This window comes from Zea mays, chromosome 6 (genome assembly GCF_902167145.1).
Source record: "Zea mays cultivar B73 chromosome 6, Zm-B73-REFERENCE-NAM-5.0, whole genome shotgun sequence".
NCBI classification, from domain to species: domain Eukaryota; kingdom Viridiplantae; phylum Streptophyta; class Magnoliopsida; order Poales; family Poaceae; genus Zea; species Zea mays.
The window spans coordinates 117,637,946-117,709,482 of record NC_050101.1 but is presented as its reverse complement, the minus strand read 5'-3'; the positions used below and the strand labels follow the sequence as shown (position 1 = coordinate 117,709,482).

The 71,537-nt window shown below is 49.2% G+C and overlaps 3 protein-coding genes across 3 annotated transcripts; 2 read left to right on the top strand and 1 right to left on the bottom strand.

Annotated features, from left to right (window-relative positions):
- Positions 1-27,209: 27,209 nt before the first annotated feature.
- On the top strand, positions 27,210-39,157 carry LOC100383161 (uncharacterized). The gene is made up of 8 exons (NM_001175826.1): positions 27,210-28,104; positions 30,884-31,336; positions 37,086-37,334; positions 37,643-37,870; positions 38,276-38,355; positions 38,429-38,537; positions 38,626-38,752; positions 38,835-39,157. The coding sequence occupies exons 1-8, from the start codon at positions 27,382-27,384 to the stop codon at positions 38,858-38,860; spliced, it is 1,995 nt and encodes a 664-aa protein (NP_001169297.1). The 5' UTR covers positions 27,210-27,381; the 3' UTR covers positions 38,861-39,157.
- Positions 39,158-40,434: 1,277 nt separating this feature from the next.
- Positions 40,435-41,796, top strand: LOC103631346 (uncharacterized). Its single transcript, XM_008652278.2, has 2 exons — positions 40,435-40,675; positions 40,755-41,796. The coding sequence occupies exons 1-2, from the start codon at positions 40,467-40,469 to the stop codon at positions 41,794-41,796; spliced, it is 1,251 nt and encodes a 416-aa protein (XP_008650500.2). The 5' UTR covers positions 40,435-40,466.
- A 24,654-nt stretch (positions 41,797-66,450) lies between these two features.
- LOC103629904 (probable WRKY transcription factor 27) lies at positions 66,451-67,651 on the bottom strand. The gene is made up of 2 exons (XM_008650997.2): positions 67,216-67,651; positions 66,451-67,071 (listed from the first exon to the last, which is right to left on the bottom strand). Exons 1-2 carry the CDS (start codon positions 67,560-67,562, stop codon positions 66,663-66,665), a joined length of 756 nt encoding a protein of 251 aa, XP_008649219.1. The 5' UTR covers positions 67,563-67,651; the 3' UTR covers positions 66,451-66,662.
- Positions 67,652-71,537: the final 3,886 nt, after the last annotated feature.

The following is a 71,537-nucleotide window of genomic DNA, read 5'->3' as shown; positions in this document are numbered from 1 at the left end:
AGAGGCGAGTCCAAACCCTCTGGGGTATCGTGTGCGGTCACCCTAGGACCGGCTGACGACCGTCTCGACCTACGGGCCCTCGGGGTCCGAGGAAGATGGCGAGCCCGACCTCTATTGGGATTTCTCCGGACTTGGTAACCCTAATGCCATGCGGGACTTCATGACAGCATGCGACTACTGCCTTTCCGACTGTTCCGATGGTAGCCGCAGCCTCGACGACGAGGACTGCGGCCCAAGTCGCGAATGTTTCCACGTCGATCTAGGGGGTCTCGGTGAAGGCAACCATCTTGGTATACCGGAGAACGGTGATCCCCCTAGGCCCGTGCCTCGCGTCGACATCCTTCGGGAGCTAGCTGTGGTCCCCGTCCCGGCGGGGGGTCATGACCCATAGCTCGAGCAAATCCGCGAGATGCAGGCCAGGCTCGACGAGGAAGCAGGAACACTTGAGCCGATCCGCTGGGACATCGGGCAGGAATGGGCGGGCCAACCTCCGGCCGGAGAAGCGCGTCATCTCCCCCAGGGCATCCAGCATCGCATCGCCGATGACGTCAGGGTAAGGCCGCCACCGGTTTCTAGTGGAGTCGGCCAAAACCTGGCCGCAGCGGCAATACTTCTCCGCGCGATGCCGGAGCCATCAACCACCGAGGGGCGGCGTATCTAGGGAGAGCTCAAGAATCTCCTAGAGGACGCCGCGGTCCGACGGGCCGAAGGCTCCACCTCCCGAAGGCAGGGGTACCTCTCGGAACATCGCGCTGCGACTTCCCGATTCATGCGGGAAGCCTCGGTCCACACCGGGCGCACGCGCAACACAGCGCCTGCGGCCCCAGGTCGCCTCGGCAACGAGCACCATCACTGCAGCCGTCGGGCCCACCTCGACGAGAGGGTGCGCTGAGGCTACCACCCCAGGCGTGGGGGACGCTACGACAGCGGGGAGGATCGGAGTCCTTCGCCCGAACCACCCGGTCCGCAGGCTTTCAGCCGCACCATACGACGGGCGCCGTTCCCGACCCGGTTCCGAACCCCGACTACTATCACAAAGTACTCGGGGGAGACGAGACCGGAACTGTGGCTCGCGGACTATCGGCTGGCCTGCCAACTGGGTGGAACGGACGATGATAATCTCATCATCCGCAACCTCCCCCTGTTCCTCTCTGACACCGCTCGAGCCTGGCTGGAGCACCTGCCTCCGGGGCAGATCTCCAACTGGGATGACCTGGTCCAAGCCTTCGCCGGCAATTTCCAAGGCACATACGTGCGCCCTGGAAACTCCTAGGATCTCCGAAGCTGCCGCCAGCAGCCGGGAGAGTCTCTCCGGGACTACATCCTGCAATTCTCGAAGCAGCGCACCGAGCTGCCCAACGTCACCGATTCGGATGTCATCGGCGCGTTCCTCGCCGGCACCACCTGCCGCGACCTGGTGAGCAAGCTGGGTCGCAAGACCCCCACCAGGGCGAGCGAGCTGATGTACATCGCCACCAAGTTCGCCTCTGGCCAGGAGGCGGTTGAGGCCATCTTCCGGAAGGACAAGCAGCCCCAGGGCCGCCCACCGGAAGATGCCCCCGAGGCGTCAACTCAGCGCGGCACCAAGAAGAAAGGCAAGAAGAAGTCGCAAGCGAAACGCGACGCCGCCGACGCGGACCTTGTCGCCGCCGCCGAGTACAAGAACCCTCGGAAACCTCCTGGAGGTGCCAACCTCTTCGACAAGATGCTCAAGGAGCCGTGCCCCTATCATCAGGGGCCCGTCAAGCACACCCTTGAGGAGTGTGCCATGCTTCGACGCCACTTTCACAAGGCCGGGCCACCCGCGGAGGGTGGCAAGGCTCTCGACGACGCTAAGAAGGAAGATCACAAGGCAGGAGAGTTCCCCGAGGTCCGCAACTGCTTCATGATCTACGGTGGGCAAGTGGCAAACGCCTCGGCTCAACACCGCAAGCAAGAGCGTCGGGAGGTCTACTCGGTAAAGGTGGCGGCGCCAGTCTACCTAGACTGGTCCGACAAGCCAATCACCTTCGACCAGGGCGACCATCCCGACCATGTGCCGAGCGCGGGGAAATACCCGCTCGTTGTCAACCCCGTCATCGGCAACGTCGGGCTCACCAAGGTCCTCATGGACGGAGGCAGCAGCCTCAACATCATCTACGCCGAGACCCTCGGGCTCCTGCGGATCGATCTGTCCTCGGTCCGGACGGGCGCTGCGCCTTTCCATGGGATAATCCCCGGGAAGCGCGTCCAACCCCTCGGACAACTCGATCTACCCATCTGCTTTGGGACGCCCTCCAACTTTCGAAGGGAGACCCTCACGTTCGAAGTGGTCGGGTTTCGAGGAACCTACCATGCAGTGTTGGGGAGGCCATGCTACGCCAAGTTCATGGCCATCCCCAAGTACACCTACCTCAAGCTCAAGATGCCGGGCCCCAACGAGGTCATCACCGTCGGGCCCACGTACCGACACGCGTATGAATGCGACGAGGAGTGCGTGGAGTACGCCGAGGCCCTCGCCGAGTCCGAGGCCCTCATCGCCGACCTGGAGAACCTCTCTAGGGAGGCGCCAGACGTGAAGTGCCACACCGGCAACTTCGAGCCAGCGGAGACGATTAAGTCCGTCCCTCTTGGCCCCTGCAACGACGCCTCCAAGCAGATCCGGATCGGCTCCGAGCTCGACCCCAAATAGGAAGCAGTGCTCGTCGACTTTCTCCGCGCAAACGCCGACGTCTTCGCGTGGAGTCCCTCGGACATGCCCGGCATACCGAGGGAAGTCGCCGAGCACTCGCTGGATATCCGAGCTGGAGCCCGACCCGTGAAGCAGCCTCTGCGCTGATTCGACGAAGAAAAGCGCAGAGCCATAGGCGAGGAGATCCACAAGCTAATGGCGGCAGGGTTCATCAAAGAGGTATTCCATCCCGAATGGCTTGCCAACCCTGTGCTTGTGAGAAAGAAAGGGGGGAAATGGCGGATGTGTGTAGACTACAATGGTCTAAACAAAGCATGTTCGAAAGTTCCCTACCCTCTACCTCGCATCGATCAAATCGTGGATTCCACTACTAGGTGCGAAACCCTGTCTTTCCTCGATGCCTACTCAGGGTACCACCAGATCAGGATGAAAGAGTCCGACCAGCTCGCGACATCTTTCATCACACCCTTCGGCATGTACTACTATGTTACCATGCCGTTCGGCTTGAGGAATGCGGGTGCAACGTACCAACGGTGCATGAACCATGTGTTCGGCGAACACATTGGCCGAACGGTCGAGGCCTACGTCGATGACATCGTAGTCAAGACGAGGAAAGCCGCCGACCTCCTTTCCGACCTTGAAGTGACATTCCGATGTCTCAAGGCGAAAGGCGTGAAGCTCAATCCCAAAAAGTGTGTCTTCGGGGTCCCCGAGGCATGCTCTTAGGGTTCATCGTCTCCGAGCGGGGCATCGAGGCCAACCCGGAGAAGATCGCGGCCATCACCAGCATGGGGCCCATCAAGGACTTGAAAGGCGTACAGAGGGTCATGGGATGCCTCGCGGCTCTGAGCCATTTCATCTCGCGCCTCGGCAAAAGAGGTCTGCCTCTGTACCGCCTCTTAAGGAAGGCCGAGTGCTTCGCTTGGACCCCCGAGGCCGAGGAAGCCCTCGGGAACCTGAAGGCGCTCCTCACGAACGCGCCCATCTTGGTGCCCCCTGCTGCCGGAGAAGCCCTCTTGATCTACGTCCCCGCGACCACTCAGGTGGTTAGCGCCGCGATTGTGGTTGAGAGACGAGACGAGGGGCATGCATTGCCCGTCCAGAGGCCAGTCTACTTCATCAGTGAGGTACTGTCCGAGACCAAGATCCGCTACCCACAAATTCAGAAGCTGCTTTACACGATGATCCTGACACGGCGGAAGTTGCGACACTACTTCGAGTCTCATCCGGTAACTGTGGTGTCATCCTTCCCCCTGGGGGAGATCATCCAGTCCCGAGAGGCCTCGGGTAGAATTGCAAAGTGGGTGGTGGAGATCATGGGCGAGACGATCTCGTTCGCCCCTCGGAAGGCCATCAAATCCCAGGTCTTGGCGGACTTCGTGGCTGAATGGGTCGACACCCAGCTCCCAACAGCTCTGATCCAACCGGAACTCTGGACCATGTTTTTCGACGGGTCGCTGATGAAGACGGGGGCCGGCGTGGGCCTGCTCTTCATCTCGCCCCTCGGGAAGCACCTACGCTACGTGCTACGCCTCCACTTCCCGGCGTCCAACAACGTGGCTGAGTACGAGGCTCTGGTAAACGGGTTGCGAATCGCCATCGAGCTAGGGGTCCGACGCCTCGACGCTCGCGGTGACTTGTAGCTCGTCATCGACCAAGTCATGAAGAACTCCCACTGCAGCGACCCGAAGATGGAAGCCTACTGCGATGAGGTTCGGCGCCTGGAAGACAAGTTCTACAGGCTCGAGCTCAACCACATCGCCCGATGCTACAATGAGACTGCGGACGAGCTGGCTAAAATAGCCTCGGGGCAAACAACGGTTCCCCCAGACGTATTCTCTCGAGACCTGCATCAACCCTCCATCAAGACCGACGACACGCCCAAGCCCGAGAAGGCCTCGGCCCAGCCCGAGGCACCCTCGGCACAGTCCGAGGTACCCTCGGCTCGGCCGAGGCACCCTTGGCTCAACCCGAGGCACCCTCGGCTCGGCCCGAGGTACCCTCGGCCCCCGAGGGTGAGGCACTGCGCGTCGAGGGGGAGCGGAGCGAGGTCACGCCTAATCAAAACTGGCAGACCCCGTACCTGCAATATCTCCACCGAGGAGAGCTACCCCTCGACCAAGTCGAAGCTCGGCGGTTGGCGCGGCGCGCCAAGTCTTTCGTCTTGCTGGGAGATGGGAAGGAGCTCTACCACCGCAGCCCCTCGGGCATCCTCCAGTGATGCATGTCCATCGCCGAAGGCCAGGAGCTCTTACAAGAGATACACTCAGGGGCTTGCGGCCATCACGCAGCACCTCGAGCCCTTGTAAGAAAAGCCTTCCGACAAGGTTTCTACTGGCCGACGGCGGTGGCCGACGCCACTAGAATTGTCCGCACCTGCGAAGGGTGTCAGTTCTACGCGAGGCAGACCCACCTGCCCGCTCAGGCTCTGCAGACCATACCCCTCACCTGGTCGTTTGCTGTGTGGGGTCTGGACCTAGTCAACCCCATGCAGAAGGCACCTGGGGGCTACACGCACCTGCTGGTCGCCATCGACAAATTCTCCAAGTGGATCGAGGTCCGACCCCTAAACAGCATCAGGTCCGAACAGGCGGTCGTGTTCTTCACCAACATCATCCATCGCTTTGGGGTCCCGAACTCCATCATCACCGACAACGGCACCCAGTTCACCGGTAGAAAGTTCCTGGACTTCTGCGAGGATCACCACATCCGGGTGGACTGGGCCGCCGTGGCCCACCCCATGACAAATGGGCAGGTAGAACGTGCCAACGGCATGATTCTGCAAGAACTCAAGCCTCGGATCTACAACGACCTCAACAAGTTCGGCAAGCGGTGGATGAAGGAACTCCCCTCGGTGGTCTAGAGTCTGAGGACAACGCCGAGCCGAGCCACGGGCTTCACACCGTTCTTTCTAGTCTATGGGGCCGAGGCCATCTTGCCCATAGACTTAGAATACAGTTCCCCGAGGACGAGGGCCTACGCCGACCAAAGCAATCAAGCTAATCGAGAAGACTCACTGGACCAGCTGGAAGAGGCTCGGGACATGGCCTTACTACACTCGGCGCGGTACCAGCAGTCCCTGCGACGCTACCACGCTCGAGGGGTTTGGTCCCGAGACCTCCAGGTGGGCGACCTGATGCTTCGGCTGCGACAAGACGCCCGAGGGCGGCACAAACTCACGCCTCCCTGGGAAGGGTCGTTCGTCGTCGCCAAAATTCTGAAGCCCGGAACATACAAGCTGGCCAACTGTCAAGGCGAGGTCTATAGCAACGCTTGGAACATCCAACAGCTACGTCGCTTCTACCCTTAAGATGCTTCCAAGTTATTCGTACACCCCGTTCACACACAAAGTCTGGTCGTCAAGGAAGGGTCAGCGTTGCCTCGGCAAAGCCCGACCCTCCCTCGGGGGCTAGAAGGGGGGAACCCCCTCTGCGTCGAAATTTTCCTCGAAAAAAGAAAAAAATCTTTTCTGCCAGAATGCCTTTCGTGCTTTTCGACTACTTCGAAAGTGGATCCTGAAAACGATGGAGTACACGTAAGCAGCCAAGGCTGACCGAGCCGAGGGACTCCTACGCCTCCGGGATACGGATACCTCACTCATCACCTTCTGCGATAAGTAACTCGTGCTCGGATAAGTGATTCCGCGGACCGAACAAGTCTTCACGCTCGAAAGCTCCTCTGCCGGAACGATTTTTCGGGCCTTCTCGACTGTGTCGGTGACAGAACCCTATGGACGAGTAAGAGTGCGCGTAAGCGGCAAGGCCGACCGAGCCGAGGGATTCCTACGCCTCCGGGATACGGATACCTCACTCATCACCTTCCGTGAAAAGCAACTCTCGCCCGCACAAACAATTCTGTTACCGACAAATAAGTCCGGATACTCGAAACAAGAGGAAAAGGGACGCAGCTTTACAACACGACGACAGTGTGTTTGGGCCTCGGCGGCCGCAGAAAACATACACACGCTACAAGACAACCCGATCCTACAGGCTCGGACGTCGACAGTTGAAGGGGGGCAGCAGCAGCACCCTCGGCGTCAACTACACCTTCGGCGAGGTCCGACCTAGCCTCGGATGGCGACGCGGTCGGAGGATCTCCACTCTGAAGGGCGACATCAGCACCACACCCAGGCCATCGACGCCAGGGTCTTCTCCAGGAATCCGGCTCGAGCAGACGGCTCGGCCGGCCACCCCGAGGCCTCGGCCAGCTGTCCCCCGAAGACATCAGCCCGGCTTGTGGCCTCGGCAGCTCAACTCCGGCGTCGGTCCCGCCAGTGGACGACCCGGCCAGGCTCCGGCCGACCAAATCTTCTTTTCGAGCCAACTCTGCCTCTGTCCGTGCTGACACCGCTACCTCCGGCTTCGGCTCATCGAAGAGTGGCCGAGGGTTCCTTTAACTAAGCAGGAGAAGCCTCGGACAGCAAGGTCGACCGAGCCGAGGGACTCCTACGCCTCCGGGATACGGATACCTCACTCGTCACCTTTGCACGAGGCGACTCACGCTCGGTGAAGCGGTTCAGATAGTCGACAGGCGAGTCTTAGTGCTCGAAATGAAGAAAAAACACAGCCCCGCGCTAAAAGTACATACATGTTCAGGCCCCGACAGCCACAATGAACAAAAGACCGACACACAAGGCGCTAATACAAACGGAACCCTGATTCCACCTCCGCGGGTACGAACAACCCCACGCGATTGGGGGGCCTGCGGAGCAACAGAAGGCCGACGGGTGGCTCGCCGTCGCCCGCTCCGGCAGCAGCGACAACGACCCCCGCTCCGGGTGGCCGAACTGCAGCAGCGATGGCCTCAGGGCGGACGCCGCTGCAACCTTGCCCTCGCCCACGCCGACGCTCGAGGGGCGAGGACAAGTACAAAGAGCCGGAGGCCCGGAGCGCGGATGGTGGCAGTGATCCCGTCGGCGACGAGGACTTCTCGAGCCGCATCCACCTCGGCACCGACGACCGGAGCCGTCAGCCCATCGGCAGATCCCCACTCAGATCCTTCCGGACGAGCGGGGCACCGACCTCCGCGCGGAGGTGCCGTACCGGCGCAAAGGCAGGACAGCCCCAGAACACGAACACCGCCCTAGCGGCGCGCGACGTCTTGGGCGGTCCACCCATGCGCACGGCGCGACAACCGCCCTTGCGGTGGGAGGGGCACCGGGAGCCAAGCCGGCGAGCCCAACGTGCTGAAGCTGGCGACGCCCGCCGTCGACCAGCCCCGCGTTGTCGAAGTCCGCCCCTCTCGCAGGGCCAGTGAGCGCCCTCTCCCTTGAATGCTAAAGGAGAGGCTAACCCATGAACCCGCGCGGGAGGTAGAGCTCCGGCTCAGCCCGGCCTCTGCCCCAGCAAGGATGATGAACATCCTTGAAGCTGAGGGCGGGACCAAGATCGCAGCCCGACTTGCTTCTCCCCATCCAGGGGCTGGTGGTCACCGTCTTGGGTGACCACCGGTGAGGGGATGCAGCCGGGCTGCATGATGAAAATCCTTGAAGCCGAATGATGGCTGAAAGGTACCAACTTCCTCGAAGTTGCGTCCCTCCAACGACAAGGCAGAAGGATCGCGGGCGTCCCCCATCCGGGGGCTCGGAAGGTGGAAAGACACGACGCATAAGGGAACGCGAAGACATGGTCGTCTTTCAAGGGGGTCAGCCTCCTTTTAAAGGCAACTCTCCCCACTTGCGTCCTCAGCCGTTGCGGGCTGAGTCTTCTCCAACACGCTCCAAGGTCCTCCCCCTATGACACGGGGGCTAGGCCCCACGCGTCATGCATGCTGGTCCAGGGCAGAAGGAGCCAAACCGCCGCGCGCAGGGCATGCAAATGCCCAGCGGTTACAAGCATTCCTCCACTTTCGCCCAGACCAGCGAGTGAAAGGGTGGACAGCCATGCAACCGCGCCAAGTGGGCGCGCCCCTTCGACTCCAACGCGCCCAGCATGGAGGCCCAGGCCCACACGTTATGCAACCGGCGCGCCGGTTGCTACGTGTGAGCAACTGCACCGCCACTCGCACCACTACCGCGCCTCCTCGACTGCGGAACCAGTACCGCGACACGAGGCAACCCTGTGTATGACCCAGCAGTGCCAGCCAGGCGCGACGGTCAATACGGTCAAAAATGGGCTGGCAATAATGGCGGTGGCAGGCGGGCAGGAGCAGTGGTCACGTCGTCAGCCAAGCTTACGTCCCATCCAGGGGCAGCGAGAGAACCCTCTCTCACGGTGTGAAGACGGCGCGCCCGTGTTCCGTTCCCCGAACGGCTCACACACGCGCAACGACCGCCTCGCGAACCACTCGCCCCGTCGCATTAACTCCGCGGCGGGACAGGCGGCGCCTCAGGCAGGAGAAGCAAGCGACGCTTCGCCTTCGCCATAATGACCACGTCGAAAAAGGTACGCCACGTCATTCGATTTCGTATCCTTTTCCTTTTCCTCTTTCTCTCTCTTACAACAGGGACCGGGAAAGGGGGATACCCCGAAAAGGATCCTTCTCTGTGAAGGAAACAGGCCCCGAGCCTCCCTACTGATCAGAGGTTCAAAGGCTGGCCCCTCGGAGGGGTTCAATGGCCGCGCTCAGAGCGCTTGGGTTCTGCGCCCACTACTGGTCAGAGGTTCGATGGCCGGCCCCTCGGAAGGGTTCAACGGCCGCCTCAGGCCACTCGGGCTCCGCGCCCACTACTGATCAGGGGTTTGTAGGCTGGCCCTCGAAGGGTTCACAGTCGCCTCAGACACAGAGCGAGGGATGACCCTGGGTACGTTCGATACATAACCAAGGCTCGGGCTACGCTCCCGAGGTACCCTAGGACATTTCCGAGACCAGCAGGAACGATCTTGTAATGGAATCCCATCAGAGGGAGGCATCGAGCCCTCGGACCCTGTCAAAAGGGGACCGGGTCCGGCAGATCACCCGCAAGTACTTTTGGAGCATGCCTCCAGGCCTCTAGCCGACCCCTAACAAATGGGGCACGGGCGTCCACTCGGATTACCCGCCAGCAGCTCACCGGAGACACCATGTTCGGCGCCCTCCGAGGGCAACATGGCGCTTTCCCCCCTCCTCCTTGTGGAAAGGAGACACAGGGGCGTATGTAAAAAAGTCGAGTCTGTCCTTGACCGTCCTCTCGCCCTGTGCAGAGGCTCGGGGGCTGCTCTCGCAAACCCGGCTCTGGCCAAACCGTTGACAGCGTCAACATACCAGCCCGAGAACTTGGGACCCGACCGTGCACCCGGGCTACGGCCAGCTCGCATGAGGGAACAACCAGACCAGCCGAAGTGTTGCGAAACGCACTAAGACCTCGAAGGAGTCAAACTACTCCTCCGAGGCCTCGGGGGCTACACCCGGCGGGTGCGCTCGCGCGCACCCACCGGAACAAAATGCAACCAAAAAAGGCTGGTCCCCTTGCAAAAAAGTGCGGCAAAAGCCTCCAAGCGAGTATTAACACTCCCTTCGAGGCTCGGGGGCTACTGTCGGGGACCATAATTAGGGGTACCCTCAAGACTCCTAAATCTCAGCTGGTAACCCCCATCAGCACAAAGCTGCAAAGGCCTGATGGGTGCGATTAAGTCAAGGATCGGTCCATTCGAGGGACGCGATCACGCCTCGCCCGAGCCCAGCCTCGGGCAAGGGCAGCCGACCCCGGAGGATCTACGTCTCGCCCCAGGACCCCCCCTCCAGCAATGGACACACCTTCGGCTCGCCCGAGGCCCAGTCTTCACCAAGAAGCAACCTTGGCCAAATCGCCATGCCAACCGACCAAATCGTAGGGGCATTTAATGCAAATGTGGCCTGACACCTTTATCCTGACGCACGTCCTCCAGTCGACAGAGCCGAAGTGACTGCAGTCACTTCGCCGCTCCACTGACCGGTCTGACAAGAGGACAGCGCCGCCTGCGCCACTCCGACTGCTGAGCCACTCGACAGAGTGAGGCTGACAGCAGCCAAGTCCGACCTCAGGCGTCATAGGAAACTTCGCTTCGCCCGACCCCAGGGCTCGGACTCGGGCTCAGCCCCGGAATACGACGAACTCCGCTTCGCCCGACCCCAGGGCTCGGACTCAGGCTCAGCCCCGGAAGACGACGAACTCCGCTCCGCCCGACCCCAGGGCTCGGACTCGGGCTCAGCCCCGGAAGACGACGAACTCCGCTCCGCCCGACCCCAGGGCTCGGACTCGTGCTCAGCCCCGGAAGACGACGAACTCCGCTCCACCCGACCCCAGGGCTCGGACTCGGGCTCAGCCCCGGAAGACGACGAATTCCGCTTCGCCCGACCCCAGGGCTCGGACTCAGGCTCAGCCCCGAAGGACGATGAACTCCGCTTCGCCCGACCCCAGGGCTCGGACTCAGCCCTGGCCTCAGCCGATGGTCTCCGCCTTGTCTGACTCGGGGGCTCGGACTCGACCTCGACCTTGGAAGACAGACTTGACCTCAACCTCGGAGGAGCCTCCACCTCGCCCAACCTAGGGCACGGACCGACCACGTCGACAGGAGGCGCCATCATTACCCTACTCCGAGCTGACTCAGGCTACGGGGAACAAGACCGGCGTCCCATCTGGCTCGCTCCACTGTGCGAGTAATGATGGCGCCCCGCATGCCCTGTGACGACGGCGGCTCTCAGACCCCTTACGGAAGCAAGAGGACGTCAGCAAGGACTCGACAGCCCCGACAGCTATCCTTCTGCCAGGCTCCAGCGCTCCTCCGACGGCCACGACATCACATGAACTGGGTGCCAAAACCTCTCCGGCTGCCACGATAGCATGTACTTAGGGTGCTAGCTCTCATCCGCTATACACGTTAGCACACTGCTATACCCCCCATTGTACAACTGGATCCTCTCCTTACGCCTATAAAAGGGAGGTCCAGGGCCCTCTTACAGAGGTTGGCCGCGCGGGGAAGGACGGGACGGCGCTCGCGTAAGGCCGCTCGCTCCCTCCCGCGTGGACGCTTGTAACCCCCTACTGCAAGCGCACCCGACCTGGTCGCGGGGCTAACACGAAGGCCGCGGGTTCCACCTCCCACGCCTGTCTCCCTCCGGCTGCTCTCCCCCCTTCGCGTTCCGCCTCGCGCCGACCCATCTGGGCTAGGGCACGCGACGACAATTTACTCGTCGGTCCAGGGACCCCCGGGTTTCGAAACGCCGACACTCTGTCTTTGATTGCCTTTTGGGTTACTATGGTTAGCTTCATGCTATTGCTTTACTTTAATCAATGAACATGATGAGAATAATTTGATTATGATGATAAACTTGTGATGCTTTAGGGATTCAGTTTGTTTCTTGAGTACCTCTCCGTAAGGACCTGTTCGTTGAGAGACCACCCAGGATAACAATACAACCACACGGGTGGAATGGGAGACCCTTAGCTGATTAATTAGATGAACTTAGTGGTGCAGTTGGCTTTGCCGGAGCAACTGCACACCAGGGGAATCTTTGAAAAGGCTACATAGTGATACCCTGTCAGACCACCTAAATAGTGGTCAATGGGGAGTATCGCTCTCCGGGCAGAAAGGGAACCACGGCTCGTGGGTAAAGTGTGCAACCTCTGCAGGGGAAAGAAATTGATATATCGGTCATGCTCACAGTTAAGAGCGGCTTTAGGATTCTGTTTGATTAGAGATACAGATGGTTCGAGATGCAATGATTATATTAATGATTTTGGTTCAATGATTGTCGGGGACCATAATTAGGGGTACCCTCAAGGCTCCTAATTCTCAGCTGGTAACCCCCATCAGCATAAAGCTGCAAAGGCCTGATGGGTGCGAATAAGTCAGGGATCAGTCCATTCGAGGGACCCGATCACGCCTCGCCCGAGCCTAGCCTCGGACAAGGGCAGCCAACCCCGGAGGATCTCCGCCTCGCCCGAGGCCCCCTCCAGCGGCGAACATATTTCCGGCTCGCCCGAGGCCCTGTCTTCGCCAAGAAGCAACCCTGACCAAATCGCCGCACCGACCGACCAAATCGCAGGAGCATTTAATGCAAAGGTGGCCTGACACCTTTACCCTGACGCGCGCCCCTCAGCCGACAGAGCCGAAGTGACCGCCGTCACTTCATCGCTCCACTGACCGGTCTGACAGAAAGACAGCGCCGCCTGCGCCGCTCCGACTGCGGTGCCACTTGACAGAGTGAGGCTGACAGGCAGTCAGGCCCGGCCGCACGCACCATAGGAAGCTCCGCTTCGCCCGACCCAGGGCTCGGACTCGGGCTAAGCCCCAGAAGACGGCGAACTCCGCTCCGCCCGACCCAGGGCTCGGACACGGGCTAAGCCCCGGAAGACAGCGAACTCCGCTCCGCCCGACCTAGGGCTCGGACTCGGGCTAAGCCCCGGAAGACGGCGAACTCCGCTCCGCCCGACCCAGGGCTCGGACTCAGGCTAAGTCCCGGAAGACGGCGAACTCTGCTCCGCCCGACCCAGGGCTCGGACTCGGGCTAAGCCTCGGAAGACGGCGAACTCCGCTCCGCCCGACCCAGGGCTCGGACTCGGGCTAAGCCCCGAAAGACGGCGAACTCGGCTCCGCCCGACCCAGGGCTCGGACTCGGGCTAAGTCCCGGAAGACGGCGAACTCCGCTCCGCCCGACCCAGGGCTCGGACTCGGGCTAAGCCCCGGAAGACGGCGAACTCCATTCCGCCCGACCTAGGGCTCGGACTTGGGCTCAGCCCCAGAAGACGACGAACTCCGCCTCGCCCGACCTAGGGGCTCGGACTCGACCTCGGCCATGGAAGACGGACTCGACCTCGACCTCGGAGGAGCCTCCACATCGCCCCAACCTAGGGCGCAGGCCGGCCACGTCAACAGGAGGCACCATCATTACCCTACTCCGAGCTGACTCAGGCTACGGGGAACAAGACCGGCGTCCCATCTGGCTCGCTCCGCCAGATAGGCGATGATGGCGCCCCCCACGCTCCCTGACGATGGCGGCTCTTGGCCCCCTTACGGAAGCAAGAGGACATCAGCAAGGACTCGACGGCCCCGACAGCTGTCCCTCTGCCAGGCTCCAGCGCTCCTCCGACGGCCACGACATCACACAAACCGGGCGCCAAAATCTCTCCGGCCGCCACGATGGCGTGTACTTAGGGCGCTAGCTCTCCTCCGCTAGACACGTAGCACTCTACTACACCCCCCATTGTACACCTGGATCCTCTCCTTACGCCTATAAAAGGAAGGACTAGGGCCCTCTTAGAGGGGGTTGGCCGCGCGGGGACGAGGACGAGACAAGCGCTCGCGTGAGGCCGCTCGCTCCCTCCCCCGTGTGGACGCTTGTAACCCCCTACTGCAAGCGCACCCGACCTGGGCGCGGGACGAACACGAAGGTCGCGGGATTTCCACCTCTCTCTCGCCCATCTCCGGCTGCCTCACTTTCCCCCCTTCGTGTTCCGCCTCGCGTCGACCCATCTGGGCTGGGGCACGCGGCGACATTTCACTCGTCGGCTTAGGGACCCCCCGGTCTCGAAATGCCGACAGTTGGCGCGCCAGGTAGGGGCCTGCTGCGTGTTGACGAACAGCTTCCCGTCAAGCTCCAGATGGGTAGTCTCCGGCAACCTCTCCGGCCCGGGACGGTGCTCCGTTTCGGGAGCCTTGAGTTCATGTCCCTCGACGGCAGCTACGACATGATACTCTTTCCACCGCCGGGCGACAGCGACAATGGCGGCCGACAGTCCACCCGCCGGCGGCGGGATCGACGACGTCTTCCCCGCGTGGTGGAAGAACAACCTTCGAGCTCGCCCCGTCCTCTTCCCCGCCGATGGAGGAGGAGGTGGAGCAACCAAGGCCAAGCAGGAGGCGGCGCCTCGTCGGCCGTCGAGCGAGTCGACAACGCCAGCACTCCAACAGGGGGCGCGCCGGGCATCGACCTCGTGCTTGAGACGAAGACGAGCGCTGTCTCCCCGCGACACGCCAGTCCCGAGCAAACGGACGACGCCAGCACACTCGCGAAAGGCTTGCTGGGTGTCGCCCTCGTACCTGAGACGACGGTGCAGTCAGTCCCCGACGTGGCTTCATCACCGCCCGTCGACCAAGAGGTACCGACCGATTCCCATCCCACACCTTTCGGATTTAGCCTCGACCCGCCTAGCGGCTCCGCTTTGGCTGACGCTCTCGCAGAGGCGAATCCGAAACCTCTGGGGTTTCGTATGCGGTCACCTTGGGGCCGGCTGACGGACGTCTCGACCTACGGGCCCTCTGGGTCCGAGGAGACGACGAGCCCATCTTCTGTTGGGATTTCTCCGGACTTGGCAACCCCAGTGCCATGCGGGACTTCATGACCGCATGCGATTACCGCCTTTCCAACTGTTCCGACGATAGCCGCAGCCTCGGCGACGAGGACTGCGGCCCGAGCCGCGAATGTTTCCACGTCGATCTAGGGGGTCCCTCCGAAGACAACCATCTCGGCATGCCGGAGGACGGTGATCTCCCTAGGTCGGTGCCTCGCGTTGACATCCCACGAGAGCTAGCTGTGGTCCCCGTTAAGGCGGGGGGTCATGACCCACAGCTTGAGCAAATCCGCGGGGTGCAGGCCAGGCTCGACGAGGGAGCAGGAGCGCTTGAGCCAATCCGCTGGGACGTCGGGCAGGCATGGGCGGGCCAACCTCTGGCCGGAGAAATGCGTCATCTACCCCAGGGCTTCCAGCTCCGCATCGCCGACGATGTCAGGGTCAGGCCGCCACCCGCATCCAGTGGGGTCGGCCAGAACCTGGCTGCAGCAGCAATGCTCCTCCGCGCGATGCCGGAGCCATCAACCACCGAGGGGCGGCGGAGAGCTCAAGGATCTCCTGGAAGGCGCCGCGGTCCGGCGGGCCGAGAGCTCCGCCTCCCGAAGGCAGGGGTACCCCTCGGAACATCATGCCACGACTTCCCGATTCATGCGGGAAGCCTCGGTCTACACCGGGCGCACGCGCAATACAGCGCCTGCGGCCCCGGGTCGCCTCGGCAACGAGCACCATCACCGCGACCGTCGGGCCCACCTCGACGAGAGGGTGCGCCGAGGCTACCACCCCAGGCGTGGGGGACGCTACGACAGCGGGGAGGATCAGAGTCCCTCGCCCGAACCACCCGGTCCGCAGGCCTTCTGCCGGGCCATACGACGGGCGCCGTTCCCGACCCGGTTCCGACACCCGACTACTATCACAAAGTACTCGGGGGAGACGAGACCGGAACTATGGCTCGCGGACTACCGTCTGGCCTGCCAACTGGGTGGAACGGACGATGACAACCTCATCATCCGCAACCTCCCCCTGTTCCTCTCCGACACCGCTCGCGCCTCTAGTCCAAGCTTTCGCCGGTAATTTCCAGGGCACGTACGTGCGCCCCGGGAATTCCTGGGACCTCCGAAGCTGCCGACAGCAGCCGGGAGAGTCTCTCCGGGACTACATCCGGCGATTTTCGAAGCAGCGCACCGAGCTGCCCAACATCACCGACTCGGATGTCATCGGCGCGTTCCTCGCCGGCACCACCTGCCGCGACCTGGTGAGCAAGCTGGGTCGCAAGACCCCCACCAGGGCGAGCGAGCTGATGGACATCGCCACCAAGTTCGCCTCTGGCCAGGAGGCGGTCGAGGCTATCTTCCAGAAGGACAAGCAGCCCCAGGGCCGCCCATCGGAAGATGCCCCCGAGGCGTCAACTCAGCGCGGCGCCAAGGAGAAGGGCAAGAAGAAGTCGCAAGCGAAACGCGACGCCGCCGACGCGGACCTTGTCGCCGCCGCCGAGTACAAGAACCCTCGGAAACCCCCCGGAGGTCCCAACCTCTTCGACAAGATGCTCAAGGAGCCGTGCCCCTATCACCAGGGGCCCGTCAAGCACACCCTTGAGGAGTGTGTCATGCTTCGGCGCCACTTCCACAGAGCCGGGCCACCCGCGGAGGGTGGCAGGGCCCGCGACGACGACAAGAAGGAAGATCACCAGGCAGGAGAGTTCCCCGAGGTCCGCGACTGCTTCATGATCTACGGCGGGCAAGCGGCGAACGCCTCGGCTCGGCACCGCAAGCAAGAGCGCCGGGAGGTCTGTACGGTGAAGGTGGCGGCGCCAGTCTACCTGGACTGGTCCGACAAGCCCATCACCTTCGACCAAGCCGACCACCCCGACCATGTGCCGAGCCCGGGGAAATACCCGCTCGTCGTCGACCCCGTCATCGGCGACGTCAAGCTCACCAAGGTCCTCATGGACGGAGGCAGCAGCCTCAACATCATCTACACCGAGACCCTCAGGCTTCTGCGTATCGATCTGTCCTCGGTCCGGGCGGGCGCTGCACCTTTCCATGGGATCATCCCCGGGAAGCGCGTCCAGCCCCTCGGACAACTCGATCTTCCCGTCTGTTTCGGAACACCCTCCAACTTCCGAAGGGAGACCCTGACGTTCGAGGTGGTCGGGTTCCGAGGAACCTACTACGCGGTATTGGGGAGGCCACGCTACGCGAAGTTCATGGCCGTCCCAAACTACACCTACCTCAAGCTCAAGATGTTGGGCCCCAACGGGGTCATCACCGTCGGCCCCACGTACAAACACGCGTTCGAATGCGACGTGGAGTGCATGGAGTACGCCGAGGCCCTCGCCGAGTCCAAGGCCCTCATCGCCAACCTGGAGAGCCTCTCTAAGGAGGTGCCAGACGTGAAGCGTCATGCCGGCAACTTCGAGCCAGCGGAGACGGTTAAATCTGTCCCCCTCGACCCCAGCAGCGACGCCTCCAAGCAAGTCCGGATCGGCTCCGGGCTCGATCCCAAATAGGAAGCAGTGCTCGTCGACTTCCTCCGCGCGAACGCCGACGTCTTCGCGTGGAGTCCCTCGGACATGCCTGGCATACCGAGGGATGTCGCCGAGCACTCGCTGGACATCCGAGCCGGAGCCCGACCCGTCAAGCAGCCTCTGCGCTGATTCGACGAGGAGAAGCGCAGAGCCATAGGCGAGGAGATCCACAAGCTAATGGTGGCAGGGTTCATCAAAGAGGTATTCCATCCCGAATGGCTTGCCAACCCTGTGCTTGTGAGAAAGAAAGGGGGGAAATGGCGGATGTGTGTAGACTACACTGGTCTAAACAAAGCATGTTCGAAGGTTCCCTACCCTCTGCCTCGCATCGATCAAATCGTGGATTCCACTGCTGGGTGCGAAACCCTGTCTTTCCTTGATGCCTACTCAGGGTATCACCAAATCAGGATGAAAGAGTCCGACCAGCTCGCGACCTCTTTCATCACACCCTTCGGCATGTACTGCTATTTCACCATGCCATTCGGCTTGAGGAATGCGGGCGCGACGTACCAGCGGTGCATGAACCATGTGTTCGGCGAACACATTGGCCGCACGGTCGAGGCCTACGTCGATGACATCGTAGTCAAGACGAGGAAAGCCTCCGACCTCCTTTCCAACCTTGAAGTGACATTCCGATGTCTCAAGGCGAAAGGTGTCAAGCTCAATCCCGAAAAGTGTGTCTTCGGGGTGCCCCGAGGCATGCTCTTGGGGTTCATCGTCTCCGAGCGGGGCATCGAAGCCAACCCGGAGAAGATCGCAGCCATCACCAGCATGGGGCCCATCAAGGACTTGAAAGGCGTACAGAGGGTCATGGGATGTCTCGCGGCTCTGAGCCGCTTCATCTCATGCCTCGGCAAAAGAGGTCTACCTCTGTACCGCCTCTTAAGGAAGGCCGAGTGCTTCACTTGGACCCCTGAGGCCGAGGAAGCCCTCGGGAACCTGAAGGCGCTCCTCACGAAGGCGCCTATCTTGGTGCCCCCAGCTGCCGGAGAAGCCCTCTTGGTCTACATCGCCGCGACCACTCAGGTGGTTAGCGCCGCGATTGTGGTCGAGAGGCAAGAAGAGGGGCATGCATTGCCCGTCCAGAGGCCAGTCTACTTTGTCAGCGAGGTACTGTCCGAAACCAAGATCCGCTACCCACAAGTTCAGAAGCTGCTGTACGCGGTAATCCTGACACGGCGGAAGTTGCGACACTACTTCGAGTCTCATCCGGTAACTGTGGTGTCATCCTTCCCCCTGGGGGAGATCATCCATTGCCGAGAGGCCTCGGGTAGGATTGCAATGTGGGCGGTGGAAATCATGGGCGAAACAATCTCGTTCGCCCCTCGGAAGGCCATCAAATCCCAGGTCTTGGCGGACTTCGTGGCTGAATGGGTCGACACCCAGCTACCAACAGCTCCGATCCAACCGGAGCTCTGGACCATGTTCTTCGACGGGTCGCTGATGAAGACAGGAGCCGGCGCAGGCTTACTCTTCATCTCGCCCCTCGAGAAGCACCTACGCTACGTGCTACGCCTCCACTTCCCGGCGTCCAACAATGTAGCTGAGTACGAGGCTCTGGTCAACGGGTTGCGGATTCCCGTCGAGCTAGGGGTGCGACGCCTCGACGCTCGCGGTGACTCGCAGCTCGTCATCAACCAAGTCATGAAGAACTCCCACTACCGCGACCCAAAGATGGAGGCCTACTGCAATGAGGTTCGGCGCCTGGAAGACAAGTTCTACTGGCTCGAGCTCAACCACATCGCTCGGCGCTACAACGAGACTGCGAACGAGCTGGCTAAAATAGCCTCGGGGCGAACAACGGTTCCCCCGGACGTCTTCTCCCGAGATCTGCATCAACCCTCCGTCAAGATCGACGACGCGCCCGAGCCTGAGGCACCCTCGGCCCAGCCCGAGGTACCCTCGACACAGTCCGAGGCACCCTCGGCTCGGCCCGAGGCACCCTCGGTTCGGTCTGAGGTACCCTCGGCCCCCGAAGGCGAGACGCTGCACGTCGAGGGGGAGCAAAGCGGGGTCACGCCTGATCAAAACTGGCAGACCCCGTACCTGCAATATCTCCACCGAGGAGAGCTACCCCTTGATCGAGCCAAAGCTCGGCGGTTGGCGCGGCGCGCCAAGTCGTTCGTCTTGCTGGGAGAAGGGAAGGAGCTCTACCACCGCAGCCCTTCAGGCATCCTCCAGCGATGCATCTCCACCACCGAAGTTCAGGAACTCCTCCGAGAAATACACTCGGGGGCTTGCGGCCACCACGCAGCACCTCGAGCCCTTGTCAGAAATGCTTTCCGACAAGGTTTCTACTGGCCAACGGCGGTGGCCGACGCCACTAGAATTGTCCGCGCCTGCGAAGGGTGTCAGTTCTACGCAAGGCAGACCCACCTGCCCGCTCAGGCTCTGCAGACGATACCCATCACATGGCCTTTTGTTGTGTGGGGTCTGGACCTCGTCGGCCCCTTGCAGAAGGCACCTAGGGGCTACACGCACCTGTTGGTCGCCATCGACAAATTTTCCAAGTGGATCGAGGTCCGACCCCTAAACAACATTAGGTCCGAGCAGGCGGTGGCGTTCTTCACCAACATCATCCATCGTTTCGGGGTCCCGAACTCCATCATCACCGACAACGGCACCCAGTTCACCGGCAGAAAGTTCCTGGACTTCTGCGAGGATCACCACATCCGGGTGGACTGGGCCGCCGTGGCTCATCCCATGACGAATGGGCAAGTAGAGCGTGCCAACGACATGATTCTACAAGGACTCAAGCCTCGGATTTACAACGACCTCAACAAGTTCGGCAAGCGATGGATGAAGGAACTCCCCTCGGTGGTCTGGAGCCTGAGGACGACACCGAGCCGAGCCACGGGCTTCACGCCGTTCTTTCTAGTCTATGGGGCCGAGGCCATCTTGCCCACAGACCTGGAATACAGTTCCCCGAGGACGAGGGCCTATGCCGACCACAGCAACCAAGCTAGTCGAGAAGACTCGCTGGACCAACTGGAAGAGGCTCGGGACAAGGCCTTACTACACTCGGCGCGGTACCAGCAGTCCATGCGACGCTACCACGCCCGAGGGTTCCGGTCCCGAGACCTTCAGGTGGGCGACCTGGTGCTTCGGCTGCGACAAGACACCCGAGGTCGACACAAGCTCACGCCCCCCTGGGAGGGGCCGTTCGTCATTGCCAAAGTTCTGAAGCCCGGAACGTACAAGCTGGCCAACAGTCAAGGCGAGGTCTACGGCAACGCTTGGAACATCCAACAGCTACGTTTCTTCTACCCTTAAGATGTTTTCAAGTTGTTCATATACCTCGCTCCCACGCAAAGTTTAGTCATCAAGGAAGGGTCAGCCTTGCCTCGGCAAAGCCCGACCCTCCCTCGGGGGCTAAAAGGGGGGAACCCCCTCTGCGTCGAAATTTTCCTCGAAAAAAGATCTTTCCTGCCAGAATGTCTTTTGTGCTTTTCGACTACTTCGAAAGTGGATCCTGAAAACGACGGAGTACACGTAAGCAGCCAAGGCTGACCGAGCCGAGGGACTCCTACGCCTCCGGGATACGGATACCTCACTCATCACCTTCTGCCATAAGTAACTCACGTTCGGATAAGTGATTCCGCGGACCGAACAAGTCTTCACGTTCGGAAGCTCTTCTGCTGGAGCGATTCTTCAAGCCTTCTCGACTGCGTCGGTGACAGAACCCCATGGACGGGTAAGAGTGCGCGTAAGCGGCAAGGCCAACCGAGCCGAGGGACTCCTACGCCTCCGGGATACGGATACCTCACTCATCACCTTCTGTGAGAAGCAACTCTCGCTTGCACAAACAGTTCTGTTACCGACAAAAAAGCCCAGATACTCGAAACAAGAGGAAAGGAGACACGGCTTTACAATACGGCGAGGGTGTGTTTCGGCCTCGGCGGCCGCAGAAACACACGCTACAAGATAATCCGATCCTGCAGGCTCGGATCTTGACGGCTAAAGGGAGCAGCAGCGCCCTCGGCGTCGACAACACCTTCGGCGAGGTTCGACCTAGCCTCGGACGGCGACGCGGTCCAAGGGTCTCCGCCCTGAAGGACAACATCATCACCAAGCCCGGGCCATCGCCGCCAGGGTCTTCCCCGAGAATCCGGCCCGAGCAGGCGGCTCGGCCGGTCACCCCGAGGCCTCGGCCAGCTGTCCCCCAAGGACATTAGCCCGGCCCGAGGCCTCGGCAGATCAATTCCGGCGTCGGTCCCGCTAACGGACGACCCGGCCAGGCTCCGGCCGACCTGGTCTTCTTTTCGAGCCAACTCTGCCTCTGTTCGCGCCGACACCGTTACCCCTGGCCTCGGCTCATCGAAGAGCGGCCGAGGAGTTCCTCTAACTAAGCAAGGGAAGCCTCAGACAACAAGGCTGACCGAGCCGAGGGACTCCTACGCCTCCGGGATACAGATACCTCACTCGCCACCTTTACACGGGGCGACTCACGCTTGGTGAAGCGGTTCGGACAACCAACAGGCGGGTCTTAGTGCTCGAAAATGAGGAAAAAACACGGCTCCGTGCCGAAAGTACATACATGTTCAGGCCTCGACAGCCGCTATGAACAAAACACCAGCACTTAAGGTGCCTTTACAAACGGAACTCCGGTTCCACCTCCGCAGGTACGAGCAACCCCACGCGATTGGGGGGCCTGCGGAGCAACAGAAGGCCGACGGGTGGCTCGCCGCCGCCCGTTCCGGCAGCAGCAACGATGACCTCCGCCCCGGGCGGCGAAGCAGCTTCAGCAGCGGCTTCCGGGCGGGCGCTACGGCACGGGGGCTCTCGTTCACCGAGGATGAGAACCAGCCATTCAGGCCGGAAGACGGAGGCCCAGGGGTGCGGGCGGAGTTGGCAATCTCGTTGACAGAGAAGCCTTCTCCGGCAGCCACCACCTCAGCACCGCGCCAGCGGGCGCCAGACGCCTCAAAGCGCACCGGTAGGTCCTCGCCCTCGCCGGAGCCGCCCAGAACATGAGCGCCGCCCTCGCGGCACACGACGTGCTAGGCGACCCACTGATGCGGCTGTCGGCGCGAGGAAGGCCTGGACATGGCCGGCCCGCACGCGGCGCAACCATCGTCCGGACGGAGGACGGAATGCTGCACCCTGGCTGAGCAGCGGCGGTCCGCTTACCCCGGCATGGCTGGGGGAAGCCTCCGCGGAGCTGGGAGATGCCTTTCTCCCCCAGACGCCGGGGGAAGAAAAGGGTTACCGACCCACGCGGAGGCGGCCTCCCGACTCGCCTCACCCTCCGCCCCAGCAAGGGTGATGAAGATCCTGGAAGCTGAGGGCAGGGCGGAGGCAGCAGCCCGGTCTGCTTCTCCCCACCATCAAGCTGGTGGTCACCGTCTTGGGTGACCGCCGGCGGAGGGGTGCAGCCGGGCTGCATGATGAAAATCCTTGAAGCCGAACGACGGCTGAAAGGTACCAACTCCCGCGGAGTTGCGTTCCTCCAACGACGAAGCGGAAAGACGGCGGATATCCCCCATCCGGGGGCTTGGAAGGTGGAAAGACACGATGCATAAGGGAGCGCGAAGACACGGTCGCCTTCCAAGAGGGTCACCCTCCTTTTAAAGGCGACTCTCCCTACTTGCGTCCCCAGTCGTCGTGGGCTGAGTCTTCTCCAACACGCTCCAAGGTCCTCCCCCTACGGCGCGGGGGCTGGGTCCCACACGTCATGCAAGCCGGCCCAGAGCAGAAGAAGCCAAACCGCCGCGCGCGGTGCGTGCAACCGCCCAGCAGTTACAAGCGGCTCTCCACTTTTGCCCAGACCAGCGGGCGAAAGGGCGGGCAGCCATGCAGGCGGCATGCAACCGCGCCAAGTGGGCGCGCTTCTCCGACTCCCAACACGCCCGGCATGGAGGCCCAGACCCGTGCGTCATGCAACCGACGCGCCGAATGCTTCGTGCATGCAACTGCACCGCCACTTGCGCCACCACCGCGCCTCCTTGACTGCGGAACCAATACCGCGACTCGAGGCGACCCAGCGCACAACCCAGCGGCGCCAGCCTGGCGCGACGGTCAATACAGCCAAAAATGGGTCGGCAGTAATGGTGGTGGCAGGCGGGCAGGAGCAGCGGTCACGTCGTCAGCCAAGCTTACGTCCCATCCGGGGGCAGCGAGAGAACCCTCTCCCACGGCGTGAAGACAACGCGCCCGTGTTCCGTTCCTCGAACGGCTCGCGCACGCGCAACGGCTGCCTCGCGAACCACTCGCCCCATCGCATTAACTCCGCGGCGGGACAGGCGGCGCCTCTGGCAGGAGAAGCGAGCGACGCTTCGCCTTCGCCATAATGACCGCGTCAAAAAAGGTACACCGCGTCGTTCGATTCGTATCCTTTTCCTTTTTTCCTCTTTCTCTCTCTTGCAACAGGGACCGGGAAAGGGGGATACCCCGAAAAGGACCCTTCCCCGTGAAGGAACCAGGCTCCGAGCCTCCCTACTGATCAGAGGTTCGAAGGCTGGCCCCTCGGAAGGGTTCAACAGCCGCCTCAGAGCACGTGGGCCCCACACCCACTACTGGTCAGAGGTTCGAAGGCCAGCCCCTCGGAAGGGTTCAACGGCCGCCTCAGGCTACTCGGGCTCCGTGCCCACTACTGATTAGGGGTTCGAAGGCTGGCCCCCGAAGGGTTCACAGCCGCCTCAGACACAGAGCGAGGGATGACCATGGGTACGTTCGATACATAACCAAGGCTCGGGCTGCGCTCCCGAGGTACCCTAGGACATTTCTGAGACCAGCGGGAACGATCTTGTAACGGAATCCCATCAGAGGGAGGCATCGAGCCCTCAGACCCCGTCGCCAGGGGACCGGGTCCGGCAGATCACCCGCAGGTACTTTTGGGCGCGCCTCTGGGCCTCTAGCCGACCCTAACGAATGGGGCACGGACGTCCGCTCGGATCACCCTCCTGCAGCTCACCGGAGACACCATGTTCGGCACCCACCGAGGGCAACATGGCGCTCTCCCCCCTCCTCCTTGCGGAAAGGCGACACAGGGGCGTATGTAAAAAAGTCGAGTCTGTCACTGATCGCCCTCTCGCCCTATGCAGAGGCTCGGGGGCTGCTCTCGCAAACCCGGCTTCGACCAAACCGTTGATAGCGTCAACATACCAGCCCAAGAACTTGGGACCCGACCATACACCCGGGCTACGGCCAGCTCGCATGAGGGAATGACCAGACCAGCCGAAGCATTGCGCGAGGCGTTAAGACCTCGGAGGAGTCAAACCACTCCTCCGAGGCCTCGGGGGCTACACCCGGCGGGTGCGCTCGCGCGCACCCACCGGAACAAAACGCAACCGAGAAAGGCTGGTCCCCTTGCAAAAAAGTGCGACGAAAGCCTCCAAGCGAGTGCTAACACTCCCTTCGAGGCTCGGGGGCTACTGTCGGGGACCATAATTAGGGGTACCCTCAAGGCTCCTAATTCTCAGCTGGTAACCCCCATCAGCATAAAGTTGCAAAGGCCTGATGGTTGCGAATAAGTCAGGGATCAGTCCATTCGAGGGACCCAATCATGCCTCGCCCGAGCCTAGCCTCGAACAAGGGCAGCCAACCCCGGAGGATCTCCGCCTCGCCCGAGGCCCCCCTCCAGCGGCGAACATATTTCCGGCTCGCCCGAGGCCCTGTCTTCGCCAAGAAGCAACCCTGACCAAATCGCCGCACCGACCGACCAAATCGTAGGAGCATTTAATGCAAAGGTGGCCTGACACCTTTACCCTGACGCGCGCTCCTCAGCCGACAGAGCCGAAGTGACCGCCGTCACTTCACCGCTCCACTGACCGGTCTGACAGAAAGACAGTGCCGCCTGCGCCGCTCCGACTGCGGTGCCACTTGACAGAGTGAGGCTGACAGGCAGTCAGGCCCGGCCGCACGCACCATAGGAAGCTCCGCTTCGCCCGACCCGGGGCTCGGACTCGGGCTAAGCCCCGGAAGACGGCGAACTCCGCTCCGCCCGACCCCGGGCTCGGACTCGGGCTAAGCCCCGGAAGACGGCGAACTCCGCTTCGCCCGACCCAGGGCTCGGACTCGGGCTAAGCCCCGGAAGACGGCGAACTCCGCTCCGCCCGACCCAGGGCTCGGACTCGGGCTAAGTCCCGGAAGACGGCAAACTCCGCTCCGCCCGACCCAGGGCTCGGACTCGGGCTAAGCCCCGGAAGACGGCGAACTCCGCTCCGCCCGACCCAGGGCTCGGACTCGGGCTAAGTCCCGGAAGACGGCGAACTCCGCTCCGCCCGACCCAGGGCTCGGACTCGGGCTATGCCCCGGAAGACGGCGAACTCCGTTCCGCCTGACCCAGGGCTCGGACTTGGGCTCAGCCCCAGAAGACGACGAACTCCGCCTCGCCCGACCTAGGGGCTCGGACTCGACCTCGGCCACGGAAGACGGACTCGACCTCGACCTCGGAGGAGCCTCCACATCGCCCCAACCTAGGGCGCAGACCGGCCACGTCAACAGGAGGCGCCATCATTACCCTACTCCGAGCTGACTCAGGCTACGGGGAACAAGACCGGCGTCCCATCTGGCTCGCTCCGCCAGATAGGCGATGATGGCGCCCCGCACGCTCCCTGACGATGGCGGCTCTCGGCCCCCTTACGGAAGCAAGAGGACGTCAGCAAGGACTCAACGGCCCCGACAGCTGTCCCTCCGCTAGGCTCCAGCGCTCCTCCGACGGCCACGACATCACACAAACCGGGCGCCAAAATCTCTCCGGCCGCCACGATGGCGTGTACTTAGGGCGCTAGCTCTCCTCCGCTAGACACGTAGCACTCTGCTACACCCCCATTGTACACCTGGATCCTCTCCTTACACCTATAAAAGGAAGGACTAGGGCCCTCTTAGAGGGGGTTGGCCGCGCGGGGACGAGGACGAGACAGGCGCTCGCGTGAGGCCGCTCGCTCCCTCCCCCGTGTGGACGCTTGTAACCCCCTACTGCAAGCGCACCCGACCTGGGCGCGGGACGAACACGAAGGCCGCGGGATTTCCACCTCTCTCTCGCCCATCTCCGGCCGCCTCACTTTCCCCCCTTCGCGTTCCGCCTCGCGTCGACCCATCTGGGCTGGGGCACGCGACGACATTTCACTCGTCGGCTTAGGGACCCCCCGGTCTCGAAACGCCGACAATGATGATAATGATGTTCCTCGATGACTAAAGTTTAGTCTCTACTCGGTTTGATTGTAGGGGCTAAAAATATTCAGAATACATTAAATGAATCATTAGAAGACCAAAATACTCCATATTATTTTTCTGCCATTAGTGCAATTGAAATAAACGAGGAGACAAAAGTAGAATTAATATAGTTTAGTTTCTTTTAGTCACATCTTAAGGGATTAGAGAATAAAATAGTTTAGTCCCACTGTTTGAAAAATGAGACTAAAAGGAATGGACTAATCTTTAGGGGATGTTTAATTTCTAGGGACTAATTTTTAGTCACTTTATTTTATTTCATTTTAGTTCTTAATTTGCCAATACGAAAACTAAAACTCTATTTTAGTTTCCGTATTTAACAATTTAGAGATTAAAATAAAATAAAATATAGGACTAAAAATTAGTCCGTATAAACCATATAGATAAATACCCCTTAGGGCTTGTTCATTTTGATGATAATCCACATGTATTGGATGGGATTGGACCAGTTTAAATCCATAATAAATCAAAATTCATCTCAATCTCACCCAATACACTCCAATACACATGTAATATCAATAACCGAACAAGCCCTTAGTATCTCAAACAAAACAAGGACTAAAATAGGTTTTAATGGGTATCGGGTCTCAATGTCTCACTAACACCTCTAGACACGACCGAGTCCCGTGCCCACGCCGCCACGCGAGATCGGCAGATCCATGGCGCCTCATCTCCCTCTCCATCCCCATCCGCTGGTTACTCGATCTAAACCCTAATCAATATAGTTCGCACCAGATCGATCGCGTCTCAGGTCAAAATCTGAAACGATTTGAACGATCAGAACGAACAACGATTTAGCTTCAGCTCCTGAATCCAGCAGCAATGGATCGCTCCCGCTCCAAGCGCGGCTACCACTACGACCAGGACTCCCCAACGTCCCGCTCCAAGCAGCGCTTCGACCGCCGCAGCGGCGGCCAGAATGCTAACTCGAGCTACCACCGCCGCGGCCCCCCTGGCGGCGGCGGCTCCGACCGCCGCGGGTTCCTGCCTCCCGACGCCGCGCCGCCCCCGCCCCCGCCTCCTCCTCCTCCCTCGTCGGCCACGGCGGACGGCGGCGCTGGTTCCACCGCCACAACCTCCTTTCGGATCCTGTGCCCCGAGTGCAAGGCCTATAGTTTCTCTCCCGGTTTCGTTGCCAAGGTCCGGGACGACAGCGGTGCGCTTGTCACTGTGCATCCGCCCTTCGCTGGCGACTACGTCCGGGTCATCGAGACGGTCGACGGCGCGAGGCGTGAAGCGGACGGCTGCCCGCCCATGTTCTCCCCGGCCCAAGAGGCGCTTCTCATGGTGCACCGCCGGATCCTCGAGACTGACGCTGACGACGGCGACGAGGACGGCGAGTATGGGCCCAGGGGCAAGGATGCCAGGGACAGGGGGAAGACCACTACACGACTCATCGTTCCTAAGCAGCACGTAGGATGCCTGCTCGGCAAAGGCGGCAAGATCATAGAGCAAATGAGGATGGAAACCAAGACGCACATCAGGATCCTGTCGCGTGGCCAGCACACGCCGCGCTGCGTCTCCTCGTCCGAGGAGGTTGTACAGGTAAGACAATTGATTGCTACACCCTGCAATGTGGTAGTTTATTTCGTCAGTCAAACAAGAGGATTTGTAAGAAACAAAGAACACGCATGAATGAATATGCAAACATGCACGTCATACTGCCATGTTTAATTAAGCAAGAATATCAAAGCTAGTTCCCCTACTCTTTAAGCTCCATCAATGCTTGAATGAAAACCAGAAAAAACACTTAAACCAATCTCAAGAAACAATAAAAAATAGCAACGAAATGAACACCCATAGTCCAAGCCTGCAAATTCAACTCTCCTTCCCCAGCAGCTTGATGCCTGAATGTGTTTCATGTGTCCTTTGGATGCAACACATGAAAAGTGCAGAAATTTCAAGAGAGGGACAGACACAAAGGAAAGTTTTCTACTTTTCCTACAAAATTCATATGTTTTGATACATTCCATAGCAACCTAAAGGAATTTGATAGGGTTTAATCCTTTCTTCCAAATGGGCGGATAGGAAATCTTTCTATAGGATAAAATGCTCCAAAATTGCTATCAACAGCAACAACAAAGCCTTTTAGTCCCAAGAAAATTATGGTAGACTAGAGTTAAAATCTAAAGCCACAAGTCACAATTTAGGCATGTGGATAGCTGTTTTCTATTCACTCCTATTCAAGGCTGAATCATTGGATATATTTCATTATTTCAAGTCTTCTTTTATTGTCGCTTCCCATGTCAACTTCGGCCTTCCCCTGCCTCTCTTCCTATTACTATCATGTCTTAAGATTCCACTACACACCGCTGCCTACGGAGTTTTCCGTTAGACATGTCCAAACTATATCAATTGGTATTGGAGAAGCTTTTCTTCAATTGGTGCTACCCCTAGCTTATCACGTATATCATGGTTTCAGTCTTCTGCACTTGATCCCTTTTTGTATGGCTACAAATCTAATGCAACGTACCTATTTCCACGACACTTATCTGCTGAACATGGCGTCTTTCTGTGGGCTAACATTCTGCACCATACAACATAGCAGGTCTAATTATTGTCCTATAAAACTTGTCTTTTAGTTTCTGTGGTATTGTCTTGTCACATAAAACGTTAGATGCTTGGCGCCACTTCCTCCACCCTGCTTTGGTTGTAGGCTAACATCTTTATTGATATCCCATCTGTCATGTGGGGCCGCCAATATACTAGGCATCGGTGAGCGCGCGATGTGCGCCACGCATCCGAGCGTGCTGGTCAGGCACAGTTTGCTGCCAAAAGTGGATAAGATTAGAGAGGGAAAGATTAGATTAGCTCGTATCTATTTCCTTAAAGATAGGAGTAGCGGTTAGGATTGCCTTCCTTGTAACCGACTGGCCTTATCTCCTCAAGAGTAGGGAGGGCGGTTGGAGCTAGGCCTATTTATTCATGTAATCAGTTCTATGAAATCAAGCAAGAAGTTTCTATCTAATCTCCTCTCCTATTCTCGTTAAGCCACCAGCAGGGGGGGGGGGGGGGTAAAACCTCGCGGTGAGGACTGGAGCGCGGCTACGAGTTGCGTAGTCGCGGTCCGGCGTTGTTGGTGCCGAGGCACTTGACAACCTGGTATCTGTAAGCATCGAGACTCTTACTCTCATTGAGAGGATGACACTACGAGTTGGGGCAATTTTGTTTATTTATCACACACTACTCAAATGCCATACCCATCTAAGGGTTGGAGATACATATTTATGGCCCCAGGGGCTGCACTACACACTACACACTACACAAAGATGCTGTCCTCTATATGCTACCACCCATGGACCAGGGCAAGCAATCCTGACATCCCTTAGTTCCTGAAGAAAAAGGATTTTGTCTGCATCTCCCAGGGGACCATAAACACAAGTTAACCACCAAGGTTGTCCTTCCTCACAGCAGAATTGGACAGAGACACAGTGATTGTCCACTCTCTGTAATCCAGTATGACCTGTAATCCTGTATTCCTTTTCCATGCAACAAGGATGCTACCACTAAAACCCACAGATGCCAAGAAGACAAACTCGGTGAACTCAGCCCCCAACATAGACAGGATATCTCTACTGGAGAAATGCTGCGTTTTGGTTTCCTGACAACACACTACATCCACCTGGGAGGAGCCAACAAGATCTCTCACAGCATCTTGCCTTATAGAGGAATTAAGCCCTCTAACATTCCAAAATAAAATCTTAGAAGGATCCATAGGAACAAATGGCAACCTAGTAAACTGTAATGGGAGTTCTGAACTCTAGTTGTTCAGGTCCCCAGGGATGAACCAGCCAAAAAGAGCAGCTAGCGCTTCCACCTGAGTTTGATTCAGTGGATGTTTGAAGAGCACTGCGTAATCTTGTAATGAGGATGTCAGAAAATGAAGGTTTTTTTTGTTCTGCTGCATCTTGGTTGAGACACTTGGATCTTCCACATTGTTCCATGAAAGATAACATGATTGAGAGAAATGCATATTTTTTAGCATGTTTTCTTTATTTGCTGAGTCAGTAGCATAGTTACATGTCTCCATCATACCTAGTGCGTGGTACAGGATGGTGGCAAGACCACTTTTGAGATCAGGCTCGGAGATTATTTGTTCTTTTATTAGTAGTGGTAGAATGCAGTTGCACAAGTATTATATTAAGTAAAATGCTTAAGCTCCATAATGCTTTGTAGGTGCAGTTGCAATGTGATATATCTATAGTTCTATTACAGTTGTATCATTGCAATTGATTGTGTATCAAAAGGATAAATAATATTATTTATTTGTAAATCTCTTTCATCTTAACTCTTTTCTCATGGTGTCTCATAATGTCTTTGTCAGGTTGTTGGAGATGGAAATTGTGTTAAGAAGGCTGTAGCAATAATCACTGATCGCTTAAAGGAAAGCTTACACCGTGATCGTGGTCCCTTCCGTGGGCGATTGAATTCACCAGAGCCTCGAATTTCTCAGGAAGATGAATATTTGGGTGGTGTTCAGCAGATGCCTGCATATGTGGAATCTTTGGGCGGACCTGATCAGATTAGGAACAACATTAGCATGGAGCCACCAGGATATGTGTTTGATTCAAATGGTGGCAAGGTCATTGAACATCCAGATATCCTGTACGAAGACATCATTTTTCGAATTCTATGCCCAAATGACAAGGCTGACAGTTTAGTTGCAACGCGTGATGGAATACTAGAGATGCTACAGACTGATGTTGGTGTCGATGTTAGGCTATCTGATATTACGTCTGATTCTGATGAAAGGGTACTAATCATCACATCCAGAGAGGTAAATCAGATGTGCATTTCATACTTTTGCGCGTCTTTGCTTTCCATATTTGAGTGCTCATTGAAGATTTTTCTTTAATATTACCTAATGTTACACTCCTGCGGGTTCGAGAAAAAAAATTACCTAATGTTACACGTTGGGACTCAGGTGTGGTTGCAGATCTGTATATGATGGCATCATACCTTAGTGCTAAGTGACATACAAATAACTAGGGATGGCAGCGGGTTTAGGGTTTAGGGTGGAGTAAATACTGTTAGAGTATATTTGGTAATTGGTAGTTTAGCTATTATGTATTGTAAACTGCTATATGTGTTGGAGTGTATTTGATAGTTTAATATTGTGTATCGTAGACTGCCATATGTATCTGTGGGTTACCTTGTCTTCTAAGTCTTGTACTCTATATAAACTGCCAACGCTATACATTCATCCAATTTCATCAATCCCATTTCCCTTCATGGTTTCACACGTCTAGTTTAAGATTCTAACCTAGCTGCAACAGCTTCTGTTTTTTTTCGAACAACGCAGGAGCGCTGCGTGTCATTTCATTTAAGGTAGGAAAAAACAAGGTTAGGTAGCAAAATGCCAAAACCGAACACCACCGAAAAAGAGCTACAGAAGAGACCTTGCACAATGGAAAAATAATAATGCCCAGACGTGCCCTTCCTAGCTGGCAGGGAACAGCAACCTTCTAAGAAGCTCATGGAGCTTAGAAGCACCAGACATACACGGATACACCAAAGAAGACCCTCATTTCCTATAATCTGGAGGAGCACCTGGACATTTGGTTGGGAGCCTTTAAACATACATGAATTCTGGAACTTCCAAATTTCCCAAGCCACTAGCACAAAAAGGGTGTTAAGTCCCTTCTGATCCTCCTTCAAAGATTGCGCCCACCAAGGAAAGAAGAGACAGCCTGCAGATGTGGTGCAAGAGAGGATAAATTCAGCCACTGAAAGATCAATGCCCAAATCTGTCTCGAAAAAACACAGCCAACCAAGATGTGCTGAATGGTCTCGTCCGTTTGATCACAAAAGGTACAGGCCATGGGGTGTGGAAGCCCCCACTTAGTGAGACGATTCGCAGTCCAGCAACGGTTATTCTTTGCAAGCCACAAGAAGAACTTACACTTTAGAGGTGCCCGGCTCTTCCATATCCTCTTCCAAGGTCGAAACTTAACAAAGCCCAAGACGAAAGCATAATATGCCGACTGCTGTAGCAACCAGACTGGGTGAGCTTCCACCAGTGCTGGTCCGGCACATCCTGTTGAAGAACCACCCCACCCACCAAATCCCAAACCAGCAGGTAATCAGCCAACGCCCGAACAGTCAGGGCCGCTCTTATGTCAGAAACCCAGGCTTGATTGAGAAGAGCCTGGACCACAGTCCTACTTTTAATTGCTCTTTTTGGAATCACTTTGAAAAGAGAGAGGGCTACCTCAGCCAAATTTTTTCCTTCAAGCCACGTATCAGTCCAGAAATATGTTGATTTTCCATCTCCCACAACAGAGATAAACGCCATATTGAACAGGGCCCTAGCCTTTGGCGGGACAGAAATAGGAAGGCCAGCCCAAGGCCTACTTGGATCTGTTTTTTGAGCCCAGAGCCAGCGAATTCTCAGGGCCCAGCCAAGTACTTCGAGGTTGTGAATGCCCAGACCACCAAACTCCAAAGGACGCTGAACCCTTGCCCATGACACCAGACAATTTCTTTCATTGGCATGCTCCTGTTCTTTCCAAAGGAAACCCTTACGCCTTTTGTCAATAGCTTTTAACACCCATTTTGGAAGGTCAAGAGCAATCAAATGATGGATTGGGGTGGCAGTCAGAACCGTCCGTACCATAACAAGGTGTCCAGCCTTATTCATTAGGGGGGCCTTCCAACCCGGGAGATGATCTGCAATTTTATCAATACGAGGCATGACCCCATTCTTGTTGGTGTATGGATACATAGTGGCAGCCCAAGATAAGTGCAGGGAAACTCCTTAATCTGACATGACAGCACATCTGCAGTAAGGGCCAGGGCCTCAGCCGGGCAATGAATTGGGGAGCCGGAACTCTTGGCAAGGTTTGTATGAAGCCCCCGGAACTCTTGGCAAGGTTTGTATGAAGCCCCGATGCATGCCCGAAGCACTCAAGGATATTATTGATCACCACAAGGTCATTTCTATCTGGTCGGAGAAAGATCACAGCATCATCAGCATGAAGACATCTGGCGCCTTACTTGTTGGACAGCGAGAGGTTGCAGCAGGTGTTCATCTGTGGCAAACTTGACCAAGGAGTTCAGAACATTCATCAGCAGAATGATCAACATTGGAGAGAGCGGGTCACCTTGACGAAGTCCTCGACGATGGAAAATGTTTTCCCTGGATGCCCATTTAACAAAAACCTGAGTAGAGGTGTGGAAAGTAGCAAACATAGCATGTTTCACCACTGCTGCGCAAAACCTAAATGCTGCAGAACTTCCAACAAGGACCAATAAACTGAGTCGAAAACCTTGGCAATGTCCAGCTTAAGGAGAATACGAGCCTCCTTCCCATGAAGCAATTTCACCATTTGCTGGACTAAGAGGAAGTTATCATGAATATTTGTCCCCTTGATAAACGTACTCTGATTTGGAGGAACCAAAACAGGCAGCAGAGGTGCCAATCTATTGGCCATAATCTTTGTCACCAACTTGGCAATGCTGTGGATCAAGCTTATGGGTCTAAAATCTTTAACCTGAATAGCGTCCACTTTCTTTGGTAGGACCGTAGGAGAGTGATGAAGGCTGTGTTGTGTAACCTGAACGTAGATATATGTTCACTTTGAATATCAGTAAGTGCAGCCAGGATATCCCGTTTAATAAAATTCCAGCAGGTTTTGTAGAAACCACCAGTGAAACCATCCGGCCTAGGGGCTTTATCCATGGGCAGATCTTTGACAATAGCCCAGACTTCCTCCTCTGTAAAGGGAACATCAAGGGAAGACAGGTCAGGTTGTTGAAAGCCAAGTGCTGCCAAGTTGATGGTATACTCCCTCTCCTCAGCAGATCCAAGCAGGTTCTCATAGAAACTCATAACAGCCTCTTGTTTGTCCTTTTGGGTGACCAAAATCTGATCAGCAACCTGAAGTTTAGCAATGAAATTCTTCTTTTTCCGGTACCTAGCCTGCTGGTGGAAAAAAAGAAGTATTTGCATCACCTTCTCCGAGGTACAGTATCCTGGAACGCAGCCGGGCGATAGTGCTCTCAAGTTCAACAGCTTCTGTTATAGCCTTCAGGTATGCGAACTAGAAATGAAGTGGTATTGGGAACAAATGAACTGTTTGATCTCTGTCAGCCAAGCTCGTTCTTCCTGCCTGTGTCTCACGCGCAGTTTAGACAATATTTATACAACTCTACTGCAAGCCTTCTTGGGCTGCACAACAATTATGGGCCCTATCACATCCAGGTGTTTCTGAGGTACTTCATGTTGGGCTGCGGGACTTGATCACTCTTTCTGGGCTGGACCTTTGTCGGGGTTGTCTTCCTTCAGCTGTCAGTAGCGATCGACATAGAGTTGCTGACATTTTCCCCTCCTCGAGAGCCAGCTTGCCCCCAAGCTGGCGCAAAGGAAAACTGTTGCTTGAGGACAACTTCGTCTTCCCAGGTAGCCAGCGAAGGATGCCATTCAGTCCACCTGATCAGGACTTGAGGTATCACCTTTCCTGCCCACCGAACGAGTCTGGAATCGAGAACCTCTTCAGGTACTTGCAGGTCCTGCGAGGTCAGGTAACAAAGGGCTCAGGGGCATTAGAACCAACAACGGGTTTCAATTGGAAAACATGAGCACTCTTTCTGGGCTGTACTTTTGTCAGGCTTGTCTTCCTTGAGCTGGCAGTAGTGATTGACGTAGAGTTGTTGACAACTTCTCCATCACGCACCCTCTGGGAGATTGATCTCTGTCGGGGACAGTACCACCCCTTTATAGATGATGAATCCTATTGATCCCGCTGCCATCATTGCCGTCATCGAGTAGCAGATCGGGCCTGCTTGCAACATTGTGCAACCTCCACGATGTTCAGCTGCACTAAACAGCCAATGCAGCTGTCGATTGGCTGCGGCTAAACATCGTTGCAGCTGCTTGTTAGCAACAGTGCTGCAACTGTGCACTTCAGGAGCAACAGTCTGCAATGCAGCGAGCCGAACAGCATACTCGTTGCCCTCTCCGCGCTCACGTAGAGGATGCTGGACCTCGCCCCATCTTGCGCTGTCATGGGGGTGTCCTGGGCCAAGTCGACTCCAGTACTGAAGCACCATGGTGGTGGTTGGCCAATTTGCTCCATCCTCACCCTACCCCGCTTGACCGCGGCCTGCTATGCGCTTGGCGTTGACCCGCTCTATCTAACTTTGGCAGCTCATGCCTCCTGGGACAAGCTGTGGTGGGCTGCACTGTCACCGCCACCGCTGGCGGCGACGGCTGGGTGCTGCCTTGTTGGATACACCAATCGGGATTGTCGCCCATTGCCTATAGAAGTATGCCGTGCATCTTCTTTGAGTAACAACGAAAGGGGCTCTAGTTGAGTTAGTTAGGTGGTCTGAGTATCACTCCTTAGGTTCTGAGTTAGAATCCTAGTGGGAGCGAATTTTAGGTTGATGTTAAAAAAGGTCACTCGTTGGTTCCCCTGGTTGTGTGCACATGAGATGGACTGACCTATGGGGGGCGGATACTCGTGTAGGGGCTGGGAGGGCTCAAAGCACGAGTAAAGATCCGACGATCCGACCTATAGGGGGGTGAACCCTCATGCTGCACGGGGGGCTAGCTTTCGTGACCTTTCTCGATCGGACTTAAGATGAGAGTCAACCTTTCCAAAGACCTGTTGAGGTACTCCTTAGTGGAGAACAAAGTTCTTAAGGCGTCACTTCGCCTAGGTGACAAGGTGCTCACTGGTGATAAGGTGCCACTGATGCCTAGCCAAAAGAGTGGAGTGAGGAAAGAGGGGCCTCAGAGAAGAGCAGGAGGTGAATTATCAGACTATCTCCAGCAGCTGTCCTATCTCATCTTCTGTCCCAAACTCCACTCTAAGTGCAAAAGAGCGATTTGCACGGCCACATACACGACCTGCTGGACAGCCTCAGGAAGCATGACTATCTTTCCTCCTCGCCCCATGGTTTTTGGTTCTAGCACAGGCACAGCTCTGCTGACCAACCAGTGCAATTGCCTGTGCAGTCGTGCAGATCTGCCCCCACTCAACTGTGGCGGTGGTGTTAGGGACTGGAGAAGCAGTGCACCAGGGGGAGTAGATTCGAGAAGGTAGGTCATGTGAAGTGGAAGGGGTTCGTTATGTGCTGTTGGCTTTAGTTGGGCTTTATGGGTTAATAGGTTCATTTATTATTGTGGTTATGGACTATGGTTGGGCTTTACAGGGTAATAGGTTCATTTATTATTGCGGTTGTGGACTATTGGTAGTCTTGTTCTTTTCTTTAATTTATCTGTGTACGATGTTCGCTTTACTGCCTCGCCTTAAAGCTTTAGGAGCACTGGTTGTCTGGTTGTGGAATTTTAGAGCAGTGCTTGCAAGTAATGTTAGTTTGCCCTTCTGTAATGATGCATGGCTGTCTTATTATGTTTTCATTCCAGATATCATTTATTGTTATTGGTTTAAACATCCTACTACTTACTTTGAGGATTCCTATCTATTTGCATTTTTGTCTTAGCTAGTTTTGTGAGATCGCTTTTTTCCCATTCTAAAGGGGTCCATGTTTGTATGATTTAGCTTGTGCATATTTTTTAGGGCCCAGACCATGAGCTTTTCCCAGCTCAGGAAGCGGTGCTGCACATTCAAACTCATATTGTAGACCTTGGCCCAGACATGGATAACATTATCACAACAAGACTACTTGTACCTGCAAGTGAAATTGCTTGCTTTGATGGAAGGGAGGGGTCATTATCTGATATACAGAGGCAGACTAGTGCAAACGTGCAGATATTACCAAGAGAAGATCTTCCGTCATGCGCTTTAGAGTCTGATGAACTCATACAGGTTTGTCTTTATCCAAGGAAAATACTTTCACTTGTTGAATGGTTATGCACAATTTATTTGTGAGTTAGTTCCAGTGGTGATCTGTTTGGACTTATGATGGCTGCAGATTGTTGTTTCTTTGTGAATATTCTAGAACAGTTTGGAATAGAAGCTATTGTCTTTCTAAGAAAGATCAGTAGCGTGTTTACAAGGATTTTTTTATTACACATCCCATCATAAATTTCTCAGGCATGAATCATTATTTTTAAACAGTTTCAAGTTTTAAGTTTATTAGCACTCTGGTGGTTGAGCATGTTATGTTCTTGCAGATTGTTGGAGAGATTAAAGCTGCTCGGAATGCTCTGATACAAGTAACAACAAAATTAAGGAGTTTTCTATACCGTGAGATGCCTGATCCTATTCAAGTTGGCAATATCAATTTACATGGAGCCATTTCTCCAGTAGCAGGCTCACCTCGAGGACCATACCAAGGAAATGATATCCCAATGGGTGCTTATCACCAAGCATCGCAACTGGCAACTTCATGGCATTCAAAGGTATGTCTATTGTACAAATAATTCCTTTATGCTGTTAGGAAAAGATGTTTATACATGACCAGATTGTTTAAAAGACACTAATGATACCACTGTTTATTTTTATCTTTTTTACAAGTTCCACAATGTCTCCCATCTTTTGATAAGCCACTAAGCTTCATTTCTTCCCAAATGCACTGAAAGCTATGTTTTAATAGTTATTATTATCAATCTTCCATGCAACAGTGCATTCTGCATCTCTGCTTCACAAAACAATCCTAGAAATAATCAAAGACGGGGAAACATTATACTATCATATGGTGCATAATGTTGGTAATATGCAATGGTTACTTGTAGTTCATGCTAGCTACCTTGGATGATTTCTAGCAACTGTTTTTGAATTGTGCAATATTTCATGTTCAATTGCAGGATAGTGGAGGCAGTGCAAGTGGATCATTTGAGCAAGGCAGCAACATTAATGATGATATAAGGCAAAGTGCTACAAAAAGGTAATATTTTGCCCTTGCTGTTATTTCTAAAGGTTGCTTGTTCCTTTGATCACCTTTTTTTGCCCTCCATCAGATTTGCCGTTCCTCTAGTGACTAGAAGCACACTAGAAATTGTCATACCAAACAGTGCTGTTGCAAGCCTCACCATGAGAGCTGGTAGCAAGCTTGCTCAAATAAGCGAGGTGCGATTGTATCCTGAATTTTATTGAGTGCCAAAAGGCGGACAATCATTACCCTCCTGCTGCCTTCTAACAGTTTTTCTGGAAACAGATATCTGGTGCTGCAGTAACGCTAGCCGAGGATAGATCTGACATCTTGCAGAAAGTTGTTCGAATATCTGGTACCCCTGAGCAGGCTAGCAAAGCTGAGAATTTGCTGCAGGGATTTATCCTTAGCAGTAAGTACTACTTCATCTACGGTTTGTGGGTTTCTGTTTTATTTTTCAGCAATATAACTCTTGGACCCCTTTCAATTTTCAGTTCCAGATGACATTCCTTCAGGTTAATCGAAGATACTCTGCATGTCATAGTTGTTAATTCGTCAATTTTCTTTTATATTTTCGAGGCAGAATATGTCGAGTCATGTGATTATTTGTTTAATTGAGCAGCATGTTTTCATGTGCGGAGACATGCATGCCATTTTCTTTGTATCTTTGTAGCTGTGACCCTAAATTTCGGTTGTCTCCGAAGACACTCTGCATGTCATAGTTGTTAATTCGTCAATTTTCTTTTATATTTTCGAGGTAGAATATGTTGAGTCATGTGATTATTTGTTTAATTGAGCAGCATGTTTTCATGTGTGTAGACATGCCATTTTCTTTGTATCTTTGTAGCTGTGACCCTAAATTTCGGCTGTCTCCGTTTAACTGGCCGATGGGGCTGTAAGATTAGCAAGTGTTTTATAGACTGATTGGACATTAATGTGGTGTTTGGTTTGAGTAATCAAACCATCCAAGATGACTTGGTGTATCATAAGTTCATTTCTTAAATTTGGTGGAATGACTATTGCTCATGTTAGTACTAACTAAATAATTATTAGGAATGAAACTAAATAACTATTAGGAATGAGATGGTGATGGATTATCTTATTTCATTTCATAAACATGGTGACCGCTGAACATGATGTGGAATGACTATATTGTTCATGTTAGTACTAACTAAATAACTATTAGGAATGAAACCAAATAACTACTAGAAATAGGTGGTGATGGATCATTTCATAAACATGATGACCGCTGAATATGATGGACTAGTTTATTCCTTAAACCAAACACTATAAATTCTCACCTTTATAGATGACCGCTGAACATCAAACCTGCAACTTGTAGTTATTTAATTCTCAATTTAGTGCTTAGCTGTGAACAGAGCACGAACGTCGGCAGGAGCATGGTGTAGGGTGCATCTCCTTGTAGACATTCTACAAATTCGGGAAAAGCTACCAATTCACTGAAAAACATCCTTTGAAGCTCTTATTTTTTTTTATAAAAAAACAACTGCCATATGAGGTCATGTTCTATATATCATGTGGTGTTAGACTGTATCCAGCAACGTCCCCTAAATTTCGTTCCTTAAAGAAATATTCCCTGTACTTTACAGCACACTCTAAAAGATTCTGTCATCTATATTTTCTGTGTCTCCAGCAATGTCCCCTAAATTCGATCCCCTAAAGCTACAGTGTTAACAGAATTCCTTTTTCCATTTCTTTTTCTGTTTTCTTTGATTTGTACCCATTTCATTAAATTGTAAGGATGATAAAAATAATGTATTCAATAATTTTACAAATAATAATCTAAAAACAATGGTTCATTAATAATTTCGAATTGTACAAAATAAATAACATTCCATTTTATGTTTTGTGTAATTGTTGTCGAAAAACGTGTCACAGTATTTGAATCGTATGAAAAAATGTTTAGACATTGTCATGCTTCCACCGTAAGCCACGACACTTCTTCAACAAGCCATCAACTAGCTTCGGCTGCACGACAAGAGTATGGCTTCTCTCCGAAGCCTATCCCTTCTATAAATATTCACTACTTCAACACTTCACTCACACTTCGCATACACTCCTCCACAACAATGAACCCGTTCGTAGATTCCAATATTTTTCTTAGCATGGCGCAAGACATGGAAGATGAAGACCATGAGCTCGAGGTTGCGACGTACCAACATCGTAGGCGTCGTGCACTTAACGAGCGTCGGTATGCTGGTTCCATTCCCGGTCGTGTTCGAATCCATCGTGACCATATCAGTGGTGATGCAAGAATCCGAGCCGACTACTTTTGCGCGCAACCGGTGTACACGGATGCACAATTTCGGAGGAGGTATGTTTTTTGTTACGCACATCTATTCACGTCCATAGTACGTACTTCACACTTGTACTAAAAAAAGTTTCCAATATAGGTTTCGCATGCGTCGCCATGTGTTCGAGCGCCTCATTGTTGCTGTGCAACAAGTGGATCCCTACTTCGTTCAACGTCCAAACTGTGCCGGTGAGCTAGGTCTATCTGCCCTTCAGAAAGTTGTTGCTGCCGTACGTATCCTTGCATATGGTGTTCCTGCGGATGCCGTTGACGAATACGTACGCATTGGTGAATCTACGGCACATGAGGCTTTGAAACACTTTTGCACCGCCATCCAAACCGCTTTTGGGGGGTACTATCTCAGAAAACCAACTCCTGCTGATATCGCTAGGCTTCTCCAAGTTGGAGAGGCACGCGGCTTCCCTGGTATGCTTGGTAGTGTCGATTGCATGCATTGGGAGTGGCGTAACTGCCCAACTGCATGGAAGGGGATGTTTACCGGTCGCGGTAAACACCCTACAATGATCCTCGAAGCTGTTGCCTCATATGACCTATGGATTTGGCATGCATACTTCGGCATGCCCGGTAGCTGTAACGACATCAATGTTCTTCAGCGTTCAAACCTGTTTGATTCGCATCTTACCGGTGATAGTCCACCAGTCACTTTCTCCGTCAATGGACACACGTACAACATGGGATATTACCTAGCAGATGGTATTTATCCGGACTGGCCAGCGTTTGTCAAGACAATCCGTCATCCGTATGATGTGAGGACACAACACTTTGCCACTATTCAAGAGTCCGCTAGAAAAGACATTGAACGAACATTTGGAGTACTACATAAGCGATGGGCCATAGTTCGTGGTCCTGCATATGGTTGGTCTCCACAACACATTGGAGATATAATGAAAACTAGCATCATATTGCACAACATGATCGTAGAAGATGAAGGTCCTTCGTCTTTGAACACAAGCTTCGACAACATCGGAGTTTTGGCGGACACTACTCATGGTTCCATGTCGGAGCACAATGAGTACATCAACAATAAGTACGACCAACTACATGATCCAGTTAAATATAATCAGTTGCAGGTTGATCTAATCCACCACCACTGGGCGCGGCTTGGATCGGGAGCTGCTTAAGTATGTAGTTTATGTTTGCATCATCAATAAAATGTCGTAGTGTCATGTCTAATGTCGTAGGTTCTGTTTGTCCCAAGCTACTATGTGTACTGCAAACAGATGAACTTGTTCATCACATTTCTGGTTGTTCAATGTGTCATGCTGTAATTCAGGAAGTGCAATATGATTAAGCAAGTCTACTATTATCAAGTGCAATATGATTAAGCAGAAACATAAACTTGTTCTCGATTTCAGAAAATTGTCAAGTGCAAAAACATAAACTTGTTGTCGAAAACATCACACAACAGGAAAATGTCAAGTGCACAAGTGCAGAAAATAAACTTGTTCTCGAAAACAACTAACAATACTTCCTCAAGCACTTCAATTTCTTGATCAACATTCACTTGCTTGACGTCGAGCTTCCAGTAACCCTTGCCAGAATCTCCTGTTGTTTCGCCTCGTAGTACTGTCGAAGTAGGGGGTTACATTTAGTCAAATCCATGCTCAATATGAGAACCTCCTGTTCCGTGTCCTCCTTCACCTTTTGTCGTTCCATCTTCATCTTCTCTAAATTAAGCTTCTTCCTCTCCAATATCAGTTTCTACCTCTCCTGTTTTTTCATTAACTCCAACTTCTTCTCCTCATTTGAAGCTACTGATTTGTACACAGATAACCGTTCCAAAGAAAGCTCACCCATCCGTGTTAGGTACTCCGAATCAGTGGATGATGTGTTCTCTGATCTTTGCTTATTTGCCTTTTCCTTGGCTGAATCACGACCAAGAGGTCTCTTCGAAGTAAAGCTTGATGGAGCTGAGTCTTCACCACCATCTAAGTCAATAGTATTTGATTGGGTACCAATTGGGTTGGGTGGAGGATTTTGGTTACCCATGTGCTGGTCCATCCATTTTGGTTGATCCTTCAATATGGACCAACAATGTAAGAAATGGAAGGGCTTCTTTTCAACAGCAGCAAACCGAGTAGCCGCAAGAGATGTCTGGAAAACATATAATGCATTTCATGAAGCACTGGGATGTAGTTAAGTACATTGATGAAGAACATATGCATAATAGTACATACACTTACCTTATCTGCATCAGTCATGCCACTTGGGTTTTGTCGAAGCACAACCATCATGTATCCAGCAAATGTAGAACATTGAGTTTTGATACTGTCCCACCTGCTCATGAGAGATTTTGTAGACCTCTCTGGCATTGATCCTCTGCGAGAGTTGTATGCCTCTGTAATCCGATTCCAAAATCCTTGACGCTTCTGACCAGTGTTGACAATGGGATCACAACTCACAGCCAACCAAGCTTGACAAACCCTCATATCCTCTTCAGACGTGAAATTTGCTAGCTTTGTGCTTTGAGGAGCCTTCTTCACTGGAGGTGGTACTGGTGAGCCCTGGGCTGGTATCTCAGGCGGAGGAGCAAATGCAGTGTTCTGAAACTGAGTGCCATCATCCTCGGATAGGAAAGTTCCATATTGTGCCATAACTTGGTTCCAGTCCGTACCCATGCTGTACATTGAAGGTACTCACACAAAAAAATACAAGATATTGAACTAAATAAGTGTAGTACATTTGAGGCAACCATTTGAAATAAATAGAAACCATGAGACTTTAAACAGGACAGGCACAACAAAGTCACAAGTGCTGAAGACTACATATATTGGAAAGTTGATAACATTAAGCATTACCAAAGATAGGTGTCGACAAACATAAACATGGCATCAACTAAACCAGGAACTTGTGGCACACATCTGTTGTGTTCACATACAAAAGACTAGTACGACATACATAAACCTAACACATACACATATTTCCTTAGGTGCTTGCTAATCTAGTAGGGATAGGTGTCGTCAGTGGAGTAGTCACGGCCGTCGTCGTAGCCGACGATATCGTCATTGTTCAACTCTGAATCATAATCAATCAGAAGCTCATCCTCTGTTTGTGATGATTCAGCAATTGGTGAAGGGGCCATGTGCTCCATCTCCCAGTCTGTTTCCAGTGCAAGCTAATCAAGGTCGTTGGCGAGGTCCTCGATCTGAACTAATGCACGATTCATTTCATTGAGGACTGGTCTGCTAACTGGTTGGAAGGCACCGTGGACGACATCGACGATGTCGGCACAACGCTCCTCCACTACTCTGATTAAATGAGCGAGTGCTCTTCGGAGCTTTGCGTTCTCCGAATCCATGGTCTACATAAAACATATGGTTCTGTTAATATATGTACGTCAAAATTTTATGTATACCGTGGCCTAGTTCATAAATTATAATGGTAAATATACTCCGTAGCAGCTACTATTGCCAATAGGCAGTTGAAATAATGTTCAAGATTAGTGTATAATCTTGTGCCAAACAACTGGTGTTATGATTCAGTGTGTCAAATTGGATTATGAAGACCAGCCACCATGTATTTGTGAATACACATCGCAATAAAATGTTCTCAATGTCAAATTGAATTATGAAGAAAGAACCTACTGGTCATGATTCAGTGTGTGAAAACCATTCGCCAAGTCATTGTGAATACACAACGTTTCCTAGAACAACATAGCTTCTAGCAGAATCAAATTTCCTTAATGTGAACATCAATTATGAAGACAAAACCTAGTGATGATGATTTAGTGTGTCAAAACCAGTCGCCATGTATTTGTGAATACACATCCATTCCTAGAACAACAAAGCTTGTAGCACAATCAAATGTTGTTACTGACAACAGCAATTATCAAGTCAAAACCTACTGCTAAATGAAGCCTACAACCATCGAATGTGTGTTGGCTGAACCTTAAACCCTAGATCTGGACGAGTTCTACCATTTCAATTTGAAAGTGCATTCATCCCTTTTGTGAGTTTTGGTGATTTGGATAACAACACATTTAAAGGTCTAACAAGTTTGCTAAGTGTTGAACAGGAAATTTAGTATGATGAACATACTTGAATAGTGTATAATGATCAGTGAACAAGGTTCAACACAAGGTCAAATAACCAGTGAGACAATGCAAATGGATATAATATGGTCTCTATATTGGTTTGAATATATGGACAAGTCCTGAGAAATCACTATGCATAAATATGATCATAATAGAGGTTGAAGTGATTAAGAGGATTGGTTAAGCCAAAGTGAATAAGATATGAGGAATCGTAAATTGGCTTGACCATATTACTATTAGTCCATATATACATATATGAGAATCAAACTAGAGCTTGATTGATCTTAGCAGTTATATCTAAATGACATTCAAGCAAGGTTCACAATATTGAAGAAATGATTCTCTCAATGGATGCTCAATAGGATGTGACTCAAGAATGGCTTGATAGGGTGAAGATAGCAAGGAAAGGGCTTCAAGGAACTAAGCGAAGGTGAAGGCCAAGCGACGGCTTGTAGACCGAGGTACCATGGCTAAGGTGAAGAAGAGAGTACTTGCACTAGGTCGATGAACTAATCAGCTATGAAGAGTTACAACATGTTGATGCATCAGTAAGGTGTCTTGAAGCCATGATTTGAACTCATATATGGTGAAATGGCACAAGTCACAGGCTCAATTTGTGTTTGCTTCAAAAGGTGAGACAAAGATATTTGTGATCCTTATGAAGCAACACCATGGAGAAATCACACTTGAGACACCAATGACTCAAGGAGTTTACTTAATTATTGAAAGGGAAATGTGCCCTTGGGCCATTTCTAAGTATTTTGGTGATTGAGTGCAAACACAAGGGCCTAAATGTGAATTTATGTACATGGATGAACAAGGTGAAAATCATGAAGTAAAGGTATGTTTCTAAGCCTTAGTACATTGGTTTTAAGTACTAATATATTTGTCTAAGTGTTAGAAACAGAAAGAAGAAGAATAGAGAAAAGGAGAAGGGACTTGGCTGTGTGCTGCCAAGACCCAGCTCGGTCTGGAGCACCGGACTGTCCGGTGTGCACCGGACAGTGTCCGGTGCGCCAGGCTGGCGCGACTCGAAGAGGCCGCTCTCGGGTTTTTCTCCGGCGACTTCGGCTAAAATTCACCGGACTGTCCGGTGTGCACCGGACTGTCCGGTGAGCCAACGGTCGGCCAGGGCCAACGGTCGGCCGCGCAATCCGCGCGGGACACGTGGCCGAGCCAACGGTCGGAAGACGGCACCGGACTGTCCGGTGTGCACCGGACATGTCCGGTGCGCCAACAGAGCCAGATCTGCCAACGGTCTGCAACGGTCGTCTTCGCCGTTTAAGGAAACAAATCGGGCACCGGACAGTGTCCGGTGTGCACCGGACTGTCCGGTGCCCCCGACGACAGAAGGCAAAGATGGCCTTCCGGATTTGCTCTCAACGGCTCCTAGCTGCCTTGAGGCTATAAAAGGAGCCCCTAGGCGCATGGAGGAGATACACAAGCAACCTTTGAGCATTCTTGATTATCCACACTAAGTCTCTGCGCATTCGTTTGTGTCTCTAAGTGATTCGAGCTCTGTTCTAAGTGAGAACTCTGAGATAGTCTTGTGAGCTCGATTCTTGGCCGTGTCTGTGCGCTTTTGCTGTGGATTTGTGTGTGTTGCTTCCCTCCCTTACTCTGTGTTTCATTTGTGATCATATACTTGTAAGGGCAAGAGACTCCAATTTGTGGAGATTCCTTGCAAACGGGATAGTGAAAGGAAAACAAAACACCGTGGTATTCAAGTGGGTCTTTGGACCGCTTGAGAGGGGTTGATTGCAACCCTCGTCCGTTGGGACGCCACAACGTGGAGTAGGCAAGCGTTGGTCTTGGCCGAACCACGGGATAAAACCACTGTGTCACTCTGTGCTTGATTCTCTTGTTGTACTGTGTTTTGTTGAGATTGTTGAGACTTCACCTTAGCCATTTGGCAATAATCGTGCTAACACTTAACAAGTTTTTGTGGCTTAAGTTTGAAGTTTTTACAGGATCACCTATTCACCCCCCCCTCTAGGTGCTCTCAATTGGTATCAGAGCCGTTCTCTTCAAGAAAGGGACTAACCGCCCGAAGAGATGGATCCTAAGGGGAAGGGAATTGTGATCAACGACAAGGAGAAGGAGTCCTTCGTCAACGAGCCAAGGGATGACAAGTCCAATGACTCGGGCTCGGGCCACAAGCGAAGAGATGGGAAGAAGAAGAAGACAAGACGCATCAAGGAGATCGTCTACTACGACAGCGATGAGTCCTCTTCTTCCCAAAAGGACGACGACCACGACAAACAAAGGAAACCGGTTAATTCGAACTTTTCATTTGATTATTCTCGTATTCCACATAGTTCGAATTCGCATTTGCTTTCCATTCCTCTTGGTAAACCTCCACATTTTGATGGGGAGGACTACGGATTTTGGAGTCACAAAATGCGTAGTCATTTATTCTCTCTCCATCCAAGCATATGGGAGATTGTAGAGAATGGAATGAAATTTGATAGCTCGGATAGCCCTATGTTTATCAATGAACAAATTCATAAAAATGCACAAGCTACTACTGTTCTCTTAGCATCTTTGTGCAGGGAAGAGTACAATAAGGTGAGCGGCTTGGACAATGCCAAGCAGATATGGGACACCCTCAAGATCTCTCACGAGGGGAACGACATCACCATGCTCACCAAGATGGAGTTGGTGGAGGGCGAGCTTGGACGATTCGCCATGATAAGGGGAGAAGAGCCAACTCAAACTTACAACCGGCTTAAGACCCTTATCAACAAGATAAGGAGCTACGGAAGCACGCGTTGGACGGATCACGACGTCGTCCGCCTAATGCTCAGGTCATTTACCGTTCTTGATCCTCACTTGGTGAACAATATACGTGAAAATCCCAGGTACACCAAGATGTCGCCCGAAGAAGTTCTTGGGAAATTTGTTAGCGGGCGAATGATGATCAAGGAGGCGAGATATGTGGACGACGCCTTGAATGGTCCGATCAACGAGCCGCAACCTCTCGCTCTCAAGGCAACACGAAGCAAGGAGGCGCTACCTAGCAAGGTGGCACAAATTGAGGCGGCCGGACTCAACGATGAAGAGATGGCTCTCATCATCAAGAGATTCAAGACGGCGCTAAATGGTCGCAAGGGGCAGCCAAGCAAGACCAAGACCAAGGGGAAGCGCTCATGCTTCAAATGCGGTAAGCTTGGTCATTTTATCGCTAACTGTCCCGATAATGAAAGTGACCAGGAAAAGGGGAACAAAAGAGAAAAGAAGAAGCAATACAAGAAGGCAAAGGGCGAGGCGCATCTAGGAAAGGAGTGGGACTCGGATTGCTCCTCCTCCGACTCCGACAACGAAGGACTCGCCGCCACTGCCTTCAACAAATCGGCTCTCTTCCCCAACGAGCGTCTCACATGTCTTATGGCAAGGGAGAAGAAGGTGAGTACTCAAGACTCCACTTATGCTTCTTCTAGTGATAGTGAGTCTAGTGATGATGACATAGATTATTCATGCTTGTTCAAGGGCTTAGATAGATCTAAGATAGATAAAATCAATGAATTGATTGATGCATTGAATGAAAAGGATAGGCTTTTAGAAAAGCAGGAGGATTTATTGTATGATGAACATGATAAATTTGTAGAGGCACAAAAATCATATGCTTTAGAAGTAAAAAGAAATGAAATGCTTTCTTATGAACTATCTACTTGTCATGAAACCATTTCTACTTTACAAGGTTTTAACAATGATTTAAATGCTAAGTTAGAAGTAGCAAATAAATCTAATTCTTGTGTAGAACATGTTAAGATTTGCACTAGGTGTAAGGATTTCGATGTTGATGCCTGTAGTGAACATCTAGTTTTAATTTCCAAATTAAATAAGGAAGTGGCTAGTCTTAATGCCCAACTTAAGACTAGCAAGAATGAAGTTGATAAAATAAAATTTGCAAGGGATGCCTATACGGTTGGTAGACACCCCTCAATTAAGGATGGTCTTGGCTTCAAGAAAGAGGCCAAGAACTTAACAAGCCATAAGGCTCCCATCTTCGTCAAGGAGAAAGGGAAGACCCCTATGGCTAGTAATGCTAAAAAGAACCATGCTTTTATGTATTATGATAGAAGAAATGCTAGAAATGCTTATAATGATTTTGATTCACATGTTTATGATTCTCATGCCATGTTTGCCTCTAGTTCTTCTTATAAGCATGATAGGGATATGCCTAGGAGAAATATTGCTCATGTGCCTAGAAAGAATGTTATTCATGCTCCTAGGAAAGCAGTGAATGAACCTTCTATAATTTATTGTGCTTTAAACACTTCCTTTGCTATCTGTAGAAAGGATAGGAAAATAGTTGCTAGGAAGTTAGGGGCAAAATACAAGGGAGACAGGACTCGCATTTGGGTCCCTAAGGACATTTGTGCTAACCTTGCAGGACCCAACATGAGTTGGGTACCTAAGACCCAAGCCTAAATTTGCCTTGCAGGTTTATGCATCCGGGGGTTCAAGCTGGATTATTGACAGCGGATGCACAAACCATATGACGGGGGAGAAGAAGATGTTCACCTCCTACGTCAAAAATAAGGATTCCCAAGATTCAATTATATTCGGTGATGGGAATCAAGGCAAGGTAAAAGGGCTAGGTAAAATTGCAATTTCAAATGAGCATTCTATATCAAATGTATTCTTAGTGGAGAGTCTTGGATATAATTTGCTATCTGTCAGTCAATTATGTCAAATGGGATATAATTGTTTATTTACAAATGTAGATGTGTCTGTCGTTAGAAGATGTGATGGTTCACTAGCTTTTAAGGGTGTACTAGACGGCAAACTTTATTTAGTTGATTTTGCAAAAGAAGAGGCCGGTCTAGATGCATGCTTAATGGCTAAGACTTGCATGGGCTGGCTATGGCATCGCCGCTTAGCACATGTGGGGATGAAGAACCTCCACAAGCTTCTAAAGGGAGAACATGTGATAGGTCTAACAAATGTACATTTCGAAAAAGATAGACCTTGTGCAGCTTGTCAGGCAGGTAAACAGGTGGGAGGAGCGCATCACAGCAAGAATGTGATGACCACGTCAAGACCCCTGGAGCTACTGCATATGGACCTCTTCGGACCCGTCGCCTATCTAAGCATAGGGGGAAGTAAGTATGGTTTAGTTATTGTTGATGATTTTTCCCGCTTCACTTGGGTGTTCTTTTTGCAGGATAAGTCTGAAACCCAAGGGACCCTCAAACGCTTCCTCAGGAGAGCTCAAAATGAGTTTGAGCTCAAAGTGAAAAAGATAAGAAGCGACAACGGGTCCGAGTTCAAGAACTCTCAAGTGGAGGAGTTCCTTGAAGAGGAAGGGATCAAGCACGAGTTCTCCGCTCCCTACACACCACAGCAAAATGGTGTGGTAGAGAGGAAGAACAGGACGCTCATTGACATGGCGAGGACGATGCTAGGAGAGTTCAAGACCCCCGAGTGCTTTTGGACGGAAGCCGTGAACACTGCTTGCCACGCCATCAACAGGGTCTACCTTCATCGCCTCCTCAAGAAGACGTCGTATGAGCTTCTAACCGGTAACAAACCCAATGTATCGTACTTTCGTGTATTTGGGAGTAAATGCTACATTCTAGTGAAGAAGGGTAGAAATTCTAAGTTTGCTCCCAAAGCTGTAGAAGGGTTTTTGTTAGGTTATGACTCAAATACAAAGGCGTATAGAGTCTTCAACAAATCATCGGGTTTGGTTGAAGTCTCTAGCGACGTTGTATTTGATGAGACTAATGGCTCTCCAAGAGAGCAAGTTGTTGATTGTGATGATGTAGATGAAGAAGATGTTCCGACGGCCGCTATACGAACCATGGCGATTGGAGAAGTGCGGCCACAGGAACAAGATGAGCAAGATCAACCCTCTTCCTCAATTATGGTGCATCCCCCGACTCAAGACGATGAACAGGTTCATCATAAGGAGGCGTGTGATCAAGGGGGAGCACAAGATGATCAAGTGATAGAGGAAGAAGCGCAACCGGCACCTCCAACTCAAGTTCGAGCGATGATTCAAAGGGATCATCCCGTCGACCAAATTCTGGGTGACATCAGCAAGGGAGTAACTACTCGATCTCGATTAGTTAATTTTTGTGAGCATTACTCCTTTGTCTCCTCTATTGAGCCTTTCAGGGTAGAAGAGGCCTTGCTAGATCCGGACTGGGTGTTGGCCATGCAAGAGGAGTTAAACAACTTCAAGCGCAATGAAGTTTGGACACTGGTGCCTCGTCCGAAGCAAAATGTTGTGGGAACCAAGTGGGTGTTCCGCAACAAACAGGACGAGCACGGGGTGGTGACGAGGAACAAGGCTCGACTTGTGGCAAAAGGTTATGCCCAAGTCGCAGGTTTGGATTTCGAGGAGACTTTTGCTCCTGTGGCTAGGCTAGAATCAATTCGTATCTTGCTAGCATATGCCGCTCACCATTCTTTCAGGTTGTTTCAAATGGATGTGAAGAGCGCCTTCCTCAACGGGCCAATCAAGGAGGAGGTGTACGTGGAGCAACCCCCTGGCTTCGAGGATGAACGGTACCCCGACCATGTGTGTAAGCTCTCTAAGGCGCTCTATGGACTTAAGCAAGCCCCAAGAGCATGGTATGAATGCCTTAGAGATTTCTTAATTGCTAATGCTTTCAAGGTTGGGAAAGCCGATCCAACTCTTTTTACTAAGACTTGTAATGGTGATTTGTTTGTGTGCCAAATTTATGTCGATGACATAATATTTGGTTCTACTAACCAAAAGTCTTGTGAAGAGTTTAGCAGGGTGATGACGCAGAAATTCGAGATGTCGATGATGGGCGAGTTGAACTACTTCCTTGGGTTCCAAGTGAAGCAACTCAAGGACGGCACCTTCATCTCCCAAACGAAGTACACGCAAGATCTGCTAAAGCGGTTTGGGATGAAGGACGCCAAGCCCGCAAAGACTCCGATGGGGACCGACGGACACACCGACCTCAACAAAGGAGGTAAGTCCGTTGATCAAAAAGCATACCGGTCAATGATAGGTTCTTTGCTTTACTTATGTGCTAGTAGACCGGATATTATGCTTAGCGTATGCATGTGTGCTAGATTTCAATCCGATCCTAAGGAGTGTCACTTAGTGGCGGTAAAGCGAATTCTTAGATATTTGGTTGCTACGCCTTGCTTCGGGCTCTAGTATCCAAAGGGGTCTACCTTTGACTTAGTTGGATACTCAGACTCCGACTATGCTGGATGTAAGGTCGATAGGAAGAGTACATCGGGGACGTGCCAATTCTTAGGAAGGTCCCTGGTGTCATGGAACTCTAAGAAACAAACATCCGTTGCCCTATCCACCGCTGAGGCCGAGTATGTTGCCGCAGGACAGTGTTGCGCGCAACTACTTTGGATGAGGCAAACCCTCCGGGACTTTGGCTACAATCTGAGCAAAGTCCCACTCCTATGTGACAATGAGAGTGCTATCCGCATGGCGGAGAATCCTGTTGAGCACAGCCGCACAAAGCACATAGACATCCGGCATCACTTTTTGAGAGACCACCAGCAAAAGGGAGATATCGAAGTGTTTCATGTTAGCACCGAGAACCAGCTAGCCGATATCTTTACCAAGCCTCTAGATGAGAAGACCTTTTGCAGGCTGCGTAGTGAGCTAAATGTCTTAGATTCGCGGAACTTGGATTGAATTATAGCATACATGTGTTTATGCATTTGATCAGGTTCATTCTGCATTTTGTTGCTTATTGTGGTGCTCAAGTTGTACCAACACTCCCTGGACCTCACAAGTCCGTTGCAAAGTGATGCACATGTTTAGGGGGAGATATGTTACAACTTGACCCTTTGAGACTAACCATTTGCTTGAATTTGCTTGATTTAGTCTCGAAGGAGGATTGAAAGGGAAAAGGTGGACTTGGACCATGAGAGACTTCCACTGCACTCCGATGAGAGGGTAACTAATTCCAAGTTCATCTCATGAAATCTTATTGCCATTTGCTCTTAATTGAAGACTTTGGTGAGGCAATGGGGTTAAAAGGCCAAGATTGATCCCGTTTTGGTGCTTGATGCCAAAGGGGGAGAAAATAAAGGCCAAAGCGATAAATGGATCAGCTACCACTTGAGAGATGTTGAAAATAGTAGAATAGAGTTTTTGTTTTGTCAAAAGCTTTTATTGTCTCTTATTGTCTCTATTTTCAAAAGTTGGCTTCTTGTGGGAAGAAGTGTTGATTATGGGAAAAAGGGGGAGTTTTTGAAATCCGTGGTCAAATTCTTTTGAAATGACTCTCTTTATGCTTCAATATGTGTGTTTGACTTATAGATAGAGATTTGAGTTTGATTTGCAAAAACAAACCAAGTGGTGGCAAAGGATGATCCATATATGCCAAAATTGAATCAAAACCAATTTGAGTTTTTATTTGAAGTGATTTTGCACTTGTTCCACTTGCTTTATGTTGTGTTGGCATAAATCACCAAAAAGGGGGAGATTGAAAGGGAAATGTGCCCTTGGGCCATTTCTAAGTATTTTGGTGATTGAGTGCAAACACAAGGGCCTAAATGTGAATTTATGTACATGGATGAACAAGGTGAAAATCATGTACATAAATTCACATTTAGGCCCTTGTGTTTGCACTCAATCACCAAAATACTTAGAAATGGCCCAAGGGCACATTTCCCTTTCAATCTCCCCCTTTTTGGTGATTTATGCCAACACAACATAAAGCAAGTGGAACAAGTGCAAAATCACACTTAATTATATTTTATTTAACTTGAGTATATGAATCGTTGTACTATCAAGGGGGATCCAAAAAGAAGGTTGGTGTTGGTACTAAAGCTCAAAAGTTCTTGATCCAAAACTTCCATTTTACCCTTGTTAATCCTTAGTGAAAGTATGTAGTACAACCTTTTAAAGTCTATCTTGGCCAAAATTGCTCTTTGGAAAAAACAGGTTCAACCGGTTTTAAAACAGGTTCAACCGGTTTTTGCACTGTTCACCTTTTTGAAAATACTGGTTCAGCCGGACACTCAACCGGACACTCAACCGGTTTTTGTCTGGTGGAAACCAGTTCAACCGGTTTTAAAACTGGTTCAACCGGTTTTTGCACTGTTCACTTTTTTCTGCCAGTCTGCTGTGTCAGCCAAAAAGCTGTGCGCAACTTTTTGAAAACCGGTTCAACCGGTTTTTGGGCAGAAAAGTCAAAAACGGCTAGTTTTGGAGCCCCACCTATATATACTCACTCCTACCTCTCTCCCCACAAGAGAGCACGCACAAAACTTCATTCCCAACCTGAGAAACACCTCCCACTCTCTCTCACACACCTCTTGCCTCTCCCATTTCAAATCTTTGGAGAGAAATCTTTGAGTGAGTTTGAGAGCTGCGGTTTTTGTGCTTCATCTCCAAATCTCTCTTACTCTTCTTCATTCGAGCTTTGGTACTACATCGAGTTCTTTGTGGATTCATTACTCTTGGAGCTTCTAGCTCCTAGACGACTAGGTGTCTCTTGTGAGTCTCCAAATTTTGTGGAAGACCACAAGAAAGTTTGTATTACCCGCTCGTTTGAGCAAAGATTATTGTGTGGGCTTGACCTTTGTGGTCGGCAAAGGGAGGATTAGGGTTGAAAGAGACCCAGCTCTTTGTGGGTACCTCAACGAGGAAGTAGGGCACCTTGGTGGTGTGACCGAACCTCGGGATAAATCTTGTGTCTCTTGTGTTCTTGCTCATTGTGTTTGTTTGTGTTCTTCGTTCTCTCACCATTCCGTGAAAGATTTGTTTATATCTTTTTGGTGTGTGGATTTTGAGAAGTGTCCTTCTTAGATCTACTACTTTGAACCCTGTGGATCATTTAGAACATCTCATTTCCAAAGTTAACTGGGTGAATTTCAAGATCAATTCAGTTTTACCCGCTTCGCTTCTAGTTTTTGTTGAAAAAAGTTTTAACTTGCCTATTCACCCCCCCTCTAGGCAACTTTCAATTGGTATCAGAGCCTAATCCTCGTTCTAACGCTTAACCGCGTGAGGAAAGATCATGTCGGGGGGACTAAGAAACGAAAGTGCTTCTAAGCTTGAAAAAGTTGAGGTTGCCTCGACTTCATCTTTTGTTGCAGATGTTGATCCTAGGGCAATAGATCTTGCCATGAGAATCGCCGAAAGGATGTTCCTCAAAATGAAGGAAGATGAGGCAAAGAACAAAATTGAAGAAGAAAATAATCGATGGAGACCAAACGACGAATCCACCTCTTCACAAGGTTCGTCTTTCAAATCCACTTCTCATATGTGCTTTATTGCTAATGGGAGTGACAGTGAAAGCGAAAGTGAGGATGAGGAGGAGCAAGAAAGTGATAGTGAAGATGAGGAAGATCTTCAAAAATTCTTCGCTCAACTAAGCAAGAAGAACCGGATGAGCTTGCTCAAACTCATGAAAAGAGCGGAAGAACAAAAGGAAATGCTTCATAAGCAAGAAGATATCCTCATCGAAAAAATCAAAGACTTGGAGAAGTTGACCAAAGAGAATGAGAAGCTAAAGTGCTCTCATGATGATTTGGTCCAAAGGTATGAAGACATTTCAATTGAGCAAATTAAAGCTATTAATCATTCATCATATATTGCTCAATTAGAAAATAAAAATGCTATGCTCAAGAACACGGTAGAAAAGCTAAATATTGAAAATCTAGCTTTGCAAGAAAAACATGATAAGCTTGTGTGCTCTCATAATAAATTTTTGGATTCACATATCATGTTAGAAATGGCTCATGAGGTTGTGTTAACTAATTTGAAATCCTACCAACCTCACATATGCACATGTACTCATATAGAAACTATATTATCATGTGCTAACAAATGTTGCTCTCAAGAAAGCCAATCTTCCATTGAGCTAGAATTTTCAGGAACAAGTAATGTTTCCTATGCAAAAGAAAACAATGAGCTCAAGGAAGAAAATGAGAGGCTAAAAGGGAGCTTGACTCAATTGAAGGGAAAATGTCATGCTCAACCTTCTCAAGATAACCGTGATAATATGGTGAAAAAGCTTAAGAAGGGGACAACCGTAGCATGCACAAAACCCCTTCAAAAGAATATCAAGCTTTCCAAGAAAGGCATGAGCAAACATCAAGAGAAGAAAGACAAAGCTCATGACAAATGCCTCAACCACGCCTCCACAAGCTCCAAACAAGGTAACAAACAAGCCACTCTTTCAAATAAGAGAAGATGCACTAGAAAGTGTTATCAATGTCATGAGAAGGAACATGAGATTAAGTCATGTCCCTACATAAAAGATAGTGGCTTAAATTTGGAAAGAAAGAGGCTCACTAACCATGTAGCAAACAAGAAGCAAGGCAAGAAGGAGTCTTGCAAAATTAAAAATCATATTTTCTACACTTGCCGAAGAAAGGGGCACCTTTGCAAGGATTGTCCCATGAGTAAGTATCCTAAGCCTACCATGTCAATTCATTCATACTCGCTTAGGAGACCCAAAAATGACACTTGTGCTAGAAAGGAAATTAGTTCACCTAAAACTAGCACAAAGGCCATTTGGGTGCCTAAGTACTTATTAGCTAACCTTGGTGGACCCATTCAAAAATGGGTACCAAAATGTACTTAATAAGTTTTGCAGGTACCTAGAGATGAAATGAAGCTTTGGGGTGCTTGAGCGGTTCAACTCAATTCTTATCTCAAGCTATCAATCTTACATTGTCTATCCTTTAAGATTGACCCAAAGATGAATTGAGTTGTTATATCACTAACTTCATATTCATCTCTAGCAAGAACTTGTGTTGTAGGGAATAAGGATTAACCTTTGTGGGAATCAAGCAAAAGGCCTACAACCAAGTGATATCCAAAGGATGGTAACAATTAATTCTTAAGTGCACATTGCTTTTAATTGGTATATTCCTTTGTGTCTTTTGTAGCCACATAGGAAAATGAAGCACTTGAAAATGAACTTAAAAGATTTTACCTTTCTTTGGAAATGATCTAATTATATGGTAGATTGCAAGTTTATATTTTTATGTTGTGACAATCTACATGCTTTAAATTGATTGTATGTATCGTGTGGCATATTTCAAGTTAATCATCATATTATTGCCATGACCTAGACATAAAGAATATTATCACATGTTCTTAAATGAATAGAGTGCTAAGTAAGAAATTCAAGTTCTTAAAGCACTTACCAAAAGGGAATTCTCTATATGACTAGAGTTGTGAGACTAATGTTTCTATACAAGTGTTTATGTAGTCTCACAACATGAGAATGTGTTTCCCAAATGGAGTGTGCCATTCAACATTCAAAGAAGATCGAACCAATACTATGTGATGTATTCATTCTTGTTTAAATTGGTTTTGAGTCTTCTCCATTAATCACTCATCATGCTATGAATTAAACTTGCCACATAAACTTAATTAAATAATCATGCTACTTTCATCTTTTTTACAATTGATGTTATGCATGATGCTTGTAAGGGTAATTTAGTTCATATCATGAGGTTTCCTTGTTTTAGTAACCTTCTTGTCATTCATATACTAGAGGTTGCTAAATAGGAAACTATTGCTTGTGTTACTAATACAATCTCTTTTAAGATATTTCATGGAAATTCATAAGTAGAGATTGTGCTCTTTTAATTGGTAAAATCACAAGCTTTAAAGGTTAATCTTCACCTAAAAGAAAGATTAGGAATGCTCAAGGCAAAGGTATGGAACAAATTGCTTCAATTGGTAGTTGATCAATAGTAGTTCCTTCCAAGTGGCATTCTTTCAATTGGTAATAATATATTCTATGGAAAGGAATGTCAATATGAAGGTTAAATTCCTTTTGGCTTAAATTTGTAAATTAGCGCATATTGTGAATTCACTGCTCCATGTGCATTAACTTAAAAGGAATTTAATTTATGCCTTTACGCCTCATAAATGATGATTTGTTTGCCATTCATATCTAAAGATCACCATTCATTAAATACTTCCTTGTACTACTAATACCTCTTTTCAAAGTGTTTTATCGACTAGTTTTAAAAGGAAAAGAGATAACAAAGAAGGAAGTCTCCACAAATGATGAAAAGAAGAATACTAAGGTGACACCACCACAGATAGTAAGATCTGTCAAATTGGTATAACAAATGGTATATTCTATATGGTGGTAAGTATTCTTAGGCATAAGTTAATTCATTGCAAATTTTTCATGCCTTGACCATGATATGTAATATACTCCTCATGAGACTCTTAACTGAATTGAAAGTGCATGTGGCAAGTCATTCAAATACTTGATGCACATATCTAGTGGGAGAACATTATATATCTTGTGTCATAGAGAATAAGTTTCACTTGAGTAAGCTATACTAAGACAATCCAAAATGGTAAATTTGTATCTCATTCATATGGATTGTAATCTTTGTTTTCTAAATAGCTGCTCTTGATGCAGTTTAAAATTCCCTTATCGTTAATTCTAAAAGTGCATAAGAATCTTTTTGTTGATATTCATCACATACATATGCACTAACATGGATATGATTTTTAAACTGTAAAAGGTACAATTAGTGATCCATACTCTCTAAATTTTGAAAACCCATATTTTAATATTTTAGAAATCTACTTCAATCGATATCCATATGCTTCACATTGAATTGGATCACTAAGTTGTAAATTCCATGCATAACTTGTCTTTATGATATGAATGCTTGTGCGACTAACCTTGATAAGCGAGGTGCACCCGAAGTCAAGGTAGGTTCATCATCAAGAAGGCAACACAACGGTGTATTAATAAAAGGAGAAAAGGCTCCTATTCTTAACTCTAGTTTTTATCTATGTGATTAAATATTGACTTAAAACCATGTAAGATGGTTGTCAAGTATATGTGGGTGCCTACACAAAGAAAAAGGCCACAATAAGGATTGTGTGGGTACTCAAGGCTCTTACTACTAATCTCAAAGGACCCAATTCAAATTGGGTACCAAGATATGAAGCTTAAACTTGTTTTGCAGGATCACTCCTTCAATGGATCAAGTTGGGTGCTCGATAATGAATGTATAAATCATCTTTGGAGATAGTAGCTAGGGTGGTAACAACTGAATCTCAAGTGCATATTATTTTCAAATCTTATCTTTTTGTGACTTGTGTAGCCACTAAGGAAAAAGAAGCACTTGAGGATATACATCAGTTGTTGATTATGAAATAAAGGTCTAATTAGAAGTTGAATGAATATTATTATATGGTCAACAATCCAAAATTATGTGACGTATTTTCTATCTAGTTAATTTGGATTTTATTCTTCCATATTAGACACTCACCATAATATGGATTAAGTCATCCCTTTAGACTTCATTGAATAACCATGCATATTATCCATGTCATTCAAAATATATTGTGCATGAGGGTTCAGGGAAATTTAGTCCATATTATGAGGTTTCTCTATTTTAGCAACTCGCTTGCCTTCCACATATAAAGGGTTACAAAATAAGAAACTAGTGCTTGTACTACTAATGCCATCTCTTGTGTTGAGTTTATCCATAGAAAATCTATGTTAAGAGATGGTGCTTGTTTTAAATTGGATAAATCACAAGCTTAAAGGATACTATTCAACTAAAGTAAGATGAAGTTGATAAGAGGCCAAGGTATGAAAACTTCCTCTCCTTCAGTTGTTTTAGTATTCTATCCTTAGTGGGATGTACCATAGTATAGGTTAATTTCCTTGCAATATAAAATGTTCAATAGTGCATATAACTTTGACATCAACTATATGTGTGCACTAATTTAAAGGAATTTAATCTATCCTTTTGGGTTTCAAGAATGATGATTCATTCTCCATCCACATATAAGGATTCTCATTTGTGAAACCCTCTCTTGTGTTTTTAATGCTCTCTTTTCTAAGTGTTACACCGAGGTCCTTCCAAGAGCTTTCAAGATGGATTCAAAATCTACAAAAAATGAATGAAGTTCAAGATCACTTGGTTGGATAAAATCATAAAGAGAAAAGAGATCACAGTGAATCAAGAAGGGAGTTATTTTTTTTTGTCAACCAAATAATGAAGATGTAGTGACATATTTATATGATATCCTTCATTATGAGGTTGAGGTCCATATTAGCATGCTTTACCCTCCAAGATTTCAATTGATATACTTTTAGTTCTTAAACTTTTAATTGGTTTAATTTTCATCATCTATGTAAAGCATGTTATGTTAAACCAAGATATAGTGCAAACATCTCCTTTAACCTCGTATTGTTAATGTGCATAAGTGTACTTTGTGTACTCTTGCATGCACAAATTGAGGAAGAGTTTAGCCTATATCTTGTGAGGCTAATGATTTCTTCAAGTTCATGTTTTGTAGTCTCACACCTTGGAGAACATCAAATGAGGATGAGTGGTTCCAAGGAAATGATCAAATATTTACCACATGTCACCCCATGGATTAGTTCTATTGGGGAACGATATGTGTTCTCTAGCATAAATTCAATTGTTTCAAATATATTATGCTTTGACCAAGATATATGATGAACTCCTCTAAGAATCTTAATTGAATCAAGTGCATGTTACAAGTAATTCAAGTACTTGATGCATACATTTAGGGGGAGCTCATTCTATATCTTGTGTCCTTAAAGACTAACATTTTCTTTTAGTGAATTTGTGTAGTTCTTTGAAGAGAATGAGTTTCTCTTGATCGTTTAAAGAGGATAAGTTTCTCTTTGAAATGTCAAGCCTATCAAAAGCTAAGATAGAAATTCATGATTATAATGAAGACCATATGGCATGGAACAAAGGTGTGTCACTCCATGAACTATTGTATTACATTTGTGTATCTAGGCTCTTACAAGTTAGTGTATGCATGTATATGCAATATCTTAAGTCACATCATAAGGTTGCACTTGAATCTTGGCTTAAAATATTGCATATCATGTCTATTAGTATACCTTTTGATTATGAGTAATTCCTTAAATTGGTGCAATTTCATATTTCATACTTTATTTGTACCAAGGTTCAAATTGTAGAACTTAATCCCCTGGCCTCACAAGTCCAAGTGCATAAGCTAAACAAGTATTCATCACTTGTATGCACACATTTAGAGGGAGAATGGTCTATAATTTGAATCTTTGAGACTAACTTCATTTCCAAGTCTATTATGTGTGTAGTCTCAAATTAGAAAGGAATCTTCGGGCAAAGACAATCGCTTCCACTGCAAATTTTGATGGGTATCAAAAAAATTCTTTGCTCCAATAAATGTATCTTCTATACATTTCATAAGAGAATGAGTTTCTCTTGTATATGCTACTCCAACGTCATCTAAAATTGGTAAATATGTATCACATCTTTTTGGATTACAAATATCTGAAGTAGCATAGCTTATAGATTCTCTTTTCTAGAACTTAATTGATTAAATAGTGCACATGTTCCTTATGTTGCATGATTATGTTCAATTGATACTCCTTGTATGCCAATGGTATTTTAAGTTGCAAATAAGTACTTTCAACAGGTATCAATTGAATTCATATATATATGTGTGCACTAAAACTTGAGGAGAACTTAGTGTAATATGCTATTAGTGATCTGCTTATCTATCAAATTGTATCAATTGGTGTTTTTCAATTGATATTTTTCATACATGATCACTAGTTGCATAATCCATACTTGTGCAATTTTCATGTTGCCTCTTGTTGTGATAAGAGAATGCTAGGTGACATCTAGACTCTAGGTATCAAGTTTCACCTTCGATTTAGTATGACAATCTTCATTTGATATCTTGGACTTATGTCACAACTATACCAACAAGAGCGTGCAAATGAATTCTAAATCCAACACAAGTTTGGAACACCCCATTGAAAAGGTAAAATGCAAAGGTACATCACTTCATGTCACTTCTCCATTACCTTTGTGCCATCTAAGGACCCTTTTCATGATAGTGTGTTCCCATCTAGCTTAGTCATAATTTCTACCCTTTATATTCTTTGTATCCTTTTTGGAGATTTATGACAAAGGGGGAGAAATTTTGCATTAAAGCTTACCTTTAGTCTTATGTAACTAAGTGTTAGAAGACTTTTAAAAAGGGGAGAAATAATTGACAAAAGGGGGTTGAATCATAAGTAAAACATAAGATGAAGGAAATTGATGAGTGCATAATATGTCATGAGCATCACGTTTATTTATGTCACAAAGCACCCTATGAATAGTATGATATAAGTTGTCTTCACTCTTTGACCCAAATATGTGGTTTTGGCATTTGAGTATAAAATTGGTATTTTCTGAAATGCACATATTTAGGGGGAGGAAACTATATCATAGGATTCAAAATCTTATTTATCAAATCTTATGTAAGCTTTAAATGTGTTGTCATCAATCACCAAAAAGGGGGAGATTGAAAGTGCATTCATCCCTTTTGTGAGTTTTGATGATTTGGATAACAACACATTTAAAGGTCTAACAAGTTTGCTAAGTGTTGAACAGGAAATTTAGTATGATGAACATACTTGAATAGTGTATAATGATCAGTGAACAAGGTTCAACACAAGGTCAAATAACCAGTGAGACAATGCAAATGGATATAATATGGTCTCTATATTGGTTTGAATATATGGACAAGTCCTGAGAAATCACTATGCATAAATATGATCATAATAGAGGTTGAAGTGATTAAGAGGATTGGTTAAGCCAAGGTGAATAAGATATGAGGAATCGTAAATTGGCTTGACCATATTACTATTAGTCCATATATAAATATATGAGAATCAAACTAGAGCTTGATTGATCTTAGTAGTTATATCTAAATGACATTCAAGCAAGGTTCACAATATTGAAGAAATGATTCTCTCAATGGATGCTCAATAGGATGTGACTCAAGAATGGCTTGATAGGGTGAAGATAGCAAGGAAAGGGCTTCAAGGAACTAAGCGAAGGTGAAGGCCAAGCGACGGCTTGTAGACCGAGGTACCATGGCTAAGGTGAAGAAGAGAGTACTTGCACTAGGTCGATGAACTAATCAGCTATGAAGAGTTACAACATGTTGATGCATCAGTAAGGTGTCTTGAAGCCATGATTTGAACTCATATATGGTGAAATGGCACAAGTCACAGGCTCGATTTGTGTTTGCTTCAAAAGGTGAGACAAAGATGTTTGTGATCCTTATGAAGCAACACCATGGAGAAATCACACTTGAGACACCAATGACTCAAGGAGTTTACTTAATTATATTTTATTTAACTTGAGTATAGGAATCGTCGTACTATCAAGGGGGATCCAAAAAGAAGGTTGGTGTTGGTACTAAAGCTCAAAAGTTCTTGATCCAAAACTTCCATTTTACCCTTGTTAATCCTTAGTCAAAGTATGTAGTACAACCTTTTAAAGTCTATCTTGGCCAAAATTGCTCTTTGGAAAAAACAGGTTCAACCGGTTTTAAAACAGGTTCAACCGGTTTTTGCACTGTTCACCTTTTTGAAAATACTGGTTCAGCCGGACACTCAACCGGACACTCAACCGGTTTTTGTCTGGTGGAAACCGGTTCAACCGGTTTTAAAACTGGTTCAACCGGTTTTTGCACTGTTCACTTTTTTCTGCCAGTCTGCTGTGTCAGCCAAAAAGCTGTGCGCAACTTTTTGAAAACCGGTTCAACCGGTTTTTGGGCAGAAAAGTCAAAAACGGCTAGTTTTGGAGCCCCACCTATATATACTCACTCCTACCTCTCTCCCCACAAGAGAGCACGCACAAAACTTCATTCCCAACCTGAGAAACACCTCCCACTCTCTCTCACACACCTCTTGCCTCTCCCATTTCAAATCTTTGGAGAGAAATCTTTGAGTGAGTTTGAGAGCTGCGGTTTTTGTGCTTCATCTCCAAATCTCTCTTACTCTTCTTCATTCGAGCTTTGGTACTACATCGAGTTCTTTGTGGATTCATTACTCTTGGAGCTTCTAGCTCCTAGACGACTAGGTGTCTCTTGTGAGTCTCCAAATTTTGTGGAAGACCACAAGAAAGTTTGTATTACCCGCTCGTTTGAGCAAAGATTATTGTGTGGGCTTGACCTTTGTGGTCGGCAAAGGGAGGATTAGGGTTGAAAGAGACCCGGCTCTTTGTGGGCGCCTCAACGAGGAAGTAGGGCACCTTGGTGGTGTGACCGAACCTCGGGATAAATCTTGTGTCTCTTGTGTTCTTGCTCATTGTGTTTGTTTGTGTTCTTCGTTCTCTCACCATTCCGTGAAAGATTTGTTTATATCTTTTTGGTGTGTGGATTTTGAGAAGTGTCCTTCTTAGATCTACTACTTTGAACCCTGTGGATCATTTAGAACATCTCATTTCCAAAGTTAACTGGGTGAATTTCAAGATCAATTCAGTTTTACCCGCTTCGCTTCTAGTTTTTGTTGAAAAAAGTTTTAACTTGCCTATTCACCCCCCCTCTAGGCAACGTTCACAATTACTACAATCATAGAAAGCACAATGGATCTGCAATGTGTACCTTTTCCTCTTCGGATCTGGAGCACCCGACCTACTGGAAGACGATGACGATGGCGGCGACGAGATGCGCTTGCGTTTCTCCGCACCTTCCTTCGTCGGCGCCGTGGATCTTCTCAGCTTCTTCGCGATGGCGGTTCGACGGCGACGAACACCAACGGTTGCACCCGAGCCTTCGATCTTTGTCTCGTCGCGGGCCACCTCCTTGCCTCCAACCACCGAGAGCGGTCCGCCGCCGGACCCACTCGAGCACGACCTCTTGGAGCCCAGCTTGGCCGGCTCCGCCGACGAGCAGCGCCGCGAGGCCCCCTCGCCGAGATGGATCGAAGTCGCCAGCGATGGGAGTACAGCGCGCCCGGATTTTTCACCCCCGCGGGAGCCCGACCCCTCGCCCGGATAGCGACCGTCTCCAAGTCTCCACATCTAGGGTGCGTGCGGCGTCCTCTATAATTTAGAGTGTCATTTAGAGTTCCTTGCTGGGCGCCTAGAGGACCCTTCTGAACTCTAAATTTAGAGTACAGAACGCTTTACAGTGCGTTGTTGGAGCTAGCCTTAGGCTAGCTCCAGCAAGGTACCCTAAAGGGTTCTGTACTCTAAATATAGAAGATCAAATAGTCCTCTACGCTCTCCAGCAGTGTCCTTTAAACGGTTCTCTAAATTTAGAGGACGCTGCTGGATTCTCTATGTATAGAGTTTCTCTAAACGGTCCTCTATCCATTTGAATACTTTAGATAACCGGTTTAGCAAAACTAAAATATATACAATACATTTGAGAGTATGACAAATATGTATGTAAAAAAATAAAAATAAAAAATGTCTCTAATATAGATATTTGAGTATAGAGGACGTTGTTGGAGAGGAAGGAGATATAGAGGATGAAATCTTTTAGAGGAGACTGTAAAGAATGGATATAGAGGACGAATATAGAGGACGTTGATGGAGACAGCCTTACTATGGTAATCTCTACGTGGGGTCACATTCTGTATCCATTGTGGGCTTTATCTGGTAGTTGGTTTATTTTCAGCCGTTCACATCTCAAACATGGCAATAGTTGCTTCTCCGAACACATACAAGGGATGCAATGCGGGTTATGCATAAATAGGGTAACGGTAAGCATTACCGGAAGCACCACGGTTTCTAAGACACTGGTTTTTATCCTAGGTTCTAGAAACTGGGTTATGAAAAAACTGGTCGTGCGTGTGAAGTTTTTAGTTTTTTTGATGCACAAAGATAAGTCTACCCTTACTTTATTTTAAAAGTAATTATTTTAATTATTTCTTTATTTTTATGGCAATTTTAAATATAGATTGAACTCATTTTTTAATTCAAAAATTTTAAATAATAACTAAACATTTAAATCGATCTGAGTAGACATCGAGGGGATCACATGCATAGGTCCGAGAGTAATTTGATGGGCAAAAACTGGTTTTAGCCCGTGAAAGTCAACTTCTTGGTTTTTTGGGGTCTGTTTGGAAGCATTCCAATTTTTATAAACGGACTTATTAAATACAAGGTATTTTCAAATATGCCCTAAATTTCTGAATGTTATATGTAAATCTGTAAAAAGTAGTCTATTTGTGGGTTAGCGGATAACCCACCTTGCATTCTTAGAACCTGTTTGGAAGCATACTGGTTTTTTAAAAAACAAGTTTCTATAAACCGGTTTATGAAAAAAAGTTGGATGAATATTTGTCCGCTAATTTATTTTTTAACTAAATTGTGATAAAGAAAAAAAAGAACGGAGGGAATATATTACATGACGAGGAAGTAGCTCACTAGCTCTTATCTAAGTCATGCAAACATGAGAAATAAATAATCTCACGGTCAATAAATGGTACTACCTCCGTTCGTTTATATATGTCGCTGGCTAATTCAAGTTTAAACTAAACAACTTCATATAAAAAAATTGGAGGGAGTATTATTTCAATCAAACACCTTAAAAAAAATCTCACGATTTAGTATTCTTTTCCAATAATATATAAATCAAAGAGCGATTTGGACCAACCTAGCTACATATAAAAATTTGATAACGTCCCGTCTCTTGCCGCCTCCATTCTCACTCAGGCAGCTTCTAGTAGCAACACGTACCATATGCTCAAGGAGGGTGCCTTTGTTTGGACATCAATCTTTGTTATTATGCTTTGATAGACTTCGTTTTTTCTTGCTTTTAGATTGATCCATGTGGATTTGATCTCGTAATTTGTAATAGGATATCATCGATCCTAATGCACTTGGACTTATTTAATAAAAATATAAAATAGTTTGTGACGCTTTAATTGTATGGATGTGCAAATTCTAGAGAAGCCGCCGTGGGCTATCAAGAAGATCTTCTTGATTAAGTGACAACTAAATTAAGAATACAAAAAGCTAAAATCAATAGTTTTTAGGTTGATTACTATATAATTATTATACAAGTACTCAACATAAACTAGCTAATCCGCACTTAACTACGCGAGCGTCTACACCTACGCCGCTACTAAAAAAAAAATCACAGTTCCGTTGATGACGAGACGAGAGTCGATCATGATTGTGCATCCTGCTGCCGCAATATGTCAAGACTAACAGCATCTCCTATTGGCGTTAGGCTTGAGAGAAAGGGCACTTCTCGTCAGTGACGACGTTGATGGCCGCCGGAGCCGCCCCTAAGTCATCTCCTATTGGCGACGCAGCTGGAGGCTGCTCTGCTGGGGAGTTGCAGATGGACGACGCTGGCTGCGGCTTGTTGCGCGTGGTGCCAGCGAGGGCGTTGCGATGCAGTGGTACTGGGTGGCTGTGCTCGCCAGTGTAGCTGACGATAACGGTGGAGGGGTCGGTCCGGCAGCGCTCCACCTGCTTCCGCGCCCTGCAGTCCTTGTCGGTGCTGCACCGGTAGTAGCCGCGCGGGTACGGCGACCCCTTGATCGGCTTCTGCCCGTACTTGCGCCACGCCCAGGGGTCAGGAGACGCGCCCACCACCGGCACGCGCTTCACCTCCTTCTTGCTCTTCTTTCTACGATTAATACAAGCGAAGCGCGTGAGATCAGCAGCCTAGCTCCTATGCCTGCCTATCTAGCTAAGAACTGGAGTCGCTAGCTCCCAGATACTAGTAGTATAGTGAATTAGTGATTCGGATGGCCGTACGGCTCATACATACTTTCTCTTTGATCGTGTCGCTCCGCCAATTCGTAGCTTGGCCGGCGGCTGCAGGGGCGGCGCCGGCGCTTCGTTTCTTGACTGCGGCGTGGCGAAGAAGGCCTGCTGCAGGCAGGAATCGTCGATGGCAGGGCCGATCGGGAGCTGCTGCGACAACGCAGTAGTGGCGTCCGTCACATCGTCCTTCTGTGGTGGCGGCGGCGGCAGGGGCAGGCAGGAGAATGATTCGTCCGAGGCCCGCGGCGAGGGGACACAGCTGCCACCACTGCAGCTTGCGAAGCGCACCACGGCGTGTAGGTCCCAGTCGTTGTTGCTGCTACCAGAGCACCAACGCAGATCGCTCTCCATAGCCCAGCTTCTTGAGTTCGTGGCCAATGGATGAGAGCGAGCGGACTTTGACTTGCATTGGGGGCGGGGGGTACGGAATGTACGGCAACTAGAACCTTCCCTTCTTAAAAAGAAAAGAATTAAACGGGGTGACGGCTTGCTGCCATGGGTTTTGGTTGAAAATTTCAAAGAGATGTCCAGGGTGGTAGCAATATAAATGGAGTTCTTTTTTTAATGGTGTCAGGATTGAGAATATGGAGGGAGCCATATGTGAGCAGTGGCGGACTCAGAGCAAAATAAGAGTGAGGGCACACTTGTGAAGACAAGCATCAAAACACCAGAGCAGGGACATCTAAGTTGAACTAAGCAAGAGACCTTATAGTGAAAATCTAGTCTCTAATTATTACACCAAAGAAATGAGCGATTATTACACCAAAGAAATGAGCGAGGGCCTATGCCCTCACTCAACCATACCTAGGTCCACCCTCGTTTGTGGGGGGAGTAGATTTTTCTCACACTTTTGTAATCTGGATAGTTTCTGATCTTAACTTTTATTTTGGTGGGACGCGACATACCGATATAGCTTCAGATTGAAAGATTCGAAATCTGCGACCTTAGCACCGTGACTCCTTTAGTTATCAACTATATCACTAATCTGTTAGCCTCACTCAAAAGTAAATAACACAAGCAAGAACTAAAAAGTACACAACTTAATAAAAAGGACAAATGCAACTATGAATAAGCATTCGAAATTGGTTTTCTCAACAAATAGTAGCGACTATTTAATTACAGATTTATCTAAAGTAAAACTGGTAGTCCCCTAGAGGGAGATGTGAATAGGTGAAACCTGTAATTTACAAGTTTAAACAACACTTGATCCCCTAATTAGCGGTTAGAACAAGATAAACAATAATCAAGATAAACAATAATCGAAGTGTTGAACTAAGTCCTATTCTTGTAAAAGTGTTGCTTTCAAAGAATGCGAAATAAACTCAAAGCAACAGAACTAATATATATGATGAATAAAGCAAGAGGACTTATTTAAGAAGGGAAACAACACAAGTTCTTTCTTTGCAAGGAGTTGCTTCTAAATATGAGAATTTAACTTGAAGCAATACAAAGAAATATCAACAAGGAATAGCGCAAGAGAACTTTGAGAGGGAGAAGACAAACAAATCACAAACAATAGCACAAGAGGCACGAGTGATTTGTTTTACCGAGGTTCGGTTCTCCAAGAACCTAATCCTCGTTGAGGAGTCCACAAAGAATGAGTCTCTTTCAACCCTTTCCCTCTCTCCAACGGTCACCAAGACCGATGAGTGTTTTTCTTCTTTGTCAACAAAATACGAAAGTCTCCTCGAGGTCAATCACAAAGATAAGGGGCTCTTGCTAGCTTTACAATGAATGAGAGTCAAAATTTCATGCTCAAATGAACACAAGAGGTAGCACACACTTTCTTCTCAAGGATTCTCATAAGGCACTATTGTTAAACACACACGAGTACCTCTTTCTTGCTTGATCTCTCTTTTGTGGTACTTGTGAGGCTTTGATGTATATAGAAGTATTGCTCTAATGGATAGGAGTGAATACCCAACTATTGTATTGAAGGTATAGGAGTTCTTCTTTGAATGGGCTGGTTGGAGTAGCTTTTATAGCCCACAACCTCCCATATAGCCGTTATGACGCATCTGCCAAATCTATGCACTGGTAGACGGTTCGCGGCTTGGGCTCGGACGATCTGTGACCCTCCAACGACCGGATCTGACACCTCAACGGTTATGTTTGATAATCCAACAGCTAGATCAACAACTATCTCCCTTCGACGATGTTACGCAACGGTCCGCCTCTTGGTCCCAGACGGTCCGATCTAGCCTCTAAAAATCTTTTTGTTCAACTTGTCGCCTTCGGCCTGAAGCAGTATACAACAACCGAATGGTCTGCGTTTTATAGCTGGACGCTCCGCGATTTATAGCAAGACGATTCGAAGTACATGTGGTATTTTCAGAAGTTCCTGTCCGGGAGACAATCCGCACTAGAGCCTCGGACGATCCACGCTTAGCGATTTCAGAACTTGAGTTTCCGACTTGTCATTGATCTTTGAACTATCTTTTCCAAGATGCTTTGGCTTAACTTTGAGAGAGATCCTTATGACTTAGACAAATATTTCTAGTGGCTTTCCAACTAATCTGAGTCATGGATCTTGGTCATTTAATTCTCTAACTCACATTCCTTCTTTTGCTCAAACAAGCTCCAAAATAGTGAATTGTTGATTATGAGCTTTCCAGCCTCTCTATATGTATCGAATAGGTTCCTAGGAGTATTTTAGAACTTATCCAAGGACTAGAACTATTGCTACTTCATCTATTCCATGTTTTACCCCTATTTGGTTTGATATGAGCTGGTTCTGACTTAGAAACTAAACTGTTGAACTTATGAACCCGTGAATCAAAGACTATGCAAACTAGTTAGTCTATAAGATTGTGATGGTCATCAAGCACCAAAATCAATTAAAGAAAATGGTTTGGCTCATTTCCCTTTCAAAACCTAAACCCTAACATGGACGACGACTTCTAAATATAAACTCTAGGGGCCATCACAACACTTGAACATGTCCCTTAATAGGCTCAAAGAAGATACATGGTTTAATTTACAAAAAATTGGTGATGCAACATATGATAGATTCTAGATGTTAACTTGTTTGGACAATTTACTCTAGATCTCAAACCAAAGCCATTTGTTAGCTTATAAAATTAGCTTTTCATTCACATGCGGATCTACAAAAATAAAGTGTGTATGTGTTCTAGACGTCTATTTTACTCTGGGCTGGTCCTAGAATACGATGTGTACTAGAGCTCGAGTTGGACTAGGCCTCTTATTGGTTTTGGTTGTCCTTGCTAGTCTTGCCCACATCTATACCTTTCTCTAAGTACTAATCATCCTACTGCATTCTTTCTCTTGTCCTTTCATGGCCCATGCTATTCAAGGCTAATGCAAAGATAGAATTACAAACAAGCCGAGATGTGAAGTAGAATGTAGCCTTGAGTTTCTTAGTAGGAATACAACCTCAATGGAATTTGGAATGGGACATTAGCATTTCCCTCCAACAACACGTTGTTTCGGGATGGTTGACTGCTTTTTGAACATTGACCCTCTCTAATGTTTCCAAGAAAGATAGTATCATTAGCTAGCAATCTATTCTCAAAACTATAAAAAGTATTTCTTAATAATGAGCTCGCCTATAAATTTAATTGTCCAATCTGAGTTTGGATCATTGTACCTTGTTTAATAGTTGGAGGATCAGTGGATGCATCCAAAGAAGTGGCGTCCTTATCAACCTCTCCCTCTTAGTGTGGAGTCGTCCTCTACTCAATCTTATCTTGTTCTCCCAAGTATGCTTCAAATATTTAATGTTAAAGGTGGGACTAATCCCAAACTTGGATGGAACTCAAGTTTATATATGTTACAATTTACTTTCTCAATTATCTTAAAAGGACCAACAACTTATGCCATTAATTAAGACTTTTGTAGCTCTAGAAATCTGTGTTTTCTCAAGTGCAACCATACCAAATCATCTGATTCAAGTTAACTTCCTTTCTACCTTCAAGTTTAAGTTTGTGCATCTTCTTGGCACTACAATGTTTCATCAATCCACCTCCCATGTGCCTCTTGCAATAACAAAAGATGAACTAAACTAACTAAAATGCATAGGTTGTCATTTCTAAACAAAAACCCATTATGTATAACATTTTTGTTCCATGTTTGTCCCTCCTTACAATTTTCCATCACAACATTGAAATTATAATTGTTAACATATTATTTAATTATTTCAAGCCCAAATATACCACAATCAAGTTAGACTAGCATAGTATATCGTCTAGACAAAGAACAACAATAACATTGTTGTTCCATTTCTTGTGTTATATGACATAAGGAAAAGATAAATTAATTCAACCCATTGAGCATGTCTAGGATTCAATTTGTTTTGATTATGAATAT

Excerpts from the sequence above, each read along its gene's own strand:
- LOC100383161 (NM_001175826.1), top strand. The coding sequence starts at position 27,382 with ATGGATCGCTCCCGCTCCAAGCGCGGCTACCACTACGACCAGGACTCC. Across the intron at positions 37,335-37,642 it reads AGTCTGATGAACTCATACAG|ATTGTTGGAGAGATTAAAGC; the intron begins GTTTGTCTTTAT and ends ATGTTCTTGCAG. Across the intron at positions 38,753-38,834 it reads GCAGGGATTTATCCTTAGCA|TTCCAGATGACATTCCTTCA; the intron begins GTAAGTACTACT and ends TTCAATTTTCAG.
- LOC103631346 (XM_008652278.2), top strand. The coding sequence starts at position 40,467 with ATGGCGCAAGACATGGAAGATGAAGACCATGAGCTCGAGGTTGCGACG. Across the intron at positions 40,676-40,754 it reads GATGCACAATTTCGGAGGAG|GTTTCGCATGCGTCGCCATG; the intron begins GTATGTTTTTTG and ends TTTCCAATATAG.
- LOC103629904 (XM_008650997.2), bottom strand. The coding sequence starts at position 67,562 with ATGGAGAGCGATCTGCGTTGGTGCTCTGGTAGCAGCAACAACGACTGG. Across the intron at positions 67,072-67,215 it reads GCGACACGATCAAAGAGAAA|AAAGAAGAGCAAGAAGGAGG; the intron begins GTATGTATGAGC and ends TATTAATCGTAG.